The sequence below is a fragment of the Anastrepha ludens genome, chromosome 3 (assembly GCF_028408465.1).
Source record: "Anastrepha ludens isolate Willacy chromosome 3, idAnaLude1.1, whole genome shotgun sequence".
NCBI classification, from domain to species: Eukaryota; Metazoa; Arthropoda; class Insecta; order Diptera; family Tephritidae; genus Anastrepha; species Anastrepha ludens.
The window spans coordinates 40,244,397-40,316,485 of NC_071499.1; the positions used below are offsets into that span (position 1 = coordinate 40,244,397).

Genomic DNA, 72,089 nt, shown 5'->3' on the forward strand with positions numbered 1-72,089 from the left:
ATAGTCCGATACTCACAAACTATTGTCTTGTCTTCAGCTCGGTACTGTTTTGAGTGTTTGGCTCAAGCGTCTGTGTCTGTCGTCGGTTTGTCTAAAACAGTTCATCTCCACTGTCCACCTGCTAGCAAAGGTACCAAAAACTTTGTAATCAACGAATGGGCTTTATAATTATAAGGTTGTTTCGAATATTTTTTCCGCCCCTTCCTTTTCTCCTAAGAACTGTCGAGTTATGACTTGGCTGGATTAAGCACATAAAAAATAATCTAGCTGGTTTTGCTACCTAATTAATTTAGTATCTTAATAGTATTGAATACTTAGTCTATCTTTCTGCGTCTACTGCTGCAGCCGCTGTTGTTGCTGCAGTAGCAACTGCTGCTATCGTTTCTGGGCTTCCCTTTCCCAGTCAATGCGGTTGAGCCTCATCACGACCGTAGCCGCGAACGTTTTTGCGGCATCCCATTTAGTGATGGTCGAGCTTATATCCTGGACGAGTCTTGCGTGGAATGGCGGGTGCTCAAATACCTTCGCCAGCATTGCTCGTTCTTGACTGAAACGTCTGTAGTGAAAGGCCACATGTTCTGCGCTCTCGACTGTATTCGAGCAACTCGGGCAAAAAGGGCTGTCGGCCAGCTGGAAACGGTGTAGATATTCAAGGAAGCAGCCCTGTCCGGTGAGTATCTGAGTTAGGTAGTAGTCAATATCGACATGCTTCCTATTCATCCACCCTTCAAGGTTCGGTATGAGTTTGTAAGTCCACTGGCCTTTGGTTGACTCATCCCATCTTCTTTGCCATTCGACCATCGATCGCGTTCTTTCTACTGCCTTTACTGCTATCGTCGGTTTCACTCCTTTTACTCCATAGACACGATACAGCTCCATCGCATGAATATCCACTGGTATTTTTCTAGGAATAACGCATATTGCGTCGTCTGATACGATCAGTGTTCAACTATCTTGAAACATGTTTAGGTAGCTGTGGTTGCACTCATACTAGCATTGCTTGAGTCAATAGAGAATTGCTTGGATTTCACAGAAAGCTAATAAGCGCAAATGGCTCAAAAATTTTGTGTGGTCGAACTTCAGTTCCTGGGTGATGCTACGACTACTAACACGCCGGCCAACTTCGATTATTTCTGTGGTTTTATCAACATTTTCTTTAACTTCAAAGATGCATGAATGGAATCGATAGAGCCAAACTTGGACGTAATTAGTTCTTACATTATCGACACCATTCACCATTTCAGCGACCTGGCTTGCATTTCCGCCTTTATCAAACAAAAACTTTAAACTGCACCGAATTTTCTCTTTGTTGACTTTCATTGTTAACACCCTGTAACTCACAACTGAATAGAACAAATAAAAAACAGCAATAGCATTTTTTAGTACGAAATGTCACCTTCACAACAAATATAAATTTTAAATTATTTGATGCATACTTTACGAGATATCAATCACTACAGCCCGACAACAATGGATTTCTTTCTCCCCAAACTATATTAGCTAGCGATGGTCCCACAGAGGAGAGGCAAATCGAGCACGAATGGGTTTTTATGCAGTGAGTCCAAAGGCAAGTTGCACAATTTACACACTCTTCAGCTTTCTAAGTAGAATGGTATTCAGGAATCAGCGCAACTAGTCTGATGGAAGCGGTATCGATTAGTATTTCTCCTTCTTAATTGGCGCGATAATCGGTTCAGAGATTTTGGCCGAGCGTAACAAAGCACGCCAGTCGTTTCTTTCTCGTGCTAAAGGGCGCCAGTTGAACTCACCAAGTTAAGTTAAGTCTTTCACCAGCTGATCTTTCCAACACAAAGAAGATATTCATCTTCCTCTGCTACCACCAGCTGATACCGCATCGAATACTTTCAGAACCGGAGCGTTTGTTTCCGTTCGGACGATAGCCTAGCCGCTGGATCAGAATTCGCTGCGCCATGTCTATGCCGTAGTAAAGCTCATACAGCTCAACGTTCCATCGCCTGCGACACTCGCCATTGCCAACTTGCAAAGGACCAAAAATCTTCAGCAGAATCTTTCTCTCAAACACTCCAAGCGTCGCTTCATCGGATGTTGTCATCGTCCAAGTTTCTGCGCCATACGTTAGGACGGGCATGATGAGAGCCTTGTAGAGTGTTAGTTTTGTTCGTCGAGAGAGGACCTTACTACGCCACAACTTACTTTGTACAAAGGACCACTTGATCGCAAGAGAAATTCTCCATTGGATTTCAACGCTGGCACTGTTAAGAGTAATCCACAATCAAAATTCCTTTCGCATCACAAACAAAAAACCGATGCTAACACCTTCTTGGCTGACTTCGATTCACGAAAAACCAGGTTCACACCACTCTTTCGCCTCTTGTTTTGATTTAGGATCATTGTGATAGACACAAGTCTCATCTCATAGTGATGAAGCGACGCACAAAATCCAGTGTATACTTTCGAAAACGCTCTAAATGTTGCTGAGGAAATCGCGTGCGAATGTGTTTTTGTTCCATTGTTAGCGAATGCGGAATGCCGAGCCCATTGTGCACACAGCTTTCGGAAACCCAATACTTCAGTCAGAATATTTCTTACTTAGGGCTTCTATAGGGTTTTCCAATAAGAGGTGATATTTTGATATTCAAAGAAAAATACAAATTTTTAATATAAATAATTGGATGTTTATTTCATTATAAGGTATGCCGTTAATAGTGGCCATTGACCACCACGGTCACGCTTACAGGTCAATATCCTTTTAATGAAATTTTCCATAACCGAAATGCAAAGTGGCGGCTGACCTCGATAGCCTCACGAATTCCATTTTTGAGGTCTTGAATCGAACGAAATTGCCAAAAAAATTTATTGTGAAAAAAATTATTACGCGACGAAGTGGCTGAACATATCAATGATTGCTGAGGTTACCAAATTATCTTCTACCTTCTTCAACTCCTCTACTATTTCTAATAGTATGAGGCTGCTTTTTCCCGCTGCCACGCAACTTATTTATCATCTCGCTCCATATTTCTATAAGGACTCGCTGCCATTTTATAGTACATTTTCTATTTGCTGGAAAATTAAGATAATAATTTAAGTATGCTCTTGCAAAGTCTGCTCATGCAAACAAAGCCGGAATAGTCAAACTTAGTGTCTCGAAAGTTTTCTAGGCTTCATATCAGCGGAAAAATGGCCTCCACATTCTCCAGACTAAAACCCATTCGATTATAGCAATTGCGGTTATATGCCCAGCAAACTTGGCACCTTAAACTACCTAGGTGAGGTTAGTCAAGTTGTTTGTTTAAAACAAGACCCTCGGTGATCAAAAGGCTCATTGTGATACCTGCATTTGTTCAGCCTTCCCCTAACTAAGTCGCTTAAACCACTTAGATCTTTTTCAGAAGGTAACTAGTCCCTCCAGCGAGACATTTTGCAAATTTCCCAGGTCTTTAAAGAAATAATCGTGAAGATATTTGGCAGGACATTCACAGAGAAGATGGTGTACCGACTCAATTTCTTATTCATCTTCACAGCTCGGGCAGAAGTCAATGTGAAGGGCACCCAGTATAATGGCTAGAGTGCCACTAGGGCAGTGACTCGCTATAACTCCTGTGAAGACGTTGGTAGCTGATTTGTTCAATCTAAGCAGACATTTAGTCCTTTTAAGATTCAGTTTTGGACAGAGCGCTTTGAAGACCCTGGAGCTAGTTAGTAGAGACCACCTTCTATTGGTTTCCGCGATTACGCTCAGGTCGATCGCAGTGTATAACTCTTTTAGAGGAATGCTTATGTCCTCTACCACTCTCTGAAAGTTAAGCTCAGAGCCTATCGTTGCACATTCATCCACTCTTTCATTTCCCTCCACTCCAGAATAGCTAGGAACCCAACAAAGTGTGGTATTATATTTTTAGATGAGCGACAGCGACCTTCTGCATTCTTCAACATAGTAGCAGTTAGACCTTTGAGAATTTTCCAGATTCTTTGATAAATCTGAGAATATCCTCCAGTTTGAGAGAACGAATTTCACTCGTTTTCATGACATCGGAACCCAAAATTCGTAGCCTTGCTCTAGTAAAAGCAGAATACTCACAGAGAAAATGATCAGCGTTATCCGACTCCTCTAAGCAAGACATGTAAACCGAGTTCTCAATGATTCCAATGGTGGTCATATGTTGACCCCATGGATTGTGTCCTGTAATAATAGCGACGATCAACCGAACGTCTTTTCTCCCGAGTTTTATAAGGAAGTTCGACAGTTTTCTGCTCGCGCTTGTCACAAAACACTTTGCAGCGTTCTGGACTGGACCATCGCTCTTTATGTAAATTGCCAACATTATCGCTAATCCAATTCATGATTGCTGTAGAGCTGATTCCAATTATTGGCTCTGTGGTCTGTAGGATAACCGCTGGTTCGCAGTTGGCCGATTCATCGGCGATTTCATTTCCTTGAACACCGCGGTGTCCTGAATCCATACAAGTATAAGCTTATTCCGCCTTGCTACAGAATTAAGTTTTTCCTTATATTCTTGAACAATCTTTGAGGTTTGCTTAGCGTTCTCCAGAGCCTTTAGTGCAGCCTGACTGTCACTAAAAACTCCAATCTGTTTTCCGCTGCATCTGCTGTCAATTATACATTCTGCTACTTTCAGAATGGCAAAAATTTCCGTTTGGAAAACAATTGCCATTCCTCCCATAGCGTAATGATACTTATTACTATTAAGGACTATCCGGCTCCAGAACCTCTTTGATTTTTGGACCCATCAGTAAAGAAAATATCTATCAAACTTCTTTGAATGCACTCTGGATTACTCCACTACTCACATAATTCTGACATCAAATTTCCTACCAAATAAAACTATGGACATGAAATCGACTTGAGGTGCCAAAAACAGTGGATACTGCTCGAAAAGCATCTTCAAGATTTCTCTGTGTACCGAAGTTCCGTCATCGTGCTAGAAATCATATTTATGGAGTCTACACATTGTTTTTATTGATTCCTGCTGTATCTTAAGATCCAGAGGGAGCATATCATTTAGGGCATCATCAGAGGTTGTATTCATGTCACCCGTAATGCATAAACATACACTTCTTTGAAGTTTGTATAGTTCTTGACGTGTGAACTTTACCATGGTCCGTCGCCACGAAACCACAGAGGCATAAGTGATGATTGGTTTGTCAAGAGCTGCATATATCCACTGGACCACAGCAGGTTTCATACCCCAAGATTCACCAAAGGCTCTCCGGCACTGTTGAAAAAACTTCAATGTACGATCCACCTTGAGCGAAACATGTGTCTTCCAAGTCAGTTTCTTGTACAAGAGTTACTCCCAAACAGTTAACTTCGTCTGCAGGACTGAGTGTCACAACTTTCAGTGCTGCAAAACTCCAAAGTCCATCGAATTTCTGTTTTCTCGTGAACAAGACTAAGGTATTTTTGTACGGATTGACGGAAAGGCCTTCTCTAGTGCACCAGTCATCGATTTTATCCAAAATTCTCTACACTTTCAAGCAAATCCTTCTTACAGGGTTTGATTGAAAAGTAATGAGCCTTCCCGCGCGGAGCGTCTGCCAAGCGATCAGCCAAATCGGCTGGTGGGGGAAAATGATCGTTGGACCTTCCCCTTCCACTAGAAACCGGTCCCAGTTCGCTGGCAACAGCGGTGCAGTCAACATCACTCCGCGCGTGAAAGCTGTTTTAAAAGTGTTTTTTTTTATTTTGCAGTGGCGAAAATGCAGCGATCGTTGGAGCAACGTTACTCGGTCAAATTTTGCGTAAAGCTAAACAGTTTGTACCTCCTCCTGGAGGACTACAAACACGGCATTTTACAAAGAAGTGCTCCTTCGGCAGAAAAACCCCGTAACCGGGCTCGGCCCGACCTCGTCAACAATTGGACCCTTCATCACGACAATGCGCCGGTGCACATCGCCTTCCTCTGCACCTCTGCATTGGCCAAGATGGGGGTTCCGGTGCTTCCCTCCCCTCCCCTCCGGACTTCTTCTTGTTCCCGCGCCTGAAAAGAAAGCTGAAGAGGATGCCTTTCGACTCCATCGAGGCGATCCAACAAAAAGGTGACAGCCGAATTGACCGCGATTCCGGCGGATGAGTTTAAAAAATGTTGCAGTGGAAGGACCGCTACCAGCGGTGTATTGACGCTCAAGGGTCCTATTTTGAAGAACATTAGTTGTATAAGCCAAAAGGTTTAATAAAACTGCTTAAAAAAGAAATAAGGCTCATTACTTTTCAATCAAACCCTGTAAGGACTCATCCGATGTCAGCGCACAGACATCTTCCGTATTTGCTTAGACATAAAATCTGAACTCCTGCATCTCTGTTAGCAGAGAATCTACGACCAAGCACCACAACAGCAGGTGCTCTGACATCCTTGCCTGGCCCTGACGATAATTAGCTCGCCACCAGCGATTAGCAGCCTCTCAGAGAGCATGAAATATGAAATATCATTTTTTTCAATTGGCGCGTACACCCTGTTTTTGGGTATTTGGACGTGCTACTCCTCCTATTTGTGGTATGCGTCTTGATGTTGTTTCACAAATGGAGGGACCTACAGTTTCAAGCCCACTCCGAACGGCAGATATTTTTTTATGAGGAGATTTTTCATAGCAGAAATACACTCGGAGCTTTGCCATGCCTGCCGAGGGGCGACCGCTATTAGAAAAATATTTTTCTTAATTTTGATGTTTCACCGAGATTCGAACTTGCATTCTCTCTGTGAATTCCGATTGGTAGCCATGCACCAACCCATTCGGCTACGGCGGCCGCCTTTTACAATAATTTGGTTAATTCCATGTAGTTCGGCATAGCAACAGTTTGAGTCAAAAGTGGAATTATTATAAAAGCTTAATAGAGACTTTTTTAAAGAAAAAATTCTTAATATCATTTATTACAATAGTAGAATACACAGTGTTCAACTTAAATTACTTAATACTAATAAAAAATATATATTTAATTTTTTTTACAATTACATAAAAATAACTTTACAAACCTGCATATATTAAAAAATAATACATCACACACAACCGAAGCACATCGCATGTACTCCCTCAACTTTCTGGATGTTGCATAACAACATTCGATGCCATAAGAAAAACAGATGGATTACATTTTTGTTTGTTGCCTTTGACGTAGCCCACCTTCATCACCCTCAAATGCCTTATTGTCGTTGCCACTCGTTTCCAAATGCGCTTGCGCATAAGCGGCTGCACGCGCCTCCGTATCCCGTTGCACACATTCCGCCGCATGTTCGGCTTGCTCTAGATTTTCATGTATCACATTCGTTACAATGCCATTCAGTTGTCCCTTCGCCTCGTTCGCCAACGCTATCACCTCAATCGCATTGATATTTCCATTCGCGTCCTTAGCAGAATTGCAATCCGCCTTGGTGACGCCGCCAATACCGGCTTCACTGTCAGTGGCTTGCGCAATTTGTTTGCGCCGCTGTTTGCACTGGAAGCTGTACATCCAACTGAGGGTAGAGTACAAAATTTGGTATTAAAAATGAATTTTTATTCTGGACAGTTTTAAACTACATATAAATGAAAGACTCACAAGAATATGAGCACCGCAGGCGCAGTGAGCGCTCCTCCCAACAGGTAGAAGGCGCCAGGCAAAACTTTTAGTGTAGCCGCATACAGGGTTGTGTACATGGGCGCAAACACCATGGGCATTAGCGCTTCAGCGACGCCGAAAAGCGAGTTCACTTTGCCCAGCTCGTCCTTGCACACCAGCTTGGTGGCGATCGAGCGCATCGCTATGAAAGCTGTACCGTTGAATATCTCCACAATAGCACCGACATACATGTGCCAAGGCACGGTCGCAAAGGCATATACAAAGCCTGAGAGGATTTTTGACATGCTCGAGATGACACCGACAAGCGCATCGTCGATCTTCAACTTGTGCGACAGAATACCAACACAGAAGAGTACGCCTAAGTTATTAGATGGAAGGCATGAGTAGTGGTTAGGCGTGAAGTTTTCGATTTGACTGCAAATTACTCACCAACTAAGCCCGTGACCATTGCATAAGTTGAGAATACGCTGAATTCCACCTCACTCCAGTTGAAGCGATAGCGCGTAAAGAGATATGTGACAGCCATTTCACCTGTGGAAGAATACAATGTTTGCTACTTTCTGCTCTTGTATAGCACAAATTTACGCCTGTACTTACCATGCATTGGTCCAATCACAACCATTACGACGACCATCAGCATTATGACACGCTGACGTCGTTGATTTTCGCCTTTCTTAAATGCCACACGGAAAGTCTCCACCACATGATCCTTGTCGAAGAAGTCCGCCAATAAACTCTTGCGCTCCGATTTCGGTACCGTCTTTTCCGGCTTAGCACGTGGCTCACTCAAAAAGAATAGGCCATAGACGAAAGAGAACAAATAAAGGCTCGCCGATATTGAGAAGACGCCATAGAAACCAATTTTCCTAGAGTACAAAGAAAAATTGCTTAAAAGACCCCAATTGATTGCCACTTAAATATTACTCACTTCAAAAGCACGCCACTAAACGCCATGCCGATGGGCACGCCCACCGAAAAGCATACATTTAATATGCCAATACGTAATGTACGCTCCTCTTCGGTGGTGATGTCTGCTATATAACTGAAGACGCCCATAAGCATTGTAAACCAGCCACCACTCAGCGAAGGGAATATAGCTTCCGTTAAGGCAGCCACCTCCATGGGTGTGCGTTCAAAATATACACAGAGTATTAGTCCCACAGTGCCCAGAAATTCGCCAATGATCGGTATGAGAATGCAAGGTTTCCGCCGATGATGACGATCGCTCCACGAGCCCCAAAAGAGAATCAGCAAACAGGGGAACATCGACTGTATCACAGTTTTCCAAGCAGCCATGCGTGCGACCATCTGTTGTACGGTCTCCTCTTCGCTATATGGAAGAAAAAGCAAATGTGAGCAAAAGTCAAAGCGCTCCTATGGGATTATAAAACTTACAGCGTGTAATTTGCGGTATCTCTTCGGGTGAGCGCATCGCACACCACCTCGCCATAGTCCATATTCACACGGCATGCCTTTTCCAAATTCAGATTCTGTGTAGCCAGGCCCGACAGCACGCTGGGCATAATGTACGCGGCCAGTATTGGCTCAACGGTGATATTGTTGATGACCTTCTGCATTTTTTCGCGCCAACTTAGCGATGGCTTCTTTTGCACATTTTCACTTGCTTCGATGCTTTTCGCCGCAACAGGCGCTATAGTTGCCACAGCCATAGTTGTTGCCGGGCTTGTTGCGGTTGTGTCGGTAGCACTGTGACCCATTTTAAGGGTAGAATGCTGAAATGAGAAAAAGGAAAAGGAAAGCGACTTAGTGAATTCAAAGCATTATACGGAAATTTTAATTATAATGAGGAAATTTTGGAGAAGAACTTTAGGAATTTGATTTTCGAATTAGTTGAGTCAAAGGGGGGAGCGCAAAAAAGTATAAAAAGAAAAATACCCACGTTTTCTATTGACTCTTTCTATTTTGGAAGTGATTACTATCAATAAAAACAACCCGATTTGGATATTTGGCCGAGCTCCTTCTATTTGTGGCGTGCGCCTTGATGTTGTTCCACAAATAGAGGACCTACACTTTCAAGCCGACTGCGAACTGCAAATGATTTTTTATGAGGAGTTTCTTCATGGTAGAAATAGACTTGGGCGATCGCTATTAGAAAAACTTGCTTTATAATTTTGGTGTTGCATGCAGAGAAACTCGAACCTACGCACTACCGATCACGTAATCTGGCACCAACGATTTTTAGCTGTTTGGCAAAGGGTAAGTATTCATTCGATAGAACTCTTTCTGCTCTACAAAACTATGTTAATTCTATTTTTGAGTTATTTAATTTCGGCCGCCGTAGCCGAATGGGTTGGTGCGTGACTACCATTCGGAACTCAGAGAGAACGTAGGCTCGAAAGGTGAAACCCTAGAATTAAGAAAAAGTTTTTTCTAATAGTGGTCGCCCCTCGGCAGGCAATGGCAAACCTCCGAGTGTATTTCTGCCATGAAAAAGCTCCTCATAAAAATATCTGCCGTTCGGAGTCAGCTCGAAAGTGTAGGGAGGAGGAGCTCAGCCAAACACTCAAAAAGGGTGTAGGTATCAAATATTTATATATATGTATTTAATATTTTATCAGTTTTGAGGCTTAAAAATGGAGTACCCAGCGGGCAAAAATCGTTTTTTTCGACATCTGCTGCTTTTCATCGAGATCAGAAAGCTACCGAAGCAGCCGCGACAATTGCCATGTGTATAGAGAAGGTGTCATAGGCGAGTCTACGGCACGAAAATGGTTTGCAAAGTTCAAAAATGGCGACTTTGATGTCGATGACTCGTCCCTCAGCGGAAGGCCTTTTGAATTCGATGAAGAACGTCTTACTCACTTTTGAAGAAGAACGGTCACCAAACCAGTAGTGAATTGGCGAAAAAAATGAACTGCAATCGTAAAACGATTCTCAATCAGCTTCGTTCAATGGAATTTACTGAAAAATTGGAAACCTGGGTGCCTCACGAGCTCTGCGAAAAAAAAAAACAAAGAAAGCCACCTTTAAAATGCTTCTCAACATCTCGCCCACCATCGAGCAACATGCGGTCATAAACAGCGCTTTTTGTACCGAATCGTCACGGGAGTTGAGAAATGGTGCCTTTACATCAATATGAAGTAAAGAAAGAACTGAGTGGCTCCAGGTGATAGGCCAAAGCCTCGAGTCAAGCCGGATCTTCATCCAAAGAAGATCTAGATATGTGTTTGGTGGGTCTGGAAGGGCATGGTGCGCTCGGAAATATTCTAAAAGAATGCCACGGCCGACAAAGAGCTCTACATTGCCAAGCTACACCGCGTGAATGAGGCTATTCGATTTAAAATATCTGATCGACATGGTCAAACCATACTCCTTCACGACAACGCCAAGCCCCTTATTGTACAAGTCGTCGAAGCCGCACTCCGAGAGCTCCTATAGGAGGTGCTTTAGCAGTCGTCGTTTTCTCCGAACCTTGCACTGACCGATTAGCATATTTTCTGTTCCCCGTCAAACCATAGGAAGGACGTTACCTTCGATAACAAAGCGTTAAGTACCGCTGGCTGAAAAACTTCTTTCACATCAGACCAGGCGATTTTTTGCGGAACGACATCAACAAATTGGTCGAGAGGTGGGAAGAGGTTGCAAACACTAACGGCGAATATATAATTGATTAACTTATAGATATAATTATTGGTTTTTGTTTAAATAAAAATCTTCGTTAAAAGCGCTACGAACTTATTCCCAAACCCAATATTTTGCTTCGTTCTTGAGTATTTTTCTCAAAGGAGTTTCGCAATGTATTAACTTTCGTACATGAAATACAAAAAAAATATATCTTTCTTAGTCAAAAAGACTGATACAGATTGAAAATATTTTAATTTATAAAATGAAACTTAAAATGCAAAATATGTATTCTGTTTCACAATTCGACAGACTCACATTCTATTCCTTTTAAGGGGTTATATACCTTGTGGTCCGGTGAAATTAGCGAAAGTTGGGTTTTTTTTAAAGATATGTAGCAATAATTTTATTGTATAAAAGTTTTTATTATAGGATATTACAATGTTTAAAGAAAAAAAAAGGCTTTGTTTGTGTAAAAATATTTAAAAATGGCGGAGTTATGGCGTTTTCCCCCAAGACCCTTTTTTTGGAAGAGGCTTGCGGTGGACGCGATTCAAGTCCACCAAGTCAACTGAAATCAAAAAATCGAAAAGATTTCATTAGTATAGGGTTATATCTTCTTAGTGAACGATCAATATATTAAATATTTTGATTTTTGTGAAAATAGGAACATGTTTTTAAAAAACTCCACTTCTACAGTCCTAAAATTGGCATTAAAAAATTCATATCTGCAAAATAAAAATTTATACATAAAAAGTTGACCGTTCACTAAGAGGCGACATCAATTACGAACAATTTAAAAAAAAAATTATAAAAATCGGTTGAATACTTTTTTTGCAATCGCGTCCACCGCAAAAGCATTTTTGGAAAAACACGTTTTTGAGATAATCGCGTTTAAAGTTTCAAGCGCCGCATGAGGCCGTACGCTCAGGACGTGACGACGCACAATTTAAAACGCTGTAACTTTCGATCTATTGCTCAGATCTCTATGAAATTTTTGGAAAATGTTCTCAAGGGATTGTACTTTACGATAAAGAAATAAAATTTATTTTGATTTTTTTGAAAAACACAAGGTATATAACCCCTTAATGCAGATTTCACTTTAGAAAACAGACAGAGAAGTCGCGCGGCGCAAGAGTTGGCGAATTAGGTGAATTATTTTCCAAACATTCGTATTTTAGTTACAAATTTGGCGCACATTAACGTTTTTATGGCAATGCAACAAAAAAAGCACTCCTATAATATTTCTGACTGCTGTCAAGTCATGAAGTCACTACAGCTTCTCACTGCTGTCAATTCAAGAAGCTATAGTGACTTGACATTACAGCAGTGAGAAGTACTGCATTCGAAAGCGAAAACTTCACACCACACAGCTGGCGATCGTAGTGGCTTGGCGTATGCATACTTCTTCCATAGTCGCTTCATTCCATTATTTAATAGCCACACCTCGTACATTAAGTAGCCAATGTTTCAAATCGCCGTATGTTGCCGAAGGGAGCCTTTGACTTTACGCTTTATTTTTATGAAAATTTGTTTTCTGCTTCAATATAATTTGAATTTTTGAACTTTAAGTGCAAGGTAGGGGGAAAAGGTGCAGCCACACATAGATATTTATTTACACGCACACACACATATATAATTATATGACACTTGGCTAGTGCTAAAGGCCTTTTTTAAATAGTCGGTCATTGCGCCATAAAAGCAATTACAATTACATAAAATATGTCGATGTATGCATAGTTTTTGCTGCTGTTGCTCCCTATACCGATGCCCATTTGCTCATCACCTTTGAATTATACGAATTTACACTAATTACAACATCGTCGGCAACATGCTTTGCACTTAATTTTGCACTTAAACAGCAACACGAACTTGAAACTGAACTCTGACAGCCCCACGGAATATAGGTAGGTATGTATGTATGTATGTATTTGTGGTGTGCATGCATAACATGAATATTTATAACCATTTTAAGTACGTCAAACATTATTAGTAGGTAAAAGGCTTTGTGGTATTTCGTCCAAAAAGGCTCGCTAGCAAGCTTTGCTGCTCAAACTAGATTATGATGTCGCTGAAGCGGCATTGTTGGCATATTCCGGCTTGCCACTAGCTTAGTGGTGCATGAACATAGGTATGTGTGTGTGTGCGCTAGTGTAGTTACGTTTGTAAATTTAAATATAGAATATGTTTCTATGTACATACATACGAGTACTTATACATTTATAGCAAAAATTTCAAAAATTATATGATAGGCGTATGGATGTATGTGTGTATGTATGTAAGTATGTAAGTATCGCCAATCAGCCGGTCGCCTTTGTTATATTCTCATTGTTGTTCGCATCTTTTTCACTTCAATTCTGCCTGTATCTACTTGCTCTTGCTGTTGTTGTTGTTATTTATAGTAGATTTATTGTTGTAGCGCGGCATTGTTACCGGCAACATCTGATTGTACCGCGCTGTGCTTTACCCTATTTAGCTTACATACATATGTACATACATACATACACATATACATACATACATCCATACATACATACATACATACATACATACATACATGCATACATACATACATACATCCGTACATACATACAAACATACAAACGCATCATAAAAATGATTAACAAAACAAATAAACGCGAATAATTGATAAATAGGATTAAGGTGTACCTATACACCCGCGCTTTCTTAGGCATAGCACATCGTACTCGTATACCTATAAACTAAAACACTTAACAGCAAACATACGCGCACATACTCTAGTGTGTATGTATGTCTGTATGTACATATTTATTAGCTTGTGTATCATCTGTCATCTGACGTTGACATAAATCAAGTGAATTGCTTCTTGTCTATTTTGCGTTACTGTTGACTTCGGCGCCTACGTCGACGTCGACGTTGCCTTCGTCGCTGTCAGCGTCGCCAGCAGCCTTAGTAACTTAAATATCTGCAATGCATTGTGCGTTGCGATTCTCTAAACACTTGTCATTGCACTTCTTTGTAAACTTATCTACTTGTTTAGTGTTCACACATACATACATACAGCATATACTTGTGTGTAGCGATTTTGTGCTTTTAAGTGTAAATAATTCGAGTGCATTTTTTTGTTGTTCACGTTAGTGTGAAAAACTTGCAACAGCTGATCTTTACTTTTCTAGATCACTGGAGCTGCAGCTGCTAGTAAAAGAAAATGAAGTTAAGGGGTTAGGGGTAGTCAGAATTTTCAAAAATTTTAATTTTTTTCGCATTTTCTTGAAGTGTACTATCGGGTGGGTGTACAACTAATTAGTTTCGTATTTGTTACTAACCTCATATCTATTTATGTAGTCAATATTTTGAGAGTGACAGCTATTCTATGTTAAAGCACGCCAAAAAATCAAGTAAATTTGATATGTCACAGTGAATATTAGTACCTAAATACACAATTTTTTTCTGTTACAGTCAAAATGTCAAATTACGTTCCAACAAAACATCATTTGCGGGGAGGTTTGCTTTTGTTCTTCAATTTAAAGAAAAGTGCAACAGAAGCACATCGTTTATCTCAGAAGCTTATCCTGAATATGCTTCAGAGGTTAGGGTCTGTCAGCAGTAGTTTGCACGATTTAAAAGTGGTGATTTTGACACAGAAGACAAAGAGCGATCAGGTCCATCAAAAAAGTTTGAAGACGAAGAATTGTAGGCATTACTCGATCAAGATCCATATCAAACTCATGAAAAACTTGGAATAACAATGGAAGTCACTCAACAAGCCATTTCTAAGCGTTTAAAAGCAGCCGGAATCATTCACAAACAAGGAAATTGAGTGCCACACGAATTGAAGCCGAGATACGTTGAGAGACGATTTTGCATGTCTGAAATGCTACTTAATCGCCTCAAAAAGAAATCGTTTTGCATCGTATTGTCACTGGAGATGAAAAGTGGATTTATTACGACAACCCAAAGCGTAAAAGATCATATGTGAAGCCAGGCCAACCAGCCAAATCGATACCAAAGCCGAATATTCATGGTTTGAAGGAATGCTCTGTATTTGGTGCGATCAAAAGGGTGTGCTGTAATATGAGCTGTTAAAATCGCACCAGACGATCACGAGAGAACTATACAGGCAACAATTGATACGTTTGAAACAAGCAATAGCCAAAAAACGGCCAGAATGGGCGACCAGACACGAGACATTGATATTCCATCATGACAATGCTCGGCCACATGTTGCAGTATCGGTCAAAAATTATTTGGAAAATGCCGGATGGGAAATTCTACTTCACCCATATTATAGCCCACACATAGCTCCTTCTGATTACCACTTGTTTCGGTCGATGCAGAATCACCTTTCTGGAATACGGTTCACCAATGGTGAAAAAATTGGCTTGATGACTTTCTCGGCGCAAAAGATGAGAAGTTTTTTTGGGTTGGAATCCATAAATTTCCTGGAAGATGGAAAAAAGTTGGCGATTCCGATGGGCAATATTTTGAATAAAAAATGTTTTCACTTTTATACATGAATAAATGGTTTTTTTAACAAAAAAATACGAAATTAATTAGTTGTACAGCCAATATCTTAAAAAAATTGTGTGAAAATTTCAAGAGAATCCAACAAATACTTTTCGAGTTATTCAACAATTAACAAAGGGCGCTCAGGCGCTCCGCAGCGTACGCAAAACTTTAAATGCGTTTTTCTCACAACTATGTTTTCTGAACTGGTGATCACTGTAACTTAAAAACCGCTTGGTAGATTTCAATAAAATGTATACTACTCTTGAAAAACATAAAAAACTCGTGCCTGATCGAAGATTTTTTTTCTAAAATTTCGATTTTTTTAAACAATTAATTGTCGTTCTTTTCACGAAAATCCGACAAAAATTTCCTGAGGTCACCATATTGTTAATTTGAAAAAAAGCTTCGATCAGGCGCAAAAAACTAATTCCTCCTGTCCGATTGATTTTAGATGAATCTCCAAGGACTTGTGATGATCACCGCAAGGCACTTCTGGAGAAAGGGGCTCCAGAAAAACAGCGATAACTTTTAGAATTATTAGTTGTTTTTATTTTTTTGAAATTTTGCTAAAGTCAAGACGAAACACGATGTATTAATGCTATGTTTTTATTTTTGTGCAATAAAGCAATTGACTAGCAAAACAAAAATTATTGAAAATCATCATTTTTTCGGGCCTCTGACTATCTCTAACCCCTTAATATTTTTTAATAAATTAAATAATTAATTCAATATTAGATTTTTCAATACTTTTTTTTTCTTGCTTTGGTTGTTATGTTGGTACAGTCTTCTTTTAACACGCATCAATGTTTGAGCAAATGTGAGCAAAAGAATTACTGAATTTCAAGCATTTTTCGGAGAGGACACCCAACAAGAGATAATCTTTTTAACCTGTCTTCAGCTTTAAGGGGGCAGCTCCTACAGCACTTTCAAATTTTCCATTTTTGTTTTTTAACCAACAACAAAAAATTCCATAATAGCCACATTCGCGGATGGCACGATTTTAATGGCATCAGATAAAATAGAAAAAAAGCTAGTGACATTCTTCAGCAAACAATAAATGACACTGTAAATGGGGAATAGAAGTCAACAAAGATAAAACGGTATAAGTAATATAGACAATCAGAAAGCCTTATAGCTCCTGGAGACGTTCAAGCATGCATGTCCATATATAAAACAAAACCTAAATTGGAAACCACATATAGAAAACAAACGAAATGAAATCGAAAACAAGTTCAGACAACTATACTGGTTGTTGGTTAGAAATTCCAAACTAAGCCTTAAGAGGGGAGCCTGCTTTAGAGCCTTCAAAAAATCGATTTTTTTTTTGTTTTTTGCATAAATGTCTTCCCAAACTATCCAAGAATGTGTGCTCAAAATTTCAGAAGCAAATTCAAAATATTTTCGGAGTTACAGAAGAAATTGTGAGCAAGCATCGAGCAGGTATACGCGCGGCCGGATTGCTCGAAGTGCGATTTCTCGGTTTTTTATTTTTACGATTTTTCCTAATTGGCGGGAAAATAGGGAAAAAGTTAAACGACCTATCGAAACGAGATAATATTGATTGTACTCGGAATTAAATTCTCTTCTAGAGGAACCTAAAAAAACTTAATGCTTAAACTTATGATTAACCCACTTTTTAAACAATCTGAAGTGAATTTGTTTTTCCAAAAAAATGATTTTTTTTTAATTAGCGAAAAATTGTTGAATATCTCACTTTTTGCTTAATTTTCTTCGCTTAACTAGAAGCCATACTATACTAAAATAATTTTTTTTTTGGGGTTTTTGGTATCTGATGAAAATTGCGACCTGCATCTTTCCCGCCGTAGCTGAATGGGTTGGTGCGTGACTACCATTCACAATTCACAGAGAAAACGTCGGTTCGAATCTCATCAAACACCAAAATTAAGAAAAACATTTTTGTAATAACGGTCGCCCCTCGGCAGGCAATGGCAAACCTCCGAGTGTATTTGTGCCATGAAAAAGCTCCTCATAAAAATATCTGCCGTTCGGAGTCGGCTTAAAACTGTAGGCCCACCCATTTGTAGAACAACATCAAGACGCACACCACAAATAGGAGGAGGAGCTCGGTCAAAACCCAAAAAGGGTGTACGAGCCAAATATATATATATATAATCATCAAAATAAACAAAAAGGCAAAATACCACAATCGGAGAAAGTGGAAAAACGAAGACTAGAACGATTAGCTACAACAGAACTCACAATATAACAAAATAAAAAAAGAATTACCAAAAAATAATAATAATTATAAATCTCAGAAAATAATAAAGGGTGGTTAAGTTTCAAGGGCGGGTGTTGATTTTGAATAAAATACAATTTTTTTAGGAAATTATTGTCATTTCTTTTTATTATGATAATATTGGTATGGCTGAATTACATATGGAACAAAATATTAGCCAAATGGCCGCCGCGGCCTCAGCAGCACACCTCCATCCGATGGTCCGAACTTTCGATGATGCTGAAGCATAATTGAGGTTCTATGCCGTTAATGTGCCGAGTTATCTCATCCCTTAGCTCTTGAATTGTTGTCGTTATTTATATATATATTTTTCATTTTTTTCAAATGGTGTCGTTGACGTTTAGGTGTGGTTCACATTCAACATCGGCCCTTGACATTTAACCACCCTTTATAATGCAGCATAATATGAAGCAAAATTGAATGTTTATCTAGCATTGGTTAGGGAATAGAGAATTCCAATACTATGGGGTTTTTCAATAACAGGTGTTATTTTGAATAGCCCGCTATTTCGGTAGATGTCACTTTCGAAGCTGTCATTTTTTGATATTTGACAAGTAGAAACTACGCCATTAATACAAATGGAACGATACACGCTTAAACAACGCATTGAAATTATTAGAATTCACTATAAATATGGTGAAAATTTGGCAGAGACGGTTCGTAAAACTCGAACATTTTTGGGTCATCGTGAATCACCTTGACCTTGGTGAAAAAATTCGAGCTGTTGAGACAAGTTAGTGATGTGAAAAATAAAACCCGTGTACGTCGCTCAAGAATAGCCGAAAATATTGTAGTTGCAGCCGAAAGTGTTGAAGAAAGCCCAGGTTTGTCCATTCTACGTCGTTCTTTGGAATTAGGCACACAAGCGTCATTACACCATATTTTGGATAAAGATTTGGGTCTTAAGACTTATAAAGTCCAGTTAACACAAGAACTCATGACGGCCGATCATCAACAACGTCGAGCCTTTGCTGATTGGGTCGTTGAAATGCATGAAACTGATCCGGAATTCCATCGAAAAATCTCTCCATCCTCAACGTGTGACTGTTTGGTGCGGTTTATGGTCCAGCGGAGTCAATGGACCTTACTTTTTCGAAGCTGAAGCAACAGTTACGGTGAATGGATTGCGCTACCGAGAGATGATTAACGATTTTTTATGGCTGGAATTGGATGGTATTGATCTGGACAACGTTTATTTTCAACAATTCGGCGCTAAGTGCCACACAAGCAACGAAACCATTGATCTTTTATCAAAATAACACTTCTTATTGGAAAACCCTTTACTTTAAAAATAATTACTTATTGTTTCAATTTAACAGATTGTAATTTAAAAACGGGAATAATAAAAAAAATAATAATAGAAAAAATAAATAATAAAAAATAAATAATAAATCTTGGTCTTATAAAATTTTCGTGGGGTGTATTTATAGCACTTTGTACGTGGTTTGTTGTTTGTATTAATTCGCAACAAACAATTGTCGTGTGTCGCTGTTTAAGCGGATTGTTTTGTAAAACATAGGGTCAATATAAATAATAGAGAGATAAGGAAAATACATAGCATCCGATAAATAAACAAAACATTTGTGCGTGCAAGCGAATCTAAGAAAGCGAAAAAATAATAAACAGTAAACAGAAGCTTTAAGTGAAATAAAGCAAATACATTTTTTTATTGTTTTTTTTCTTGTCTTTTTTTTTTGTGTTTGTTTTTACATTGCCTTTTTTGCTGTTATTTTTATTTTATTCGAGCACGAGCTAACATTTTTTCGCATACATAAATATTATTGTACATAAGGTATAGTATTTGCTTATCAATGTACGTACGACTTTTTCCATTGCCCTGTAGGAAAATCTTACCGCATTGAACTGATGCGCTTGTAATGAATTTAAAAAAATACTAGTTGAATTTTCTTATTTGCTTCGTATAAGCAACTGATGAATTTTACACGGGAACCTGCTAGAAAGTATTAATCGTCGACCGCTGCGTTGCTTTTTTGGCAATATGAAACTATTTATCAATTGGTCTTGTTAGTACACTTTTCATCCCTTTTTTTATTTATTTCGTTTATTCAGTCTACAAATAATTCTTACAGACTATATTAGACAATTTTTAATTATTAGTTAAAGATTATAAACAATTGTTGCCTAAAATTATATAAACTTAGTCTAAGGTCGAGGCTAGAATAATTGTTGCAGAATCGAATGCATCTCACCATTGGTTCATTGAGGGCATAGTTAGTTCTATACCGTTGAACCTACCTTAAATCATGATGCTGTGTTTGATATGTAATTAAACTCTGTAACTCACAGCAATTTATATTGAAATTTAAAAGATTATACACGAAGAGAATCGAAAAGTAGATTCGTCTGTCCTCAAGGCTTTGCAGTACAATCAATTTGCGTTTGCCTATATAACTAGGGAGCCCTTTAGGCCAGCGCAGCTTACACAACGCATTTAAGGGGACAAAGCCATGCTGGTACTCGCTGATAAGATCACTAATACGACTTAACATTTTAACTTTGAGAATAGAATCAAATAATTTCGAAATGGTGTTTTGTTTAACTATTGGGCGATAGTTGCATACGTCATTTCGGCTTCCTGACTTATAAATTGGCGTGATTGAGCATATTTTCCAAGCATCTAAGAAAATCGATTTGTTTAGACATTTATTGAAGAGAATTGAAATCGGTTTCGCTATAGAGATGGAGACGAGTTTATTTTATTTCCACAAAAAACCAATCTGTAATTTAGCTCACGCTACTAATATTCTTGCCAAAAAGGTTGGAGCTTTGACGTGACATTGAAAAGCTCGGAAAATCTTAAATTTTGATCTTTATATTATACTAGCAAACCCGGCCCCCTTCGCTGGGCACACTAAAATAGAATAGATATGGTTTAGAACAGAAAATATATGGTTTTCATATTAATTATTTCTTTATTCTTTATTCAAGCGCTTTGGCATAAACAATATTTTTTGTTTTTCTATTTGTTTTTGAGTAAATATAAAATATAAATTGAAAATCAGGAAAAAAGAAGATTGTTTTTGAATTTCAAATCAACGCATATGAATAAACAATAGTCTTTTTTCCTGATCATCCGTGAATTTTTCGTTTCAATTTATATGTTTTATTAAGCATTGGAGCTTTTTTAACCATTATCCATTTATATTTTTCAAAAAAAAAAACGGAAAAATTTTTTTTTTCCACGAACACATAATTTCATTCGGATTTCACATTAAATTCTCAAATTTCGTAAGAAATTATTCACTGTTCCAAAATCCACTCCAAAAACATTCACAAACAATTTTTACATGTTGCACTTACGTTGTTTCCTTTTGGCATCCAAATCAGAAAGAAATATTGACACATTGTAACTCACACTGTCAATTTGACAGTTCAGTTCCGCCCCAAGCGTTAAAAAAGTAAGCGACATTATGGCTGGTTCAAAAGAACGCTGTACCCTTTGCCAGTGCTCCGAATTACAACCAAACTATACGAAACCCATTTTCAATACTTACTTAACAATGTGTGTAAGTTTGGTTTAATTCGGTTCAAAGACACGGCGGGTCCACGTTTTGGCATATATTTCGAGACCCTAGTCATCAATAGGTATGAAAATTACCCCGTATTAAAGCACTTATCAACAGCTTTCATTTGATACCCATATTGTACAAACACATTCTAGGGCCCACGTTTTGGTCTCTATCTCGAGACCCTAGTCACGGAGCGGATGGAAATACTCTGAACTAAAGCATTCACCAACAGCTTCCATTTGATACCCATATTGTACATACACATCCGAAGGTTACCCGGGTCCACGTTTGGACCTATATCTCGAGACCCTATCTACCAATAGGTATCCAAACTATACGGAAACCATCTTCAATACCTCCTTAACAATGTGTGTAAGTTTGGTTTAATTCGGTGCAAAGACACGGCGGGTCCACGTTTTGGCATATATTTCCAGACCCTAGTCATCAATAGGTATGAAAATTACCCCGTATTAAAGCACTTAGCAACAGCTTTCATTTGATATCCATATTGTACAAACACATTCTAGGGTCCACGTTTTGGTCTCTATCTCGAGACCCTAGTCACGGAGCGGATGGAAATACTCTGAACTAAAGCATTCACCAACAGCCTCCATTTGATACCCATATTGTACATACACATCCGAAGGTTACCCGGGTCCACGTTTTGACCTATATCTCGAGCCCTATTTCCAAAATAAAATATAATCCATGTTACTCGTGGATGATGTAGCTATCGAATGGGGAAAGAATTTTTAAAATCGGTCCAGTAGTTTTTGAGCCTATTCATTACAACCAAACAAACAAAGTTTTCCTCTTTATAATATTAGTGTAGATTACCAAATTGATTTATTTTTATAAATTCATACATCATTTTATTTATAAGTACTGTTAGGTGCGCAACTAAGTTCTCGCTGTTTTTTTGATCAAAATACAACTTTATTCTGACAAAAATGGTAACTTTGATTTCGAGTCATAAATTCAAAACACAAAAGAAAGCTTAAAATTGCATAAACACAAAATTAAGGATTTTTAATCGAAAAAAGAAAAAAAAAATACTAGAGTACAATTTCTATAAAATTATTGGAATACATCTAAGTATTAAAATATATATAAAATAGGTTGGGACGTACGCCATACGAAAGAAAAATTTGAAAAGTATTGCCGACATTTAAAATTTTTTTTAGAGGATTTCCACACAATAAAGAAAAAAATGTTATTTTCTCCTAAAATACACCGAAATGTTATATTTTTTATCATTTGGCTATTTTACATGCAATTTTCAAAAGCTATATGACATTTTTCCAATCTTGAGTAGTTCTATATTTCGTGCTTATTTTTAATTTTTTTTTTCAGTTCCTGTAAATGAGAAAAGCCTTTCGCCTTTGATATCGTCACATGCTGAAGTCAAATGTTGCTATCCGAAGTGGACTGAAATCTCATTAGTTGCAAGCCAGATTCATGTATAACCAGTACAACTTTTCCCTGCAGGGTATGCCAATATACATGCAAATGCGCTCCCACACAAGCACATATTTTCCGGCTGAAGATGCATTCTAAAACATGCGTGACAAAAACGCGTGCAAATATTTTCCTGCTACTTCTTAAATTGTTTCAACAATCTGTTAAAAGTATTGGATTGCACAGTACAAAGCTTTGAAGAGCAGCGAAAAGCACGCAAATTTCCAGATAATTTATTACACAATCAGAAAAGGCATGCCATTACAACTTATATACATATATTACATGTACATACATACATACATACCTGCAATCAGATATAAATAGGGCATCTTTTTTAATCGCATGCGAATTGTCGATATCGATAACTATGTTATGATTGCTGAGAATGGCAAACTGTGTTGGCATTTCTCCTCAGTTGCGTTTGGCAGGTCATCATGAATGGTTTAACGCCAGAACAAAGCTATCAAATTGTGGGTGAATAAGTCTGCTCGCGAAGTTCAAAGCGCACTGGCGGCATCATCGGTTCTTATTTTCTTGGAGCGCTATCGAGCCATGCTGACTGAATTTTTATTTCCAAATTTTAATCAGCTAAACATCAACGATATTTGATTTCAACGATTTATTGCAATATTCAAGCCATCATTGACGACATTCCGCCAGATTTATTGGAAAAGTTGTCAAATGTTGGACTGATCCAAGTAACTAAGTAACTCGTAGCCGCGGCGGACGTAGGTCAGATATCATAGTCAAAAATAAACGCCATAAAATTATCTACAAGAATATTTAAAAAAAAATGCATTCCAACAATATTTCTGTTGTGTATTATCATTTTAGGCTCTCAAGCTCTTAAAAAGCACCCGATATATGCAGCTATTTTCGCTTGTTTTAGATTTTTTTTCTTAACTTTTCATTATTTCAGCAAAATTATGAAAAATGTTCGACTTTATAGTAGCAAAAACGTTTCCTGCCCACACACAACAACAAAATGAATGATAGCAGAAATTTACGAGTCGCTATAATTACCTTTCGTGATCAAAACAATTTTGTAATATTTTCATTTTTATTTATTTCGTCTAGCTAGAATTTACTCTCCATTAACTAGTAATTAGCTGTGACTGAAAATAAATTAGATATTTCGGTAGATAGTGGGTAGTATTTGAAAATTATGTTCTAAGAAAATACATTAAAATTAACAGTAAAGGGGTTTCCATTAAGACGGTCTTGTTTGAGGTGTGAAAAAAAGGTTGTGTACATTTTACCTATATTTTTATTTTAATAAATAATTTACTTTAATATTTGTTATGATTGGAAGAAAATTGCTGATAAATTTTCAGCTCATTACATTGTTGCTATGAAGGGAATCTCGATGGCATTTTAGCATTTGTCTCTTTGGTGAAATTCCCAGTGGCATTCGGGCTGGTTGCGTAATTCATTTCCGAGTGAATTTCGATGCGATTGCCAGAAAAAATGCAATATAATTGGTCTTAATCGTACACCCATTTTACTAGTTTGTTTAATACGGCTTGCGATTCGATAAGAGAGCGAAAAAATTGTCAAACTTAAAAAAACTCATATACTTGCAACATTAGATAGCGCACCAATAGTGATATGGAACATAGAAATATACAGTAAATCAAAAAAGTTTTCGCACAGCGAGTTTTTTTACAATATTCGCAATATTTCTTCGTACAACTAAAAACTATATTTTCACACGAAACTAACAAAAAAAAAAAAAGCGATAAAAACAAGTGTGAATCTTGTAAAAAAAAATCACTGTGCTAAAAGTTTTTTGACTAACTGCATACATTTAGTGTCGTAATGGGTGTTGAATTCGAATATTGGCGCGCACACCCTTTTTGGGTGTTTGGCCGAGCTCCTCCTCCTATTTGTGGTGTGCGTCTTGATGTTGTTCCACAAATAGAGGACCTACACTTTCAAACCGACTCCGAACGGCAAATGATTTCTTTATAAGAGTCTTTTTCATGGCAGAAATACACTCGGAGGCTTGCCATTGCCTGCCGAGGGGAGACCGCTATTAGAAAAAACTTTTTCTTCATTTTGCTCTTTCACCGCGATTCGAACCTACGTTCTCTCTGAATTTCTAATGATAGTCACGCACCCACCCATTTGGCTACGGCGGTTGCGTTCGAATAGCTATTACAATAAACGTCTATACTTTGCTTGGTGTAGAAGGTAAAACATTACATTAAGTGCAATAAATACTTGCATTGTATGTGCAATAAATCATGATACCTGCACACTCTTAAACTAAATTGATTCGCGAAAGTGTTTTGAAAGCATTTGACAAATGTGAAAAGGGAAAAAAGTACTCTCTAAACCTGTACTTCCCCACTCACACATAATCAGTTTAGCGGTGATGTGTAATTTTAACACTTTTTCCGTGTGCTTCATTGCATGACTTATCGTACGAGCAACATCGTCGGTCGGTAGCTTCATTTCAAATGTCAAGGCTAGCGAAAATAATTATGCAATTAATCTCATACTCCCACTAGCAATTTTTTGTGAATACTAAAAACAGACACACACGCAATCAAACTGACTTATTTAAAGATCAATTAAAGCAAATCCGCAATGTTACCGCAATGTACCGCAAACGAAATACTTATACAAGTGCACAACATCTATACATGCATAGGTATTAACTCGTATATATGTACATGTGCGTGTGCTTAGGTGTGAAGTGTGCACAGATGAGCTTTTATTTATAAGGCAATTAAATGTTAGTAGCTTCTTTTATAGACACACAAAAACATATCCGAACTTATAATTTATCTTTATAAAGAAGACACATCCTTCCATTCTACTAAAGCTGGGCAATTACAGCGACATTTCGCCGCATTTTTGGGTTGCAGATGATTTCTATGAACAATTTTTCATAAACAATTACAGCAATGGTTTTAATTTCGTTCTACTCAATTAGAACACAAATTTCGCAACTTTCCCCTATCAAGCTCTTCAGATTCGCCTAGCTATTCCCTCTATGCTTAAGGGTATAAATACGGTTACCATAAAAAAGAATCGAAAATGCGGGGCAATTTATCAAATTATGTCCATATATATGCACGAGAGTTGTTTGAAAAGTTTGTACAATAAAATGAGGTTGTCTGTAAAGTCGGTTTACTGACGATAGTTTAACGTGACAACGTCATAAGAAAATACTGATGGTAAGGAATGGTTGCAATTTTTAAAACAAAATTTTAATTCTATTTGTTTGATAGATTTTTGTATGGATATAGAGAAGGAGGTAAATGGAATCGCAATGGAATAGGTCAAGTTACATTTACACAAACGTGAAAAATGACGAAACATTTATCAGATTCATGAAAGATATGTTCAATTTCGATTGTGCATCAGACGTTAATAAGTCAACAACACTAAGAGGTAACGTCATCGATTTGCCTTTTTCAAGACACTCGAAACACTCCCTTTCATTTCCTACTTTTTCTATCATCGTCCTATTCTCAACAGAGAAATGGTTCATTACCATGCACACAGGAAGAAGGCATATGCAAATACAAGTATGTGAATTTATATACAAATGCGCATATACATACATATATATGCTCACTCAAGTAGGAGAGAGCCAGATGTCGAACGTGGCCGAATGCGAGGGCCGATTGTGCTCTTTGTCGTTCGTTCCGCGCTTTCGCTTGCAGTTCAAGCAAGGTAACGACGATTGAGCAAGATAACGACGATTGAGCAAGATAACGACACATTTTTTCGTGCGTGCAGCCGGCTAAATCGAATTATAAGACGTTATCACGTCAAAAGTAAAAACTACATCATTGTATGGGGCAAACCTTTTAATTTTTCGGCATAGTCTCCTTTTAGGCTTCTAAGCTGCGTTCAACAGTGTGCTAGTTTGTTGAAGCCTACTGAATAATAGGACTTGTCCAAGTCTGAAAATATCCATTCGTTTCTGCAATCACCTCCTCGTTTGAATATGTAGAATTAGCCGTTTCTTCAAATTGGGGAACAAATAGTAGTTCGAGGAATCCGCGGGAGCCAAGTCTAGACAACACGGGGCTGTGAAACGAGTTTGAATCATATTTACATAAATTTTGCGACCACAACTGCGGAGGTGTGAGCTGTTGCGTTGCCCTGATGAAAATGGAAAATCACCTGACCTCCTCGATTTGATTTAAACGAATGGCAAACACAAAGAAATAGACCGATTTGGCTGGTATCTGGTGTGTGTTCTTCCAAGAGGTGCTACTAACTACCATAAATATAACCTCGATACGCGCTAGTAGTGCCATCTCTCTGGCTTTGCACGAACCTTTCAAACGACCCACGTGTAAACGATCCTAATACGAGTATAAACTAATCAAACCAGAAAGCTTAACTATATTTCTTCTACCAATTTTAAGCTAAGGATATGAATCACATTTTTCTCATTGGCCTTAAACATTTTTTTTTTTCACTAATAACATAAAAATAATTATTATAAGAGATAAAGTATTAGTCAAAATGAAAGGTTTTTAAACGACGCGCCGATACTTTAGAACAAATCATGTAAAAATGTAGATTCTTTTAGATTTCACTATATCAAAATTGTATATGCAAAATGAAATCAGTTAAATGTCCACTATGAAGACAGCTACAGATAAAATCCGCCAAACAGTCAATGCATGAATGCCGTTGAAAACGTTGTTGAAAACGTCGAGTTGTCGATGTTGATGATTCTTCGGCACAACTTTGCGCTCCATTGGCAATAACCTCAGAAAATCAAGATGTATAAAACTTTGATACGTCCGGTTCTTACTTATAGTCCTGAAATCTGGACACTGAAAGCGAATGATATAAACCAGCTATTGCGGTTTGAAAGATCCATAATAAGGAAAATCTACGGTCCTATTCGGCTTGAAAATCGCACGTATCGCATCCGTTACAACAACGAAATTGAAAAGCTTATTGGTGGTGAAAATGTAATTCTTTTAAAGCGCAGCGGATTAGATGGATTGGCCAGATCATAAGAATGCCCAATGAAAGAATCCAAAAGGAGAGGCCGACCAAGAAAGGGATGCCTTGATGACGTAGAAGCAGACTTGAAAGCGATGAACGTTCGCAAATGGAGAAATGAGGCAAGAGAGAGACTGAATTGGAGGAGGATTGTTGATGAAGCTATGGTCCACCACAGACTGTGAAGCTAAGAGAGAGAGAGAGAGAGGCAATAACGTCAACAGAATCTCCAGTTTTTGGTCTGCCAGTCCTTTTTCTATTCTCGAACGAACCAGTTTCTTAACATTTTTTCATCAACCTTTGAATTGTCGACTCATGCGGATGATATTTTTTTATATCCTTGCTCAATCCGCTCAGGAGAAGGAGAAGGAGAAGGAGAAGGGGAAGAATAAGAAGAAGGAGAAAGAGGAGAAGAATAACCACTAGACAGCTTTCTTTTGGTTGTATTTAGAACAATTCTTTTCTCATCCATTTTGAATGCTCACAAAGCTTACAGCTTACACATTTCAGAGCAGACGTGTGTTGCCGCACATTAAATCCAAATTGGAGAAAATATTTCAAACTGCTTGTCACTTTCCAGTGGACGTGAACTTCGAGTATATTCCGCCTCTTTTCGTTTTTGTAGCTGCGTCAGCGGCGTTTAGTCTAATTTATAAATTTTTTTTTTTCACTTCAAAACGTGCAACGTGGAATATGATGTACACACAGATGCACATAGCGGCACATGTCCGTATATTTGTATTTGCAATAATTAACTCGCATTTTATCACTCGAGCGATTACGGTGTCTTCGTCATCAAACTAATTGCCGCAAAGTGCAGTTCGTAAATTAAAAACATTCAACAAAGATTAACTAGCAAGCATATTTACATCCATGATATGTACGAATGGAGCTGCAATAATAGAATTCACAGTTAAATAATAGGAATCGCTCGAATGCTTTAAATAAATGCCAGTTTGTAGCTGTCGTTTGAGAGAAGGAACTTAAATTTAAAAATGATTGCATATATATATGTGTGTGTATGTGTGTATGCACACATACTCATGTACAATAACGGCAGGAAAATTTAAGGCAAATGCTAAATTCGCAAACGCTTCACCAACAACTAGCAACAAATGACGTGAATGGATGGAATATTTAAACAATACGAGTACCGTTGCAATCAATTACACTTTTTTCGTTTGGTGTTGTATTTTTATCTCATTTTCCAATTTTTTTTTTTTTTTTTTTTTTTTTGTCTATAAAAAGACAATTTCACTTTTTAGAATTCGTACATAATTGTACTCATTAGTTTGACTACACGCTTCTCGCCTGCTGGGTATAGATGCATAGACTTTTAAACCAAACCGGAAGATGACACTTTTGATGAGTAATCAATGAACAGTTCTAATCAATATTCCATTCCCATTCAAGCTTTTCAATAGAGCATCGCGTTGCTTACGTATTCTACTCGTGTAGATTAGGTTAGGTTTTTGTGGCAGTCAGCTTGGAGTAGCCAACGCACTTAGAATATGTAGGTCTGTTGTGCACCACGGAACCTTACTGCTTATTTTTTTTTTTCATGGAACCAGTTAGACTCTTTTACGAAGCGTATAATTTTTATCCCAGCACCAGACAGTTCCCTGAGAGAGTCGAAATGGTATTTTCCTAACAACCTTACTCTACTCTTAGCTACGCCTGGACAATTACAGAGGAAGTGCTCAACTGTTACTTGTATCAGCCGAGAACATTGCCGCGGTCCGTGCAAGTGTACAGCAGAACCCGAGGAAGTCTATTCCTCGCCGTGCACAAGAACTTGGCCTTTCGCTGACTTAAACTTGACGAATTTTGCGTCGAGACTTGGGCCTACACCCGTACAAGATCCAACTGACCCAGGAGCTCTAGGTTGATGACCATAGACAACGCCGTTTGTTCGCTGACTGGGCTTCGAATCGTTTGGAAGAGAACTCCAGTTTTGGGCGAAAAATCATCTTTAGTGACGAGGCGCATTTTTGGATGAATGGCTGTGTTAACAAACAAAATTGACGTATATGGGACGACACCATTCCACACGAGGTTCACCAGGTGATAATGCATCCCTATAAAGTTACCGTTTGGTGTGGGTTTTGGGCCGGCGGCGTCATTGTTCCGTACTTTTTTGAAAACGACGTTGGTGAGGCGGTCACCGTCAACAGCGAGCGCTACACAACGATGATAACCAATTTCTTATGGCCCATATTGAACCATATGGACCTAGGCGACATGTGGTTCCAGCAGGACGGCGCTACGTGCCACACAGCAAACGCCCCTATTGACATTCTGCATGAACGATTTGAGGGTAAGGTTATCTCTCGCACGGGTGATGTGAATTGACCACCAAGGTCATGCGATTTGACCCCGCTAGACTTTTTCCTGTGGGGTTTCTTGAAGTCTCAGGTATATGCAAATAAACCACAATTGACCGATGCTCTAAAGGTAAACATAACAGAGGCCATCGCTCAAATTCAGCCGGATCTATGCGGAAGAGTCATTGAAAATTGGGCCACTCGGATCCGTTCCACCGTAAGAAGCCGAGGCGGGCATTTGAATGATGTCATATTCCACCTTTCAAATAAATAAATAATTTGGTCAATAACTCACACACAGCTTGTTTTATTCCATTTCAACATCTACCCTTTATAACAATTCAGTTGACCCCTCCCTGTCAAGCTCATCAGCACTTTCATTTCCCTCTATGTTCCTATAGACTGGAACCCAGATCAGAGAAATGTTACCTGCACACCCAAGATATTCGATCTCCTCTTTACAGGACCTTGATCGTAACTTGACTATCGAAAAAAAATGTGAATATCTCCCTCGCTCTCGCGCTCCCTATGCAATCTACATACGTGCAGGATCTCAAAGACTTCTGCCTGAAAAACATTAGCAGTATTCGGCAATTTTAAGGAAATAGATAAATGGCTAATTTATATAAAACCCATACTACCACTACCGATTTCATCTCAGTGCCGTCAGTGAAGACAGAGGTACCAGGCTCGATACAGATTTCTCCCTCATTCCATTACTGCCCACTAGGTAATATTGCTCTGGCACCACCTTTAAACTCCAGTGTGCGGATAGAAATATCTGCAGGAAATTCAAAGCAAATAAATGCCTAAAAATGCTCTCACATCTCTTGAGAGATTGCCTCCAGAGGCCAACCTACTTAACCTCAATACACTTAGAGCAACGATGGAAGTATGGTGAAAGTTGATGGGAAGTGAGTGTAAAACGACATTAAAGGCGGCACTGGGACAAGTTCTACATGCTTCGCAGATGCGAATACAAGCAGTCCTTGGTAACCTCCCCAGTTTACTGATATTAAGAGAAGAATTAATGAAAGAGAAAAATTCTATAAAAAGTTGCCTCCCTCGTTCAAAGGAAATTTTTCAAAACAACGAAGCACGCCCTAGTAATACCTGTAGATTATTAATTTCGTCAATAAAACGAAAAATATTTTACATGGCACACCATTAACTCAGTATATAAACTACAGGGTGCGGCACTCGAAGTGTAACCATTTAAGAAAGCCATAAATTTAGTTTGGAAAATTACTTTTATTCAATTCAAAGTAAAAAATGGGTGAAAATAATACCAAATTAAGAATAAATTTACTTTTGCTCGATATGACCACCTTTTGCCTTGACTACAGCCTTGAGACGGTCCAGAAACGAATCGCAAGCTGCCCGAATGTGACTTGCAGGTATTTTGGCCCACCCGCGCACAGTACCTTTTTTCAGTGACTCGAGACTGGTGAATCTTTTAGTTCGGACTTTGCTCCCCAAAATGACCCAAAGAGAATAATCTATCGGATTCGCTTCTGGTGAATGTGAGAGTCATTGTGTAGACGTTATGAAGTTCGGAACGTGGTTTTTTAGCTATTCTTGGCTCACTCGAGCTTTGTAAGACGGTGCCGAGTCCTGTTGAAACGTCCATGGCTTGACACCGAAATGTTTGTCTGCCCACGGCTACAAAGCAGTCTCCAGAATACGTTCCCGACAATATTTCGCATTTACTTTGACGCCAGGCTCGATGAAAACGATTGAAGAGCGTCCATCTCCGGTTACAGGAGCCCAAACCATTACCTGTGGCGGTGTCTGTCTCCTGGTGGCCAATCAATGACTTAAATTCTAGTATGAACGGTCGGTCAAATAAACCCCATCGTTTTGGGAGTTTACGCATTGCTTAATTTCAAAAATATTCTCGTCAGAAAACACGATGTTCGGAAATTGACCGGTTTCGGTCAAGCGAAGCAACTCCTTCGCTCTCTCAAGTTTGACTCGTTGCTGCTTTGGTGTGAGATCATGCGCCTTTTGGATTTTGAAAGGCTTCACCTTGAGATCATTTTTCAGTATACGGCGGATGTTACGGTCAGATATTTTCAGTTCTTTCGCCATTTGATTGGCACTTCATCGGGGATCTCGCTCAAGTTGCCTCTTCACTTTCGGAACCATTTCACGTGACGTTGCAGTATTTTGATGACCACCCCCATGACGTTTCGCGATGCTACCAGTATCATTGTGGCGAGTAATGGTGCGATAGACAAAAACTTTATTTACTTTAAGGTTCTTGAGCTCACGAACAATCGCTGATTGTGATTTTCCAGCCAAATATAATGCAATCTATTACGTCTGAAATCCATTACTGATTTTCTTTTTTCGCGTTTACTCTCGGCAAAATGTAAACACCGCGCGCTCGTAAACAATACTGGAGACTGTCATTTAGCCAACTAACAGACAGGCGATGCCCGTGCATCAGCAAGTTGGTTACTCTTCGAGTGCCGGACCCTATACATTTATATGTAAATTCTTGTCGTAGTTTGCGGAAGGTCGCTGAATAACTTCCACTGAAATCGAAGGGAAGTCCGTTGAGGAGATGTGGTGTTCTCCACAAAGGTAGCTCTACAAGTCGTATTACATAGTTTGAATTATTGCTGCTTGTAGTTTTATTTATGATTCAAATTGGCCTTCAGCTGTTAAATTTATAATTAGCGATAAATAACTCTAAAAATAGTCTCTACTAGTATTTCGCTGTTTTTACTAGAAGAGTAAACACCAAAGTATAATTAATTCGAAATTAGCTAAATTAGTAGCATTTCAAGGTTCCATAAAATATGATATTAACTTCTAATAAATATGGCTTCCAATGCAACCATAAACTTAATATCGTTCGTGTGGCTTCAACAAGTTTTTATGATATCGTTTTTTTTTTGTTTTTTTTGTAATGCCTTGAACTTTTTAGCACCGAAAACTGAAATGCAGTCAAACCGCTGTAGATATGCATACGCGCCGGCATCTGTTTGAAAGTTTCGTTGCACTTAGGTACTCGTACATATCTACAAATGGGTATAAATGCATACATCTATGAAATACACGGATCGGCAAAAAAACAAAAAATTGCCATCTGTGTTTAACTTAAGAAATGAAATATTTTTAGGCTTGAACAGGCAGATATTCAGGTATGTACTCACACACTAGCATATATGCAATACGTGTCTGTGCTCTTGTGTGCCCATTAAATGCCCACTTTTTGGGTGTATCATGCTGCAAGCACGCGTACTTGCAACACGCGAACTTTTATGGAAAATCATAAGCAATTAGTGAGTTATGAGCAGTTAAAGGTTGGCCTTTAGGCATAAAACGTGAAAATTGCAGTTATATGGATTTTATGTTGACTTTTTTCTCCAAATTTTTACAACAGACACACAAATATATGTACAAACGTACATTTGTTGCTTTTCGTATACTTTGCGAGTGGTTTGTGAATGCCTGTATGGTAAGAGCGTTGACTTTTGCTGCTGACTTTTTACATCGCACTGGGATTTGGGTGTATCTTTATGTAAATATGGCTTTATATGCACATACAAATATATTTTCATTCATACATACATATTTACATATGAAGCAAACAAAATATTAAAAAAAAACAACAATGATATTTATTTATACTCATTTTTATGAAGCAAACAAAATATTTTTAAAACAAATAAAATACCAAATTCAAGTTCTCCCTCATATTTCAATACTAGAATAACACGAACTTTATATCAACGCTCGAATTTTTTGAACAAGTGTGTATATGTACGAGGTGTGTTCAAAAAATAAGGTAAGTTTTCAAATCTCGTGGGCTACGTACATTCGACTTTCGATTATTATTATTTTTTGATGTTGGTACACTATCGTATTTTTAGTTTGTTTGTGAGAGGCATAAATAAGAAAAGTGGTTTGCATGCTCGGCGCTTTTCTGCTATCAAAAAAGTGGATAAAAAGAGTTGCATCAAATTTTGTGTAAAAAATGGAATTAAGTGCTCAAAAACACTTGAAATGTTGACAGTGGCATACGGTGAAAGTACTCTGGTTAGGTTAGGTTATGGTGGTAGTCGGTCCGTACAGACCATACAGATCCATTGTGTAACCACTGTGCGACACGGGAACCTTGTTTATTTATTTTCATGAAACCATTTTGAGGCTTTTATGAAGCGCAGGATTGGTCTAATCCCCGCGCCAGATAGTTCTGTAAGAGAAGTGAAAAAGTGTTTACCTAGACAACCTGCTCTGATTTTAACTTAGGCTGGACAATTGCAAAGAAAGTGCTCAACTATTTCTTCCTCTCCCTCATCTCTACAACTTCTACAATATTCATGGGAGAATACTCCTAGCCTCAAAAAATACCTGCCAAATAGCCAGTGGCCGGTGACGCAAGCCCCGACCTTCGAGATATCTTCTCTTAAGAGGCTAAGCAATTCCTTTGTCCTCTTCTGATTTATTTGTGGCCATAGTAGCCTGGCTGTTACGCATGTATCTTCATCTTCCCATGACCTATTGGCCTCTTGGGTAATGTTGTTTTTTATTATTAATTTACTCGTGCCCAAAGGTATTCCAATGGTACTTTTATCACGGAACAGTTTAAGGGCAGTACCTTTTCTGGCTAGCTCATCAGCTCTACAGTTTCCCTGAATATCTCTGTGTCCCGGAACCCAAATAAGGCTGACCTTGGATACGACGCTACTATCATTTAAGGCTGCTCGGCATTCCTGTGCAGCCTTTGATCTTAGTATAGCCGCATTCATTGATTTAATGGCCGCTTGGCTATCCGAGAATATATTTATAGTCGTTTTTGTTACGGCATGTAGCCACTTCTTTTATAGCTAGAACGTCTGATAGACCCTAAGCCTGATAGACGCTGCAGTAGTATGGTAGTCGAACGGATAGTTCCAGTCCTAATTCCTTCGAGAAAACTCAATAGCCAACCTTATAGTCTAGCTTGGAACCATCTGTATAAAAATTTAATTCCCCCCTTCTCCATGGCCTTGGTGTCTGCCACTCCCTTCTTGATGGTATACTCGTCTTCAAGGGCCTTTCGAAGTTGAGTCTAGGAATAAAGTAGTCTATTTCTAGTTTGTGACTATTTAGAGAGTGCAAAATAGAAGCGTGGCCAAACCACCGGTCTTTCCATAGCTCCATACTTTTGAGTCTGCACCTCAAGTTAAATCAAACGGCAAGGTTTTGCTCACTGTTTTCTTCGATTACCATGGCGTAGTGCATTAGGAGTGCTTACCACAAGGTCGTACGGTAAATAAGGAGTATTACCTTGAAGTTATGCGCCGTTTGCGTGAAGCAATACGAAAAAAACGCCCGAAATTGTGGATGCAAAATGCATGGCTTTTGCATCATGGCAATGCACCTGCTCACTCATCTTTGCTTGTGAGAGATTATTTGGCCAGAAACAACACCGTTATCATGCCTCAGCCACCGTATTCACCACTTTTGGCTGTCTACGACTTTTTACTGTTCCCAAGATTGAAGAGACCCTTGAAAAGACGGCGTTTTACGACGATTGAGGAAATAAAAACCGAATCGCTGAGAGAGTTCAAGAACATACCAAAGAGTGCATATCAGAACTGATTCGAGGATTGGAAAAAACGCTGCTGGTACAAGTGTACTATTATTACATATATCTGAGGAGGACTACTTTGAAGGTTGTTTTTGTGGTGATTCTTCCAGAATCCAGATAGCGCTTCCGCACCATCTACTTTGAAGGAGATAAAATAGAAATTGCTGAATAAATAAATATTTTTTGAGAAAAATGAAGATTCACCTTATTTTTGTGAGCACACCTTGTATGTGTATTTTTATTTTAACGGATTTTTTTTCACTCTTACTAACGGTATCAATTGTTTTGGGTATGCAAATTGTTTTTGTAAAATTTTCTAATTTATTTATTGTACATATTTCCGTCCATACCATCCTTAGTGCTGTTGCCATAAATTTTTGATCAGGCTCACGTTGTGCCTAGGAAATAAATATGTATAGGTGCAATCAGAAATTAGTGCAATTCGGAGTCTATACCTACAATTTAAGTAGTGTCAGAGTTTGTAGCTATAAGACATGGACTGAAACGGGCCTAACAGAGAAACCACGCTTTTTTTTGTTCAAAGTTAGATTCATTCATTCAACGATGTTTTCTGGTGCGTTGCGCAGCATCGGTGTATCCCACATTTGCAGTCAGCAAACCGTCGTTTCATTGCTGTTTCTAATGGAACGGACTGCTCATAACACTTTTCCACCCATTGCTTCGCTTGAACTGTATTTTTTCCCATCAAAACTCAGTGTAAAATTAAAACCCGAAATTCTTTTTAATACATTTTTTTTTTTTTTTTGAAAATAACACAAGTACCGGCACTGTTAGCACAAAAACTTACGAACTAATGACTAGAATATCATGAAATTTTAACAACTGTCTTTTTGAGGTTAGTACTAACTGAAAAAGAAGTGAGTGCAATGCACAAATGCCGTCTATGTGTTAGGCCCTGGACTTTTCAGCCCACGTGTTATTTAGCTGCTAAAGTGAATCAACACAAAAATATGATTTTTAATCTTCAAACCATTGCGATAGTCGCAATAAAGCGCTGTAGCACTTCAACCATTACGGACGAATGGGTCGCATGCACCCAATTCGGTGTCTAGTACAGACCAAGACTCATTAGATCTCAACATATCCGAAAGAAGAGTGAATCAAATCTTAACCGAAAATAAATTGAGTAGGTTATGTTTCACAACTTTAAAAAATTGTGTAAGATGAAAAAACTCGAAATATTTTTCCGAAAACCCGTTCAAAAGAACACATAAGAATTTTGCAAAAAATCCACAAGCACAAAGCATATAAAAATTAGAAATTAGGAAAAAAATCAATTTTGCAATTATTCTTGCACGTTCATTACGCACTGGACCGAATATACTATCATCAGTAGATATGTATGCCAGATACGTCCAGCCCATCTGTCGTTTTTGAAGTGAAACTTCTTGGGCGTTGATGGATGAGCGAGAGTGGAGAGTAAAATTTCAAGCCCATGCAACGTTTTGGGCATTTTCGTTCCGCGAGAGAGAAAAAAGATAATAACGTATAGGAAAATGATGAGAGAGAGCTATACCTTATATATATCTTAGACATACTTTAGGCTATTTTTCCTGAGTTTATCTCTCGGTCGCTAATTTCTAGTGAGAAGTAACACTGCCTACTTTTTGGCGCTTGTTTGTTGGTGCAAACTTGTAGGAAACATATTTTTGGTGTCTACTGTTTGGGGCGTTTTTTGATCCCAATTTTTTGGCGTTTGTTTTTGATGCTTACTTTTTGACGCTTATTTCCGTTTCCTGGCTAGTGCTTGTGCGTACTATAAAATGCTATCCATTCCGGCGTCGGATTTATTGGTATTGCGTTGCGATAATTTGTGCAGTTGCCGTAGTCTCTCGGAGTAGTGCGCGTTGTTGCCACGGCTTGTGTCCGGCGTTAACCTACACCGGTTGGCTCTTCTCCGTTTTTTGTAAATTTTGTTTATTTGTATTCTTTGCAAATGTTGTGAATATATTTAGATTTATATTACTTCTTTCTCACTCTCTCTCTCTCTCTGTCATTCTCTCTCAGGTCTCTGCCTCTTTCTTTGTCTGCCTTGAAAGTTTCCCTTCTGTTATGTGTTCTACGCTACACGCACTTTTTTCAAATTATTAACTGCTTCTGTTGGTCTTTTCGTTGTAACAAAGTCTGTTTTTTTGCTTTCTCGAGTTATTGGGTATGGGAATAAGTTTCCGTCCTTTCTTAGACAAAGGAAAAAAAATCAAGGATAAAAAAACTTTCGTGACATTTTTTCTAAAAAATCTTCAAAATGGTAGGGTATCAAAACTTCTGTTGTACGCTGTATGTAGATGGATAGTCTAGTTCTTCCGTTTTTTCTTGCCACTCACTGCGACTTTCAAATATGAAAATATTAAGTAAGCAAATGTCATTAATTCAGAGAAGATTTGCGCTTGTCTGCAAGCGTTCTTATCACTTAAAGCATTTGCTGAGCTGGATAAAGATTTATTTCGGTTTCATTAGTGGTTCCGCATAGTACATTGAGATGCTTGAGCACAGATCTATGGTTCAATACAGACTCTTTATACCCCTTAATTTCTTACATTTTCATTTATTTTTCGCCCAATTAAAATTACAGAGATGTCAAACAAATAATTATTTTTATAATATACATAACGCTACTCTTTCCTAGATCATCTTATGATGCCTTCGTTTCTGCAAAAAATGTTACCCTGGCACGGTGTCTACTTAGACAAGAGTACAAAATGCAACAACTTTATCTGACACACGCATTTCTTAACATTTACGTTTTCAATAGTGAACTGCTGTTCAGCGGAACCAACTCCCCTGAAAACCCTTCTCAAGGGAAGAAATTTGCCTCTTTTGCCTTCATTGAAGTTGACAATTTTAGCATTGAACGCAGTTTTTTCTCAACGGCTTACAATAATTTTATTTATAGAATCGAACATGAAAGAAACAGATAGGCATTAAAGGCAGCATTTTTTAGGAGAAACGAAATCGCTATTAGACGAGCGCTGCTTCTGACACCAGGTATAACTTTTAGAAACATAAAATAATTGAATAAATTTAAAGTGCACGTGACCCAAGAACTAATACCGTTATATATTGTTGGGTGTATAACTTGCAAAGTGTGGCTTGCAAGAGATGACGTAAGTCGTACTAGACCGCTCAAAACGATACTGTAAATACCTTCATACCAATACTTGATCATATATGGCTTTATTTATCGGTACGTGCAAAATCGACAAAGTATACATAAATATTTTAGTTTTTTTTTTTTTGTGTTTTGCATGTTCAAATATGTCAGCAAACGTGCCAAGAACAGCATTTGTATTTGCCACTAAATTAATTTCTGTAGTGAGCGGTAACTGGGAACGAAAACTAAAACTATTATGACAACTCTAAGCGCTGGAAGTCATACGTGAAGTCCGGTCAACCCGAATATTCATGGTATCAATATGATGGTGTGTTGTTGCCAGAATCTTCTTCTTGATTTTAAAAAAAGCGCGCCAGTCGTTTCTTTCTCGTGCTAACCGACGCCCGTTGAACACACCAATTGAACCAAGTCCTTCTCCAGCTGCTCTTTCCAAAGCAGGGTAGGTCTTTCGCTTTCTCTACTACCACCAGCTGGTACCGCATCGAATACTTTCAGAGTCGGAGCATTTGTATTCATTCGAACGACATGACCCAGCCAACGAAGCCGCTGGACCTTTATTCGCTGCGCTATGTTTATGTCGCCGTAAAGCTCATACAGCTCATTATTACATCGCTTACGGTACTCGTTCTCGCTAACGTGCAAAGGTCCAAAAATCTTCAGCAGAATCTTGCTCTCAAACACTCCAAGGGGCACCTCTTCGGGTGTTGTCTTCGTTCAAGCTTCTACGCAAGGATCAGAAGCAAGTTATAACCCATGAAGCTATCGCGGCCGAATGGTTTGACGTTCGGTACCCGGCTTTAACCACCAAATGATAGAAAAGTTGTTTCTATTTAATATCAGTCGTGGAAGGCAGGCAACGGCAAACCTCCAAGGGTGTTTCTGTCATGAAAAAGGTCCCCTTAAAAAAGCATCTGCCACTTGGACATGGTATGAAACTCCATTTGTCACACAGCATCAAGACGCACTACACGATCTGGAGGAGAAAATCGGCCAAACAAACAACAAAAGATGTGCGGTTCAATTATATGCGTGCATATAAAAGGTGGCGCAATATTAAACTCCATCGGAAGATTGTAACTTTTGCTAATTACGCCGTACGTCAATCATATTTCACATTTGTGTAGTAGACAACCAAGGCGAATTGAGTATCAACGGTGGCGCCATTAAAAAACAGTTACTTTATTTTTCGCAATTTTGACAAGTCTGACGTCAGCTCAGTTCGCAACATAAAACAGAAGTATGAAGTATGAAACAGAAGTAGGAAAAATTACATGTTTTGCGAAAACTCAGTGAATGACTTGCTAATATTCTGATTTGTGAGATTTAAACTTACCAAACTAATGAAAACAAAGTGCTGTGCATTAAATTGTGAAAGCACAAATTAATATAAAGCCTCCAACAGGATTTTTTTTTTGCGTTTTTATGCAGAAGACGCCTTGGCTAGAAAGTGGGTGTGTGTGTGCGTATAATTTCTTGTGTTTGGTTGCTTCCATTGCTTTTGCCTACTCTTCTTCTACACCAGTTGTCTACTCTTCTTCTACACCTTCTACCGGGGTCGCGCAACTTTGAAACCCTATGACCATAATAATTTTTTCGGAATGTTCCAACGGCCAAAACAATTTTAATTTTTCTGCACAGCTAAGCAAACAGGCATCTAGTGGCGAGTAGTGCTACTAAGTACTATACCACGTCATATCTATTTCAGCGATCCACAACAGGTGGCATATTTTCAATTTCCTGTTTATTGTTTTTTTTTCTGAAGACAACAGAAATAAATTTATGAATGGAGGATGTCAAGAAATTTGGCAACAAAGTTCTGAAACAATTTTAGGCAAAATATTTCTATTTTTCTTGATTTTTTGCCATCCAAAATGCGACAATGGCACAGGGGTTACAGGGGATAGGCATAAGGGAATAGTCAGTCCGTTAGACGGTCTGATAGACAAGTTGACAGACAAAACGCCAATGAAGTTCTAATACCAGTCATATCAGTTGTCAACTTCATCAGATCCACAGGGCTGAATCATCGACAATTCCGGGAGTATATTGAAGAGATTGGAGCAAATGACTTGCCATATCATACTGTCGTACGCTGGCTTAGTTGCGGAAAAGTCCTTAAACACTTTTTGAACTTCGAGCAGAGATCGAAATTTTAATAAAAAGCATCGCCCTTGTATCGAATTAGGAAATAGTGAATGGCTTTAGCATTCTATGCCGATTTGACAAATTATATGAATGAACTGAGTTTGAGATTGCAAGGAAAAAATCAGCTTCTCCCTAATTTATACACCAATATAAAACCGTCCAGGTAGAAAATAATACTATTTCAATCGAAATTACGTAAAAAAATGTTTCACACAATTTAAAACATGTGAAATATTCAGCCACACTACAGAGACAGAACTTCCCGTCGCTTTTGCAGTCGAAACTTTAAGTACTTTGAACAATAATTTCGATAGTCGTTTCTCAGACTTTCATGCCAATGCGAATGAAATTAAGCCTTTTCAAAATCCTTTTCTTATTCTGACATTGAAACCCTGGCTGCGGAAATCCAAATGGAAATGATTGATTTACAGGGCAGTGATATGTTTAAGAAGAAATACCAAAATTCATTTTTGTTGGAATTTTATAAGAGTCTTCCACTGGCACAGTTTGATAATTTGCATACGTTTGCTCGTGGATTGTTTTCCGTTTTTGGTACTTGTGTACTTGTGCGAGAAAACGTTTTCTGAGATGAAATACACAAAGAATGTTTACAGATCTAAATTAACCGATCAGCATCGTAAATCTCTTTTAATAATTGCTACAAGTAAAATTAATCCACAACTACAAAAAATGGTTGATGGAAAATCACAACTACATAAATCTCATTAGTATTTGTTTCTTTTATTACTGGGACAAATTTCAATTAATTATTTTTTAGTTATTAATACTACTGTGGGCAAAAAGTAAGGTGAATTTATTTGTCAAACTTCGCGGGATTAAAATTTCGCTCTAGTTATTTTTTCATGAGTTGGCAGCACTGTTAATAACATCTGGGCCAACTTTCATGTGAATGTCATTATCAGTAATATATTTACGCTTGTGTTTACCAAACAACCAAGAGTGCATTTTTCGATTTTTATAATGTCTGATTTGATTGAGCAGAGAAGTGCCATCAAATTTTGTTTGCGGAATGAAATTTCGGCTGCGGAAACGTTTAGCATGTTGCAGAAGGCATTTGGTGATTCGACCATGTCGCAGAAAAATGTTTATAAGTGGTACAAAGACTTCAAAGAGGGTCGAGAACGTGTTGATGACTTGGAGCGCTCCGGACGACCATCGACGTCAACAGATGACCAACACGTCAATAAAGTGAAGGAGTTAGTGCTCAAAAATCGTCGGTTGACTGTTAAAGACCTTACTGATATGATCGGAATATCAGAAGGATCTGTGAAAACCATTTTGAAAGACAATTTGGGCCTACGAAAAGTCCAATCTCGTTTGGTACCGAAAACTCTCAATTTCTTGGAAAAAAGTCATCGCGTTGATGTGTGTGAAACAACGCTTTCAGACTATCAGGACAAGCTCAAATGCATCATTACGGGAGATGAGACTTGGATTTATGCTTACGACCCTGAAACAACAGACTAATCAAGCGAATATCGTGCTAAAGGCGAGACCAGACCGAAAAGAGCACGTCAAAGTCGTTCAAAAATAAAGGTCATGATGACATTTTTTTCGATTTTCGTGGTGTGGTGCACTATGAATTCCTTCCACCTGGCCAAACTGTTAATAAGGAATATTATTTGAGCGTTATGCGTCGTTTACGGGAAGCAATTCGTCTAAAAAGACCAGAATTAAGGGCCAACAACTCTTGGTTTTTGCATCACGATAATGCACCGTCTCACACTGCACTCGTTCTTCGTGACCATTCCACGCATATCGTTCCGCAACCACCGTATTCGCCTGATTTGGCTCCGTGTGACTTCTGGCTATTCTCAAAACTTAAGAGAACACTCCGGGGAACGCGGTTCGAGTCGATTGAGGAGATAAAAGCTGAATCGAAGAAGGTGCTGATGGCTATACCGGAAATGGACTATTTGGCATGTTTCGGGGACTGGAAAAATCGTTGGCATAAGTGTATTTCATCGAGAGGGGATTATTTTGAAGGGGATGAAATTGATTTACAAGAATAAATAAAGATTTTTCATTTTACAACCAAATTTACCATACTTTTTGCCCACAGTAGTTTGCTTAGGTACTTCATATTTCTGTCGTAAAGTTTTACCGTGCAAATAAATAAAATCGTGTAACTACAGGGCTGTTCATATTCGACGGACCCATCTGGCAAGCCTGTACCTTGTGACAGAGACGTTAGATTGCTTAATGACATACCGCGTTGGAAGCGTCAGTTCAAGCAGATTTTTACCATGGAACGGTACACGCCACGCAAGCGCTCGCATATTGTTGAAATTTACATTAAACAAAAGAAGTCAATTGTGAAAACTCAACGTGCGTATAAAAAATGAAATAATGTGAAAAGTGCGCCTTCTAAGAGCACCATTAATCGTTTGTACGAAAGGTTTTCGACTGGTGATGCTTGATTTGCATATATTCTCGTATAAGATTCAATTGACGCAAAGATTGTTGCCTGCGGACAATCCCCGTCGATTGGAATGAGCCCAAAAAACACATGGGTCTGTCGAATATGTGCAACCCTGTATCATTGTGTTTTCATTCGCCTCCACTAAAATTATAACAGCAATAGTAACAACAGTAAAACATTAGCTTTCGTCGGCCATATTGATGGCACTAGTCTTAAGCTGTTGCGGGCCGGATGGATGCCACTAGCGGGCTGTAGTTTGAAGACCCCTGTTCTACACAAACAAGTAGTTCCCCTTCCTCTTGCTTGTTTATTCATACGCTCTTACGACACGGCGAATTCGAAAGGCGCAATCTGTTTCCCTATCATGCTTGTTAGACAGCTGTGGTATACAAACAGACAAGCAGCTTGGCGCGTAAATGTCAGAATACAGCTTTGCATCACTCAAAATTTCATGACACAACTTTATTTGTTAAAAAATTATTCAAAATTCTAAGAATTCAAGAGAACTAATCACTTTTGACTTTCACCCGCTCCTGTCGATGAAACGCACTTTCGGGAGTTCGTTGCACTCGAGTGGCGGATGACAAAAATTGGCTGCAATCGGTTTTGAGCGCAACAAATTAACCATTTTTTTTTTACCGAAGTGGCCATAAACTACCAGACAGCTGGAAAAATTTTATGGACTCCAATGGGCAATCTTTTGAATATTACTTCTATACTCATTTGTGTGTATTTGAAAGAAAACCATATTTTTGCTATTTTTTTTTTTTTTTGCTTAATTACATTTACCTTACTTTCACACCACGCTTCACATTACATATCAAGTTAAATAATACCTATGAAATGAGACTTTCAGCTATTAGTCCATAGATGTCGCTGGGAGTATTTTTAAACCTTCCCAAATGTCTTGCTTTTTTCATCAGTCATCTGTCAACAATATTCAGTTCATTGTTTGATACTTTTCATACAACAATGCATTTTTGTCGCTCTTAAAAATATCAAATTTTGTGCCTTCAAACTACGATTTGCGGACATCGTTGATTTTCTGTTATCAATTGAAGAAAAACGCTTCTTAAGCTCATCAAATGCTTATAGAAGTTTATGGTGGACATGCTCTAAATAGAGCACAGTGCTTCAGGTGGTTTGAAAAATCCCGAAGTGGTGATTTTAGCGTGGAGAACGAGGACCGTGGCCGGACACCGAAAAAGTTTGAGGACGTCGAATCGCACGCATTGTTGGCTGAAGATGATGGTCAAACGCAAGAAATGATGGCAGACCAGTTATGAGTGACCCAAAAAACCATTTCCAAACGTTTGAAAGACATGGGCATGATTTTAAGGGTCGAAAGATGGGTGCCACATGAACTGACAATGTGACAAACGCCACATCGAATAAGAGCGACCCGGGAATTGATGGAGACGTACGATTGGGAACCGCTGGTGCATGCGGCTTACTCACCAGACTTGGCGCCTTCAGCGCTTCAATTCTCACGAAGAAGCAAAAAAATGGCTCGATGATTGGTTTGCGGACAAAGTTTTTGCGCGGCATCCACAAATTGCCTAACAGATGGGAAAAATGTGTCGCTAGCTATTATTATTTCGCTATTATTGGCTATTATTTTGAAGATTATATTGTATTTGTAACCATTTTTTGTTAATAAACATTTGAAACTGAAAAAAGTCTCATTTCATAGGTATATACCTGGTATTAAAGTAATCGATAAAAATTATCTCCAACAGGTACTTATGACATTTTCTAGGGCCTTCTCCGTGTAACTTCCGTTCCAATGCGCGACCCTAACATATAATTTTATACAATCTCCCAACAAAAACTATTGGTGAATTAGCTCAAATTATTTTTAAGTAGCCAACAACAACAACAACACGAGTAATAATAATAAAAATAATCAATGCTGCTGCAGCAACTAAACAGCTTACAATGACTGCCATAGCGTCAGCAAGACCAACAACAACATTAGGCGCAACAAAAGCGTGATTTTAAAAGAACAAAAACAGCAAAACAGCAAATCAGCAGCAACAACAAAAACTCTACAGTAAATAAAAGCCGATTAACGATTTTATTGTAGTACAATAGAATTTAAAATAAGCACACAACAAAAAAGAAGAATGCAATGCAATGAAGTGGTAAGCTTAGAAATAGAGGCAGCAAAGGTTGGCTGGCGGGGACAGTTGAGATTTAGGGGTAGTTAAGAGCTTCTACATAGAAGAGAAGCAGCTCATAATTGATGTTGGCATTTCGAAGGAGAAAAAATACTAAATAAAAAATATGAAAATTTAATAACTAAAAAAAAACCTAATAATTGAACAGCTTACCTTTGGAAGCTGGTTGTTGAAAATTCACACACAATTTGCGCCTCGGCCGGCGAAAAACTTCAAACAAAATGTTTGCACTTTACGTACACACGGATTTGTTTATGTAATTAGCGGAAAAAATCCCAAGCGCAAAGTTTATACATTTACATAGAGCTTTTAATGCAATTAAAAAATAAAACTTATTTTTATATGAAATGTCAAGTAGTCGTAGATTAGCAAAAATATCGAGTCAATATTTTTTTTATTTTTTTGTTTGTTTTAGCATTAAATGCTATTTATTGGAAATGTTTATATTTGCTTCGTTTTTATTTGATTATTTGTATACTTTTTTTCTTAAATTTCAATTTGAAACTGTTTCTAGTCTTACCATTCATTTTTTTATTGAAACAGTTTACATTTGCAGTTTTTTATTTGATTGTTATTTATAATTTGTTTGCATTAAATATGGATTTTAGAGTGTTATTAGATTTCGACGAAAATGTTATATTATTTATTGAAAATGTTTATATTTGCATATTTTTAAGTTTAAATTTAAAAAAATAAAGTTTTTTATTAAATATAGTTTTATTAAAGAGTTTATGTTTGCACTTTTTTATTTAAATATTGATTTCAAAATAATAAATTTTATTTATTAAAATTTGTAAAAAAACTTTTAGTTTTTTTTATAAAATAGCATTTTATTAAAATGTTTATATTTCCATTTTTCGATTTAAATTTTTATTTTAAAATAATAAATTTATTTATTAAAATTTGTAAAAAAACTTTTAGAATTTTTAATTTAATAGAATTTTACTAAAAAGTTTATATTTGCATTTTTCGGTTGAAATTTTCATTTAAAAAAAAAAATTTATTTATTAAAATTTATAAAGAACTCTTAGAATTTTTTATTAAATATATATTTATTAAAAAGTTTATATTTGCATTTTTCGATTTAAATTTTGATTTTAAAATTATAAATTTATTTATTAAAATTTATTGTACAAAATCTTTTAGAATTTTTATTAAATATGATTTTATTACGATTGAATTTTATTACGAACGATTTATATTTGCATTTTCTGATTTAAATTTTGATTTCAAAATAATAAATTTATTAGATTTTGCTCAATCTTTTGGAGAGTTGTTATTAAACGGCATTTTACATAAAAAGTCTATTAAGCTCGCTTAATATTTTATGAGAATTTTTTTTTATTTAAACATTGGTTGGCAAATAAATGTTTTGTTGAATTCTTACGCTTCTAAATAGTTTGTTAAATAGTCTTTTATACGACGAAATGTTGAAGTTAATTTCGTTTAATTTACATTTGCGTTCCAAATAGTTAATTAATTATTCGATTTCTAATTTATTTGCATATGTGTATGTATGTTCTCGTTTATCAAGTCAGATATTGCTTTAAAATCGCTTATTTGCTCTCACGTTTAATTTCATAATTTATTCAAAGAAGTGTATTCGCATTTTTTTATTTTTTTTCTGCTTACAGTTATTATCTCCGAAATAGTTCTCAAATTTGCATTTCAGGTCTAAATTTGTTTTTCGTTTTCGGCAAATAGTTATTCATTTTAGTTTCTACAGTTATTTGTTTGGATTTTGATATCTCTTATCTCACGGTCAAATGCTTCAACTTCAACACTCTTAGATTCTAGTCATAACACTCATACGCTCCCTAGTCCCGCCAGCAGCCAGGAGAATACTCATACGCAGGCGCGTACCTGTTTGTAGCACTAATACTGGGCTAAGCGCAATTCTCGCACTTCCAATTTCACTTGTCGATTATTATTATGAGCAACATAAATTTTATCTACTTTCATCGATAAGCGCTTCAAAAATTAAGTTTTTTTCAATCCATTTTTATCTTTTATCGCTTTTTAAGCTGCATCTATTGCTTCAACTCAACGCTAGAGACAATTTCTTGTTGTCTCACCTTTAACTTGCAGTTTATTTAGTTTTTATTGCAGATATTACTATTCCTCCAGTTTACCTGGTACTTTCATGCATTCGTAAGTCACTTTTTCACTATCTGGCATACCAAATATGTGTTTGTATGTATGCCTTTTGGCTTATTTGGCGACTGTCCAAAATTTTTTCTAGCACATTCTCTCTTTTTCTTTTCTTTTCTTCTCTCTCTATCTTCCTCCTCTTGAGTCTACAACTCCAATAAATTTTTTTGTGAGCTCTTTCTTTATATTTTTGCAAGCTTTGAACTGTGTTTTTACAAAAATTTCGTTAATTTTCTTGCTATTCACATTCGGCAGCGTGTTTGGAAAGTAGCGATCCAGCGGCGGCAACTTGAGCGCAGCGACTAAAATTTGAATTTTGCGTTTCGAGTTGATGAAGTCGCGCGCGCACACAATCCAAGTCGAGTCAGGCCCAGCCAAGCCAAGTTCAACGGCAGCAGCAACGACGACGGCAACGACAGCAGCAGCGTCTGCAGCAGCAGTTACAGCTATAGCGGCGGCAACGCAAGCGCAGCATATTCAACGGTCATATGTATATGTGTGTGTTCACATAACCATCCATCGACTGAACAAGCAAAGCGACATATTCGTGTGTGTGTGTATACAAACATGTATGTGTAAACATGTCACCGTTGTCATCGTCTTTGTCGTCGCTGGCTAGGCAAACGAAAAACTGCACACAAAAAGTGAAAAATTGTAGAGAGTACAAGTAGAAAGATATAAGCAGCAAAAAAAGCAGAAGCGGCTGCTCACGGTTACCAAGATGTACACAGTGACGGATATCCCAACACCTGAAAATCAACGTTGTGAGAATTTTGCACAAAAAGTTTCATCTGCAAGTACAAGTGTATACATATATGTATGTGTGATACAAATGAATTAAAGCACAATTCAAAATAAATATTTGATATAGCCGAAATTTGTCGTCTTTATATATTTTGCAGGTACAACAGCTATGCCTTTATATTCACAGCGGCTTTGCTACTATTAACTCTAAACGATCATTCAAAAATCATCAAATTAATGTACTTATAGCCTGGGACTCAGTAATTTGTTCCCTTGTTTCTACGACATATCACAAAAGAGGTAGCTCAATAAAGGCACTCCTTCACTTTTAATTGGAAATTATTCTAATACTATGACAGTTTAGCGCTACGATCAGAAAGTCAAAAAATGAGCTCCAAAGAGCAGAAGACCTTAGTTTAAAAATATGCGCAAAAACTCCTCCCCCAAATTCTACTCACTTTGCAAGGCAGATAAAGGGTCGTGAACCTTCAGTAGAGAACATAATCAGTAGCTGGGCACTTATTGGTACACAAAAACTAACTGTTTCACAAAGGAAATTTTTTTTTTTCATTTAATACCCCCATTTGCAATCTATTCATAGAACAATAAGCAAATTATATAACATTTTGTCTAAATAACTTGTTTTATTGATCTCCAGTGAGACCAACAATAATATACTTATATGCAAGCTAATTTACATACTTACATAATAAAGTTAAGAAAAGCATTTTAGGAGAATATGAGCGTATGACTAATTTCGATATGGAAGGTCCAAAACATGACGTCTTTTAAGTCTACGGATTTCATTGGTTTCATCGAAAAGAATAATTGCCAGAAAATTTTCCTGGTAGCTGATCCTGCGTAAGTAGGCTGTGCTAAATCTTTTAATATCATCTTTTACAAAGGGTATAAGAGTATGTGTAGATCTGAATAGATGTCTTTGTTAGTGATGAACCAGGGAGTATTTGTAATAAGTCTCATAGCTTTCGACTGTTATCTCTGTAAGATTTCTATATTTAAATTCGAGGCCGTGCCCCAAAGTTGAATGCCATAAGTCCATACTGCCTACTGCCTTTCATATAGTTTTGTACAATAATAATTTAGTTTCGAGGTATAGTGGTGACTTATGTCCAAGTAACCAAAAAGGTTTTTTGGTTTTGGTTTTCAACTGATTAATTTTTGCTTTGATCTTGTTTTTCCATCTTAACCATTTGTCCAGATGCAAACCTAAATAGTTAACGCTGTCACATTTTGTTATCGTACTGCCATTAATTCGCAAGGAAGGGCAGTCATTTCGCCTTAATGTGAATAAAACATGTGCAGATTTATTTGTATTTACTTTAATTTTCCATCGGTCAAGCCAGATTTCTATCGCGTTCAGTTCTTTCTGTACTAAATTAGGAGCTTTGATCGGACACTGATCGGAAGCCAAAAAAGCAGTGTCGTCAGCATATTTAGCAATTAATAAGTTTATGGTTTCAGGCATATCTGATGTAAAAATTGTATATAGGACAGGGCCCAGAACACTTCATTGAGGTACTCCAGCTTTGATGTATGCTATAGCAGAAGTATCGTCATTTACCTTTACGTAAAATGATCTATCGGTAATCTGACTTACAGGTAAGAGTTAGGTAAATCGGTGAGGGAAAAATTTTTTTCAATTTGTATAATACACTATCATGCCAAACTTTATCAAATGCTTGTTGTAAAAGGTGGTTAAAGTTTAAGGGCAGATGTTGAATGTAAACCACACCTAAACGTCTAGCCTTTTACTGCATTTCATTAAACATTTTTCAATTTCAGATTAACTCAATTTGGAAAGATACACAATCGACCAAAGCGTTAAAGTTATTCAGGCTGATTATGAAAACGGGCGTTCAAATCAAAATGCATATCGCGCTCTTCATTTTCAGTGATGAGGCACATTTTCACCTCAGTGGATTCGTCAATAAGCAGAATTGCGCATTTGGGCGAATGATAATCTAAGAGTGATTGCCGAAAAACCAATGCACCCACAAAGAGTGACTGTTTGGTGCGGTTTATGGGCCGGCGGCATCATTGGGCCGTAACTGAGGCCGGTCAGGCAGTTACTGTGAATAGTGTTTGCTATCGTGAGATACGAACTTTTTATGGCCCGAATTGAGAGATATGGATGTGGACGATATGTGGTTTCAACAGGATGGTGCCACTTGTCACACAGCTAACGAAACAATGGCTCTTTTGCGCGAAAAATTTGATAGCCGAATAATCTCACGTCGCGGCGATGTCATTGGCCGCCAAGATCATGTAATTTGACACCGTTGGACTTCTTTCTTTGGAGCTATTTGAAAGAAAAGGTTTAGGTCGAAAAGCCAGCAACAACTCAAGAGCTAAAAAATGAGATAATTCGGCACATTAACGGCATAGAACCTCAATTATGCCTCAGCGTCATCGAAAATTTGGACCATCGGATGGAGGCCTATATTTTGTTTCATACGTAATTGAGCCATACCAATATTATCGCAATAAAGAGAAATGATAATAGTTCCCTAAAAAATTGTATTTTATTCAAAATCAACACCGGCCCTTAAAACTTAACCACCATTTACATCCAAATAAGCAGCTGAACAGTATTCTTTTCGTTCAAAAGAATCAGTAATAAAATTTACAACGCGGTGGCATTGTTCAGGTGTGCCGCGATGTCGGCGAAATCCAAATTTATGTTCAGGTATTATATTATTTTTTTTAATATTGGCAAAATTCAACGCAGAAATATCCTCTCAAATATTTTTAAGAATAGAACCAATAAACAGATAGGCCTATAGGAGGTCTTTTCATTTTCTGGTTTATTTGGTTTCAAAATCATCACTATTTCTGCATATTTCCATTGCGAGGGAAATTGGCTTAACTTTAATATAGAATTCTATATCAGTGTTAAAAACATAATACCTTTTTTTGGTAAGCACTTAGCTACTTTATCAACAATCTTATCGTACCCTGGTCACTTATTTTTCACAAAGGAAATAAAAAAGTGATTCAACCAAATTGTGAAAAATGCATGCATAAATTTACATAATTAGTTATATATATGTAAATATACATTTTTAGGAGTGTGACCGAACTCCTCCTCTTATTTGCGATGTGCGTCCTGATGAAGGGTTTTACAGTTTTATGCCGCCACCAAACAGCAGATGATTTTTAACGAGAAACATAAATTTAGCAGAAATGCACTCGAATATTTGTCACTGCCTGCTTGAGGGGTGTTTCGTGCAGAGAATTTCGAACCTAGGCACTTGCGAATAGTAGTCACGCACCAACCCATTGTGCTACAGCGATCGTCAGAATTAATTAATGCGGCCTATTTACCTCACAGACGCGCCTAGAAACAGTCACAAAAATTAAGGAGAAAAACCTATACCCGCATGGGTATACTTGTGATTATGTTTCTTCGAAAAGTTAAATGGATGTACGAATTTTAGTAGGCCGGAAAGTTGACTTTGATCAAAGCAGGAAACCTAAAAAACAGAACCACAATTGTATATAGGAAGCAGAGAAAGATGAAGAATGAAGGGTTAATTCCTCTTCAAACTTAACTGACTCCGTGATTTAACTGAAAAGTTTGTCGAGGCATACAGAATGTAGCTGAGGCACTCCTAATATATCTGCCCCAAAAGTGTGCCTTCTTAGTCTAGTAAAAGCCGGTCAAAAACAGAGCGAAAGTGCTCTAAATTCTCATCTTCTTCCCGACAGTAGACACCTATGTTATCCACATTATGGTCCCATGGATTGTGCTGTGTGATCAATCTACATATTCAACTTGATAAGAAATTCCGCTACTGTCGTGTTCGGCTTTTCAAGAAGCACGATAATGTTACACAGATTTAAATGCTGCACCAATGGTCCCTGTGTCTGATGTACTCGTATTGTCGTGTTGATACACCCAACGGTTCCTGCATAACTTACTAGTCCTACTAAAAATTTTCAGCATTTAAGAAATTTTTTTGTTGGAAAATTTTTGGAAAATGGAAACGAATATTTTCTCAACATTTTCGAAAAAAAAAAGTTTTACTAAAATTTTTCAGGAAAATCATTTGTTCTAGAAAATTTTAAATAAAGCATTAAATTTTTCAAAAACTAGAAAAAAAAGGTTTACTAAAAATTTTCAAGAAAACCATTTTTTTCTTTCGAAATATCAACGAAAGAGCGTTTTTTTTTTTTAAATACAAAAAAGAAAAAATTTCCTAAGAACTTCTAGCAAAACAAAACTTTGTTGGAAAATTTTGGAAAAATAGAAGTTGTACTAAAAATGTTCAGCAAAAAAAAAGATTTTTTACAAAATTTAGAATAAAGTTTAATTTTTCAAAAACTACAAAAAAAAATGTTTTACTAAAAAAAAATCATTTTGTTTAGAAAATTTTGAAGAAAAATAAAATTTTTCAAAAACTACAGTTTTACCAAAAATTTTCAACAAAAAAATTTGTTTCTTCCGAAAATTTTCCAAAAATATCAACGAAAAAGCATTTTTCAAAAACTTCAAACCAAAGTACTACTGAAACTATCCAGCAAAACAAATTTGTTTTAGAAAATATTTTTTTTGGAACATTTTCGAAACAAAAAACAAAAACAGAGAAAAAAGTGTGTTTTTGGAAAATTTTCGGAACAAAAAGTTTTACAATAAATTTTTAGGAAAAACAACTTTCTTTAGAAATTTTTGAAGAAAAATTTGAATTTTTCAAAAACTACGAAAGAAAAGATTTACTAAAAATTTTCAGCTAAAAAATTTGTTTCTTTCGAAAATTTTTCAAAAATATCAACGCCATTTTCATTTTTCAAAAACTACAAACAAAAGTACTACTGAAACTATCCAGCAAAACAATTTTTTTTGGAAAATTTTGGAAAAACATTTCATTGAAATATTTTAGAAAAAATTTTTTTTGGAAAATTTTGGAAAAACATTTCATTGAAATATTTTAGAAAAAAATTTTTTTGGACAATTTTGAAAAAACATTTTATTGAAAAATTTTAGAAAAAAAATTTTTTTGGAAAATTTTAGAAAAAAATGTTTGGAACATTTTCGAAACAAAAAGTCGAAAACAGAGAGAAAGTGTGTTTTTGAAACATTTTCGAAACAACAAGTTTTACAATAAATTAAAAAAAAAAAATTTGTTTAGAAAATTTTGAAGAAAAATTTGAATTTTTCAAAAACTACAAAAAAAACATTTACTAAAAATTTACAGCAAAAAAATTTGTATCTTTCGCAAATGTTTCAAAAAAATCTACGCTCTTTCATTTTTCAAAAACTACAAACAAAAATACTACTAAAATTATCTAGCAAAACAATTTTTTTTGGAAAATTTTGGAAAAACATTTCATTGAAATATTTTAGAAAAAATTTTTTTTGGAAAATTTTGGAAAAACATTTCATTGAAATATTTTAGAAAAAAATTTTTTTGGAAAATTTTAAAAAAATGTTCCGAACATTTTCGAAACAAAAAGTCAAAAACAGAGAAAAATTGTGTTTTTGCAAAATTTTCGAAACAAAAAGTTTTACAAAAAAATTTTAAGAAAAACAATTTGCTTAGAAAATTTTGAAGAAAAAATTTAATTTTTGAAAAACTACAAAAAAAATGGCTTACTAAAACTTTTCAGAAAAAAAAATTTTGTAGAATGAGAACAAAAAAATATTTTTTGGAAAGCTTTGTGTTTTTGAAACATAATCTTTCGTAGATCTTTTCTTTTTTCAATAAAAAAAATTTTTTTGCTAGACATTTTTAGCAAAACTTTATTTTTTAAAAGTACATTTTCTACTAAAAATTTACAAAACGGCTAAGGTTTCAATGTTAAAAAGAGCCGAAGATATTTCACTTTAAAAAACTCCATACAAAATTGAATAACTTGCAAAATTATAAAATTTTTTTCTACATTTTTTTAGTTTAGCCTTATTAAACGCAAGGCTTAAACCAATTTTCAGCAAAATTTCTGAAATTCTTAGACCAGTAGACATGGCTCGCTCTCATACCAATACGGATGATTCCATAAAATTTTATAATAATAAATACTTAACCAACTAGCGATTTACCGTTATAATAGCTGAATGAAATTCTGAAGATTTTAAGAGAGCGGCGGTTCTGCCCCAAAGAAGCACACTAGGTCAAGGTTGCGTCTCATATACACATCAACAGGCATCCCAGCGTGTAAAAAAATACTGCAAAGCACTTTTGAATAGAATACTGCTTTACTAAGAGCTAAGCAATGCCCTTAACAGGCAACAAAAATGCCGGAGGAACACTTACTGATCGGTGCAGAATGGCTTGCCAACTGGCATATAAAAGTCAACGAACTAAAACGCAAACATGTCACAGCCATAATAAGGCCGCAAACGTGTCCGGCAACCAAATTACACAATATGAGTATACGAGGGTTGTTGCTTATATTTTTAGATAGGCAAGAAAAAATATATTTGTATAATCGAAAACGGTTTCATATTGTTTTTTTAATATTTTCGGTGGACTTGAGAACATTTGAATCACTTTTTCCAGTAGCTTAAGAAGTTTATAGAAGGTAAATTGTGAAAATGAATAAAGCAAAGTGAAGCCAAAAGTGAAATAATATTCTACAGGTTTATTGACAGATCAACAACTCGTATCAAATTGTCACAAATTTTTAATGCAAGAAAAATTTAATTCAATTCGTCACCAGTTATGACCCTTTGGAGCAAAGTTGGGTCGTCGCGCGCAGAGTCCAACATCTTATTAGCAGTGTTCATGTGATGCTGCTTTGGGTCGAAATTGAGCAGCTTTAATACGAATTTTGCGGCGACCCGTCTCATGCCCAAATCATTGAAAAAAATCGAATGACATGAGCCAATCGATATATCTAGGTTCTCAACAACTTCTCTAACGGCGAGTCGACGATTGGTCAATACCATTTTCTTCACTTCATCAATTTTTTCGTCAGTTGTTGAAGTGCTCGAGGGTCCGGCACGCTTTTCGTCGTTCACATCTTCTCGGCCTTCTGAGAACATTTTGTCTCCGTATGACAAAATCAACGTTCGGAATGCATACGCGCACTTAATTTCGTTTTTTACACCAAATTTGATACAGGTTCTTTTATACATCTTTTTGAATAGGTAAAAATCGAAGACGAGCCGAAACACGTGCAAGCAAAGCAGCTGTCAACAATTAACTGAACATTCAAAATAGCCGAACCCGTCGGCTTGAGTGAGAGTCATGAGTACCAACATATCGCCACAAAAAAGTCGAAATTCGAACATACATAACCTGCGAAAATTCAAAATTCGCGATACTTTTTGAACACACCTCGTACAACCCGAAGTGAAGAGCATATTGCGGCTGTAAGTAAGAGTTTTGTCGAGGACCCGGATAACTCTATTCGACGATTCGATCTCAACAACTTGGCTTATCTTATAGCACTACTTGGGCGATTTTACGCAAAGAACTTGGTTTGAAAGCCTTTAAAATAGAGTTTGTTCAAGATCCGAAGCCGAACGATCTTCCAAAGTGTCATAATTTCAGTCATTGGGCTCTGGAAAAACTCGCCGAAAATCCGCATTGCGGAACCTAAATTTTTGTCCAGCGTGGGCCTCATCGCTTTTGACCTTATGGCCACATCGTAAAATTGACATATTTCGGCTGAAGAACAATCCGAAGTCATTCAATAATAATCATTTCATCTAGTGAAAGCAACCGTTTGGTGCGCCCTATGGGCTGGAGTACCCCATGATATCCACAACATTTGCTGGTGAACAAAAAGACGGCGCTACTTGCGATACAGCCTGCGAAACAATTGATTTACTGCGTCGTCCTTTCAGTGAGCAATTTATCGCTCGTTCGGATCAATGGATCGGCCACCAAGATCGTGTGATATTACATATTTGGACTTGTGGATAAATCAGCTTCGATTGAGGCATTGGAGGCCAACATTACTAAAGTTATTCACGAGATACCAACCGAAGTTCTCCAGCGAGTCATTCAAAATTTGTGTTTACGGATGCCCGAATTACGGCGCAGTTGCGGTCAACTTTTGGAGGTAATTATCTTAAAAAAAATAAATGTCATGAATGGCTCTGCATCACATTTGAATTAGAAAAGGCTAGAAAAATGTTAGTAAGGAAGAACTAAAACTCCGTGGTTAGAGAAAAAAAATGCTAAATGAAGTTACGAAAATGGTAATCTGGTCCCACTAATCACCAATTGCACTAAGGAGGGGTCACGAAAATCAGGTAACATTGTCAAAATCGTAGAATGGGAGCAATGTAACGGTACCACGATAGGTGCCATCCCATTGTTCTTCCAATGTGGTACTTATCTGCCAAGAAAATGATTTTTCTGTGCACAAAATCAAATTTTTGTTTCATAAATTTTTCAAATTAAAGGGCACTTTTTATAAAAATTTATCACAAAAAAAAACTAACAATTTACGATATCACAAAACACACATTTCGTGTATCTATAAAATTATACAGATTTTTGTTTACTCACCTATTGTACTGATGATTATCATCTTTCTGCTGCATGCCGGCTATTTTTACGGATTTTTTTATCCGCCACTGCTGGTACCTATAAACAATAAATGTATGTATGTATGCGTGTACATATACTATATATGCATGTATCCATTTTTATTGTTTGAATGCATGTCTGTGTGTACATACTATCTACCATCAGCATCGACTAGCCACTGACTAAGTGACTAAATAACCGCCTCACTCAATGACTGATTGCCTATCGGACTATCTGCCCGCTGCGTTGTAGGTGTGTGACTGCGTACGAACGGAGGGAATAAACAGAAAAATAAGTACATAAAACGCAGAAAAAGTATTTACAAAAGTCAAAGAAAACATCGTACATTTAAACTGCGAAGCTACGCTTTGCTTCCCGCTGTTTTTCTTTTCTTTTATTTGTCGCCATATTAAATCTTATAATTCTTATAGTAGTGTAGTTATGATTTTATTGTCTTGTTCGTTAGTTGTATTTATTTATCAGCTTTGTGGTATTTGCCGTCCGGCTATTATGTTGCTCTTAGGTTGTCCATTGCTGTGCTTTGTTTTACGTTCACTATTACTGATTAGCTGCATCACTACTCCAACTCGTCGTTTTTCGTTACTTGAATATGCAAAGTGACTTTTAGTAAAGTTTTTCACAACATCCAAGGTGTCTTGCTTTTTAGTAAAATAAATTCCACGATTGTAGTTAGACAGTTTTTTATATGCTTGCTTCAATGTTAGGTAGAATTAGATGGAGTTGAATGTTTACGTTTATCATAATCTAAACATAAAATAAACATAAAAAGCAGGCACTTACATAGGTATACACAATGTAACCAACATCGGTACTATTCGAGGGCGTTTAGAAACTTTGTTTAAATAGCAAACGGCAGGTAGGTAAGTGAACTGGTTGAAGTGCCGGGGTGGCACTAAAGTGCCGCTTTGATATCATGACAAGACCTCCAAAGGGCAGATATCTACAACCAACCAGAGATGTTGATGTAATAGAGAAGGTTGGGGGAGATTTAGGTTGGCGCACTACCTAAGGCTGTCCAGCACCCAGTCACCTTAATCGTTTGGCTGTCAAGCCCGAGCATTTACAGAGAAAGCGCTAAATAGTCACTTTCTCTGAAAAGTCCCCACAGCTTTGGCCCTTCGACACTCACGCCTCGGTAGACAGTGGAAAACCTCCAAGGGTATTTAAGCCATCAAAAAGCTCCTCTTAAGACCGATCTGCCATTTCGTGGCGCTATAGCTAGGTAATATCAGTAAACTAGGAAGGGTGCAAAGGACTGCATGCATTGGCATCGGGTCGGAACATGTAAAACTTGCCCCAGTGCTGCCCTGAGTGCCCTTTTGCACTTACTTCCCATCGACTTTTCCATCATTTCCATCGCAGCTCAAAGTGCAATAAAGTTAAAGGAGGTTGTCCTCTGCCGACAATCTCCCAAAGACATGGTAGTATTTTCGGGCAGTGAACACCGTATTTCTTCGAACTTCAAACAGATCTCTCTATCCACAAACTAGAGTTTGAGGGTCGTGCTAGGGCAATCTTTCCAAATAGGCATGATTGGATCGAGGGGGAAATCCGCACCGAAGCTTGCACCTCTGTCTTCACTGACGGTGCCGAGATGGAATCGGGAGTCGGATCAGGGGTTTTCTCTAAATCAGCCAATTTATCTATCTCCTTTAAACTGCCGAACACTGCTGGTGTTTTTCAAGCAGAAGTCTTTGCAATGCTGCAGGTATGCAAAATGCTTAAGGAACGCGGGAGCGAGAGAGATATTAATTATGCCTTATTTTACCTCCACATCAAAAAGTAGAAAAAAATCGGTTTTTTCAAAATTGGTAATCGCTACAGAAAATCCGGATTGATTTTTGAAATTATGGTGATGTAATCCTTTAAAATGAGTTTATGCGATGAGGCATCCCTTGAAATGCTGGAGAGAAAGCTTCTGCGGAAGATTTTTGGGCCTTTGCACGTTGGCAACGGCGGGTATCACAGGCGTTGGAGCAATGAATTGTATGAGCTTTACGACGACATAGACATAGCGCAGGGAATAAAGATTCAGCGCCTACGTTGGCGGGGTCATGTCGTCCGAATGGATACAAACGCTCCGGCTCTGAAAGTATTCGATGCGGTACCAGAGGAAGAGGAAGACCTCCGATAGCAGAGGAAGAGGACGACCTTCTTTTCTTTCGAAAGATGAGGTGGAGAAAGACTTGGCTTTACTTCGTATTTTTCAAACTGCGCCGATTAGCACGAGAAAGAAACGACTGGCGCGCTTTGTTAAATTCGGCCAAAATCATGTAAACGTTTATCGTGCCAATCAAGAAGAAGAAGAAGCAATTACATTTAATAAATTTACATGCAAATGATTAATTGATTTGCTTTTTTAAAACAATGGAATTCGCTTACATTAAAAAAGGGAAAGTGCTCAGTTTTTTCCCCAGGCTAGCACAAAGTTGATTAGTTGGTTAACCCTCCATTAGGCGCATGGACTACGTTCGTAGTCCAACTTATTGTTCTGTTGTAACATTTTATAATATTTTGTTTTTTTGTTTTTGTTGATAAATGCTTATTTATATTATTTTAAACACCTAAAATATATTTACATTTACTTTTAATTGGCTTTCGTTATAAACAAAATGAAAACAGTTAATTCATGTTCTTTTGAGCTGTTTGATGGCAAGTTTTTAAAATGTTTGCAGAACTAAAGTATTTAATAAAAAAAATCAATCAAATTCATTCTTATAATAATAAACTAAGCTTATATGTAATACAAACTGGCCAGTAAAAAAATATTAGGGTATACAAAAGGGTAAACATAGTTCAAATATAGAGCATATTTTATTCTGCCAAACTGGCAGTGCACACATCTCTCATATGTTCTTTGCATGCATATTTACTACATTTTTGGCAAATTCTTCTGGTGGAGGTTGTGGAGGCGGTATGGGGTATTCTAAACCAAGTAAGTGCCGGGTTCGGCGCCAAGCTTCTTTTGACACTTTTGGAATGGTTGATCGTTCTTCATTTCAATAAAATCAGATCTTAAAGCTTTTTTTCATCTTCATTGTCATCTGATTTCCTCTCTGCGTAGGATTCTGGCTCTATAATAGCTTCTTCTTCAACCGAAGAAAGTTCTTGTTCAGAGCCTGTTTGATAATCGCTACTTTCTCCGACGTTGTCCTCTAGTTCATCTTCATCTGCTTCAACTATTCAACCTTTCTCTTGGCTAGAAAGCTCATCTAACCATTTCGTCCAACAGCAGGATCTGTGCTATGTTCCAAACGAATTTTTTTTGCATCAAGCATTTCAATCTCTATATAAAACAAACATAGTACTTTCTGTACTGAAATATTTGTTGCAGGGAATAGTCTCTAATTATGAAAATACTAAGATTTATAAAAAATTCTATTTTTGGAATAATATAACTTACCTAGCTGTTCCAGCAGACAAACTTTTAAATTGTGCACTCTGTAAAAAATGTTACGTAATTAGGCGCGTGGATTACAATTGTAGTCCACTCGTATTTAACTTCAGACTAATAGTGGGTCTACACCTTTTAATTGTGCACTAAATTAGCAGTTCTGCATATTATAGATAGCTATTGAAACGGGAATTGACATCTGCAAGCTAAGTTTAAATTGGCTTCTGATTACATATGTAATCCACGCGCCTAATGGAGGGTTAAGTCCTTCGGGCATTATTCAAATTTAGAATGTAGGCGCTTATTTGAAATTCAGCTGCCTTGCAGTGAAGACTTTAAGCTATTTCTACAACAACCAAAAACAAAAGCATCAACATCCGATCAATTTTTTTCACCAACCGCATGCATCAACAAAAATTACCTAATTTCAGAGAATTTCAGAACCCATCAACGCTGACAACTCAACACGTCCTTATCTCTTAACGACGTCACACAATTTAATTTATTATGCTCAATTCATGTTAGGAAAACAATCAACCTTATCGGAAGCAAAATTAACACTAACAAATTATTGCCTACTCTCCACAAAGCCATTAGGCAAATTACTGTAAATAGGCAGTCGAAAGAGCGCTACTTCCGAAATTGATTGCCCTTATAAAATTAGTAATTAATGATTATGAACGGAACATGTGCGTGTAATGACTGATGTATAACTTCAAACAACAACAACAATAGCCGGATTTTAATATTTTAAACAATACTGGCATAATAAGCTTTAAATTTTTCAGATTCAGAGTGATTTTGTATTAGATGTGTGTATATGTGTGTGTGTGGTTACTTTTGTGGCACTTTTTTGTTTTTTAACAGGAATGATTGTTTTTACATTTCTACAAAACGGAATGAAATTCGTGATGGCACTGTTTAAAACAACCATAATAACGGCCGTAATGAAATATACTGGAGTTGAAACGAAACGCAAAATAACGTAGTTAAATGCTCCAGTTCATATCAGTTATTTAATAGATTAAAATCAACAACAAATAATTATTTCTTTTGTTCATGCGAAATTTTCATGTGAAATTGGCAGCGCAGTGAAATTAAACAAATTTGTAGAACAACAATTAATTACCACTTTTCGGCTTTTAAAATTAATGTGTTTAAATAATAATTGCATGTGTATTTATTTTCACAATCAGTCTGATATTGAATTAAAGGAAATTACAATTTTTTTTGAATAAATTAAATTTTTTGTTTTTCGCAAACTGGAAATCCATGTTTATTTACTTCAGACCATCGCACAGCCAACCAAAAATTTGATACATTTCTGATATTTGTTTCGGTAAGGTAAATATTTGTTTTCACAAGTGCAGAAGAGTCAATGTTCCGTCGAAACCGTATTTCAAGTTGAGTTCACAAAATACCCAAAATTTATCAATAAATCGCAGATGGTTAAGCGAAAATTGTTTCCCAGAGTACTCTACTTTTCAAAGGTTTTTGACGCACAGTGCTCCGACGCCATATAAACAATAGACAAAAATAGAGGGAGTGGTTGGAAATTGAATTTTCCGAAGCTTACTTGGCGCGATAACCGCTTATGCGATTTTACAAGAGTTTAAGGGGGGGGTAGGGTTTTTAGGGTCAAAAAAAATCGATTTTGGTTTATTTGAGAAAATGAATGTACATAATCTCAAGAATGTTGTGTCCAAATTTTAAGTCAATCGGTGCAAAACTCACAAAGTTAGAGCATTATAACCGTTGGCCGCTCCGACTCGGCTACCTGCTATAGAAAACTTTAAATCGATTTTCTGGAAAACGACGTTTTTCAAGTCGGTGGACACTTTTTCTCTGAATCTACTCGACCGATCTTCCTGAAATTTTGTACACACTTTCTCTACATAATTACCGAGGTAACCCTGGGAGGTCTTTTTTTTATTTTTTATTTATTTTACAATAAACAATATTATGCGATTTATCGTCTAAAAATCGCACTTCTACTTCAAATGTTTAAAAAAATTTAATAAAAATTTAATAAAAATTTTTTCTTAATAAAAACTCGACAGGGTTACCTCGGACAATTGATTACCTAATGAAAACTCTTTGATTTTTTGATTTCAGATGATCCAATGCTGAGAAAAACTGTCCACGGCAAGTTGCCTTTTTTTCGAGACGTCTACGTAGATCTGCTGTCAACGGCTCAATTTTGTATATTTTCTTGTGAAAATTTTTGCAAATATTTTTGAAATATGAGTTAACAGTATACTAATTGGATAAATAAATTTACATGAACCATCTTTCTAAAAAAAATTCATAAATAAGTGCATATTTTTAGTGGAATTAACCCACTTTTATTTTGACAGCTTTTTCCCGCAGAAAATCTTGACTGTCATTCAGTGTGATACCTCCGCGGAATGAGATGGGTCGTCATACACTTGAACGATGTTAGAAAATATTGGAAATTAATTCCAAAAAAGGGGGCCGTGTTGTTCAAACTGTGAAAAAAAGTTTTTGCGCGATGCTACTTTTCACCTCAGCGACTATTTCTACAAGCAGAATTGTCGGAAAACTCTCAGGTAGTCGCCGAGCAGCCAATGAATTCGCAGAGAGCAACATTTTGTTGTGGATTTTGTAGTGATGGCCAATTCTTTTCAAAAATACTACAGAACTATGACAACAGGCATTTTGTGAGCTAAAATTAAATAGAGAAACTTGCACGATCTTTTGTTGCCACAGGGTGAAGCATCTTGCCGCAAAGCATATCCATTAATCGTTAATTCCGCGCCATAGGTTCTTCTTCTTCTTAATTGGCGCTATAAACGCTTACGCGATTTTGGCCGAGTTGAACAAAGTGCGCCAGTCATTTCTTTCTCGTGCTAACCGTCGCCAGTTGGACACATCAAGTGAAGCCAAGCCCTTCTCCACCTGATCTTTCCAACGCAGAGGAGGCCTTCCTCTTCCCTGCTACCACCAGCTGGTACCGCATCAAATACTTTCCGAGCCGGAGCGTTTGTATCCATTCGGACGACATGACCCAGCCAGCGTAGCCGCTGGATCTTTATTCGCTGTGCTATGTCTATGTCGTCGTAAAGCTCATACAACTCATCGTTCCATCGCCTGCAATATTCGCCGTTGCCAACGAGCAAAGATCCAAAAATCTTACGCAGAATCTTTTTCTCAAACACTCCAAGCGTCGCTTCATCGGATGTTGTCATCGTCCTCGCTTCTGCGCCATAGGTTAGGACGGGCACGATGAGAGCCTTGTAGAATTTTAGTTTTGTTCGTCGAGAGAGGACTTTACTGTTCAGTTGCCTACTTAGTACCAAAGTAGCTCTTGTTGCCATAGGTTAGGTTAGGTTAAACAGCTACCCTAGCTTAGGGCCCACTTGGATAAATTTTCAAAATTCCTCCGTAGTGATGTCATACAGGGGAAAGAGAAAGGAGAAGGGAAGGAAGAAGGAGCCTTGGGATTAGTGGAAGATGATCATGCATTTACGACAACGCCGTCGGTGGCTGATTTACGTTCGTAATTAGCCGCAACAAGCTACTGATTTGTGATATTTAGACCCGCTATATCCGCAGGCGTAGCAAAAAAATTAGAGCCCAGATGTCTAAATCTTTGCCATACGAGAGCAGGGCAGCTGAGAAGAAGGTGTTGAGATGATTCCACCTCGTCCTCAAGACAACTTCTACAGAACGGACTTGAGGCAATCCCAAGTCTCACCGCATGAACGCCTAACGGACAATGTCCGGTAAGGATACCCACCAAATTCGAGAGCTCGGGCTAAGTTAGCCTTAGAAGTTCCCTCGAGCGTCCCGATCTACCCGTGGCCAGAAGGATCTCGCGGTGCACGTTTGCGCACTAGCCCAGCGCACGTTGAGTTGACTCAAGGCCCATCTTTCCAGGAGTAGGCCACAGGTTCTTAAGGGAACCCCAAACCTCTCATTTCACGACGAAACCGTCTCCAAAGTTCCCTGTCTAGCCAGCTCTTCAGCCCAGCAGTTTCCCTTTAAGCCCCTGTGACCGAGAACCCAAATGAGTCTGATTTCGAAGTATTCGGATGCAATCGAAAGAGAAGCCAGTCATTCCCCGACCAATCTCGCACGCACAAACAACGAGCCCAAGGCTCTAATTACCGCTTGGCTATCGGAATAAATATTTACTTCCTTAACGGTAATTATCGACGTAAGCAAACAGTCTGCTGCTTCCTTAATTGCGGCTACCCCCGCGTGGAAAGCACTACAGTAGTCCGGAAGCCTGAATTTGAGCTCGATGGGGAGCTCCTTAAAGAATACTCCCCCAGAAACCCTACCGTCCAACTTCGAGCCATCCATGAACATGTTTGCCATGCCTTGCCGCCAAATGTTACACCCCGCATATTCGGCACTCATTTTATTGGCCCATTGGTCCTCGTTGAACATTTTTATTATTATTAATTCTTTTTATTTTTATTTTTGGGTGCCGTTAAAGACCAACGATCTGTACATAATCCAGAAATGGTGCACGCCGAACTGTTCGAACCTCTCTTGAGACCCAGAGTTACGAAAAAGGGCAGGCCCACACGAATAAACTCGTGTGCCATAAATAATGGATATGGTTGTACTTTCGAAAAAAAAAAATATATAGCGTTTTTCAATAGGTGCGCTTCAACTTTTTTCCGATAGGGAGGGCGAACGACGCAATATTTTTTATTTTTCGCTTGTCATTTGTAAACTTCATTAGTATACATTTCATCATGGAACGCTACACATTTGAGCAACGATTGCAAATCGTGCAAATTTTTTATGAAAATAATCGTGCAAATTTTTTATGAAAATTTATAAATTTTCCAAAAAATCATCTTCAGTGATGAAGCTCACTTTTGGCTCAATGGCTTTGTCAACAACGTTACTGTGAATGGAAATCGATACCGCGACATGATAAACGATTATTTTTGGCCGCAATTGAATGGTATGGACTTAGACGACATGTGGTTTCAACAGGACGGGGCCACAAGCCACACAGCACACGCTACAATTGATTTGTTGAAGAGTAAGTTCAATGAGCGCATTATTTCCAGAAATGGACCGGTCGAATAGCCGCCGCGCTCGTGTGATTTGACGCCTCTAGACTATTTTCTTTGGGGTTATGTGAAGTCATTGGTCTACAGTAACAAGCCGGCGACGACTTGTGAGCTCAGAGCCAATATTGAACGCGAAATTGCTGGAATTTCGGCCGATTTATGCAAAAGAGTGGTCGAAAATTGGGTTCAACGATTGGACTTCGTAAAACGTGCACGCGGTGGTAATGCGAAAGAAATCGAATTTCATACTTAAATGTATATGCTTAAACTCGATAATAAAAAAAAAATTAGTTAAAAAAGTCAAACCGTCAAAAACGCTTTATAAAAAGAAATTAAGTTTGGTTCAGATTATTTGATTCTTCTTAATATACTGATATGTAGGAATGTAATTTTATTGGATATATTTCTGTATACGCCAATGTATGTATGTAAGGATGTTCCAAACTTTTTTGGAAAATATCTGCCCGTAGCATCCGCCGCATACTGAAAAACGATCTCAAAGTCAAGCCTTACAAGATCCAAAAGGTGCATGATCTCACACCAAAGCAGCAACAAGTCAGACTTGAGAGAGCGAAGGAGTGCTTCGCTTGACCGAAAGAAGTCAATTTCCGAATATTGTGTTTTCTTACGAGAATAGTTTTGAAATTAAGCAATTCGTAAACTCCCAATTCGATAGGGTTGATAAGATAGGGATGATTTGACCGACCGTGTTGGTGGTTTGATGTCCAATGATTTAAATTTGGTTCTAAATTTAGTCACAATAGCTCGAATAGCCGCTTCAGTGGGTCCATTAAACTGGCCATGAAATGGAAGAAGCGCGCGATAAACTTTCTTAACAGAACACCCATTTTTATAATAAAATTCAATGATTTGCAAGCGTTGTTTGTTTGTAAGACGTCTGATGGCTAAATTATAGACCAAACTGAAGATGTTTGACAGTGAAACAAAACACGAAACGTGCGTCAGCTGTTTAAACCAACTGTTTAAAAAGATAATAGCTAAAAAATCACCCGTTATATACATAAATATTTTTTGGAGTACTGAATATAGGGCGAAATGAGACAATCCACAATGGTAAAAGCAACACAATTAAACAAAATATATTTTTTTTTCAGATACCTGTATTCATACATGCACGCCTAGTTATTCTTTAATAAAAAGCTGTATAGAGTATTTTATTTTTGGCAATGATGCCACTGAAACAAAAGCTACACACAGACAGAGAAGTTTTACGCGCGATTCGGTACTTCCCAAAAAAAAATTTTTTTTTTTTTTCTTATTTATGGGAAATGTTCGTTAAGGGGGATACTCGTCAACTTATGTGTGTTTTGAAATACATTACATGTACTAAATGTGCACAAATGTGAAAACGTTTTTGTCTACCTCCGATATTTATATACATATATCGGGTGTGTTTTTGACAGCTGAGAATGGCAAACTGTGTTAACATTTCTATTCAGTAGAGTTTGGCAAGTCATCACGAATCATTTAATGACGAACAACGTTTCCAAATTGTGAAAATTTCCTTTAAAAAAAATAAATCTGTTCACGAAGTTCATAGAGCACTGGCGGCATCATCGATCCTGAGAAAAGAGCTGCCCATTGTTTCTAAAAATGAATCAGCTAAACATTGACGACACTTGGTTCCAACAAGACGGTGAAACTTGCCATACAGCGCATTGTCGATTTGTTGCAATATTCAAGCCACCTTTGACGTCATATGGTCGGATTTAGTGGAAAAAATAGTTAAACTTGAACTGATCAAAAGGACTAAGTAACTCGTAGCCGCGTCAGACATATGCCGGGAAAACAGATTCAAAAAATAACTGCTATGAAACCAGATTATAAGAAAAAAAAATCATGCCAACAATATTTCTGTTTTGTCTTATCAGTCTAATTTACTTAAAAAACCAGCTGACATAATTGGCGCTTACACCCTCTATTGGGTGTTTTCTTCAGCATCCCCCCCCTTTTTGTGGTGTGCTTCTTGACGTTTTTCACAAATGGAGGGACCTAGAGCTTTATGCCGCCTTCGAATGGCAGATGGTTTTTGTGAGGAGGTTTTGATGGTTTTTTAGGCTAGAAATACCCTCCGACCTTTGTCTACCGAGGGGCGAGCGCGATTTCAAAAAATTTTTTGGATCACTTTTTGTTTGGTACCCAACCCGTTCATCTGCGGCGAACTCTAATAGCTCATCTAAACAAATGATTTGTAATCGTCTAATTTTCGTGCCCCCTTAAAACTTTTGCAAACGCGGGGCGGATAAACTCACTAGATTGTATAAGTATTAAGCTACGATTTTTGAACCATTTTAAGTGTTATTTTGAAGCTCGAGATTGTGTTTGAAATTGAGTTTGAGTTTTCAATTGAGCTTGAGCTTGAAATTATAGAATGAGATGGAGAATGAGATACAAAAAAATTGAAGCTATGGATCGCGTAATTGGGTACAGCACTATTTTGTAAAACCCTCTTCCGCGAATTTGAGATTCTTTTCGTACTTAAAAATAGAGATCGTAATTTTTAAAATAATACATGTAAAAATTTCGATTCTTTAAAGTTTCACTATTTTCATTCAAAATACGGCTCTTACCGGCTCGACTTGTTAAGAACGTCGAGATATCGCTGTAGAAGATTGTTCAGCAAGTCTTTACGCTAAACCAGCAATATTCTCAACAGAACATCCAGTTTTTGATTTTCTGGTTCTTTTTCCATCCCCTACAGAGCCAGTTTTTTGGAATTTTTTCACCAACCTTGCAATTGTTGACTAATTCGAAAGATTATTTACTCCAAAATATTTGGAATTTTCCGATATGTTCTGCTTAAAGATCGACCATTGTAATAATAAATTTCAATAATTTTAATGCTTTGTTCTATCGTTTAAAGCTGGTCAAAAAGTTCCCGGAATATATTCAGATAATTCAAAAAACAAGTTCAGTCCTCAAAAGTGATATTAACGCCTTCAGGCCTTCGCCTCATTTGAAATGGTATTTTTGGATGTTTCTTTAAAAGCATGTAAAACGGAAACAATAAAAGACTTTTTATTTTTGTTTTTAGTATTTTATTTTTTGATCCATTGCTAAAAAATAAAAATTTTTTTTTGGTCTTACGAGGTTTGTTCAAAAAGTTGTCAGGCTTCAAAAAATGGGCTTCCAAAAAAGGTATGTCGCTGGCGACATGAATTCCGGGACTCACAGGTTTCTGAAATCAAGAAGACAGAAAGATTCTTATCACTACATATTATAAAACAAAGTCGCTTTTTCTGTCCCTATGCCCCCTTATACGCTTAAATCTTTAAAACTACGCAACGGATTTTGATGCGGTTTTTTTTTAAAGATAGATTGATTGAAGAGGAAGGTTTATATCTATATAATGTGAAGAAATATATAAAGGGGGCGTGGCAATCGGTCAAAATGTGGCAAAAAAACATAATTTTTTTGTTTTTACGGCCATAAATCATAAACGAATCAACCAATTAAAATGAAAGTTTCTTGAAGTTTAACTTTGAAATATTTACTTTCGTTCTGCATCAAAAAAAAATTGATTTATTTGTTATTTACCCAAAATTGTTTAAACAAAAGCAGCTCTTTTTCCAAAAAAAGCTGTTTGTGTGTGTGTTCGCTGTCAACCGAATGAAGCAACAGGCGTTAAGCGATAATCTCCCCACACCTCATTAATGTTGAATTACATCGTATGGTGACGTATGTATGTATGTGTTTACGAATCGCTCGCATTATTTCATTTCGGACATATGTACATACATATGTATCTATGTATGTACTGAATTCCATGTAATTATATGTACATACAATTTTACAGCGAAATAAAACGCTATTTTCACGTTCTATATTAGTAAATCGCACATAATTAAAATACAGTTTTTGAATAGTTTTTATTGATTCGGAGCGCGTTTAGTTTGCTATCAATTCCATACAATAACATTTTTTGTCATTTACTTTTTACGACAACTAATAGCTTATTTTCGAAGCGATTTCAACAAATAGGTACAACATTAATCCTTATCCAATTAAATACCTTAAATACATTGTTGTTTTCATATAGATCTATACAGCATATAATTAAAACAATATTTTCCAAGATATTACAACAGTAATTAGTAATTGAGATCTACCGGAAAAATTGCGTTAGCTGTTGCGTCATCCGGCATTGCCGCTACTCTTTTGGAAAGAGTCTTTTGGAAAGAGGCCGAACCACACACTCTACAATGAAGCACCCGCTGAAAATCGCCACCGATGATGATAACAGCGTCTGTAGTGTTTCTAGACAGAGCAATACAGGAAAATTGATGCGTGACTGCTCATTAATAGTCTGGGACGAAGCTACCATGTCAAACAAGACGTCTGTGGCAGCACTGGATAGGACAATGCGCGATTTGCGCAACAAAAATGCACCTATGGGTGGATGTACAATTCTGTTCTCAGGAGATTTCCGTCAAATCCTACCAGTTGTGACTCGAGGAACACGTGCTGACGAAAAAAATGCTTCGCTAAAAAGATCCCACCTTTAGTCGTATGTCAATAAATTAGAGCTTAAAACTAATATGAGGATTTCGTCATCTTCACGTGAGAACAGGCTATTTCCAGAGGACTCCCTCCTCACAAAATGGAGCTGAAAATAGGTTGTCCTGTTATTTTATTAAGAAACCTAAGTCCACCTAAACTTTGCAATGGCACGCGTTTGATGGTAAAATCACTGAAAACTTTCATAATAGAATGCACAATACTCACAGGATGTGGTACCGGAGAAGATGTATTGATCCCCGAATCCCTCTGATACCATCGGATCTACCATTCCAATTTAAACGCTTACAATTTCCGGTAAAGACATCTTTTGCAATGACCATTAATAAATCTCAGGGTCAAACCTTCAACGTTGCAGGCTTAGATTTGAGTGTAGACTGTTTTTCACATGGCCAACTGTATGTCGCTCTTTCAAGAGTAACCTCTAGAGAAAACATGTTTGTATTGTCTAATGACAAGAAGGCTATGAACGTTGTATATAAAGACATTCTGTAATATAGTATTGTAATTGTTGTAAAAATAAAATAAATACATATGTAAAAATGCAAAAAGTTAATATGCAAAAATGTAGGGTATGAATTTAGATATCCCAAAGATAGCAGGAAATCTTCATGCTATAAAGAAAGGAGAATTGTTTTACTCCAAATTTAACGCGTGCGGGCCACGGGCAATAATGAATAAGCCAAAACTACTGGATCGATTTTAATCATTTTTTCAGTGAGTGACATAGGGTATATATTTTATACCCGTGCGAAACTGGGCGGGTTGCTAGTTCAGTATAAATGTCGTTATCTTGTGAACTACGATCTTAAAAAAAATTAAATTTTTCAACATTCAAATATGAAAAACTCTCTTTTGACCTTTGTTTTTGACTTTAAGAGTCGGAAAAAAATACTAAAATTGTTTTTTCCGATTAATTGCAGTTCAAACGATAACGACATCAATTCCACGTCATTTAAATTTTACTTCATCGAAATCGGTTAAGTAAAGCTGGTTATATCTGTGTCACCAACTCAAAACAAGTGGTTTCGAGAAAAACATAACCAGCAAACCTAGCAAAAAAAATTGTTGAAAATCATAATTTTTTCGGGCCTCTGACTACCCCCAACCCCTTAAGGTGGTATGTCTACTTGACAAATGCCAAAGTTGTCATAGAAAAGATACTGTGTAGGAATAATTCGCTTCTTACATGTGGGCGCCACTTTTCGAACATCCTTTACATTTGCAATTTTATAGAAATGTTCTACTACGTCGTCACTTTTCTCACTACAGGCGTTATGTCCTACCCACATTTTAGAGCATCCCAGTTGTATGTGTTTATTTGTGTCGCGAAGACTTTTTCCATAAACTTCATTACGCTGATTGTTAGTTTGGCAACATTAGACGGAACCAAAAATCGCTAATATCATAATAAAACGAGTTGGGGAAATAATAAACTAGTCCATAAATATGCACTTGACATACACACACACACATGCATATTCATATGAAGAAAACTACATAGTAATCACATAAGAAACTAGCAAAATATTCAATGTTGATTTGTACGCTGCGGCGCTCGAAAATCAACAATTCATCACGTGAACGCATAAAATGTGCTATGAATATTTAATAGAAATTGAATATCTTGTACAACTGGGATTTCGAGTATTTACCTATTTAGGTGTAAGAGTGGCTGCAAAAACGTGAAAAAGAAAAAATATAAAAATATTTTAATACTTTAATACAAAATGTAAACAAATAGTAGAAATACTCGGTTATATTAATAAGGTTTCTGTGCAACCACAAAAAATACACATACATACATACATACATACATACATATGTGCATACACTTGTTCAAACAAACACAAGCCAAAGTAACCAAATGGCATGACTTGACGCGCTTCGGAAGGTTATGAGAAGTTGTGCGACCATCAAATCGATTCGGTTGCCGGTTGAGTGATGATGGTGCACAAAATCCAAAGCAAAGCGCAAGAAAATGCAAATTTTTTCACTAAATGCTGCGAAT

General features: G+C 37.2%; 1 protein-coding gene across 1 annotated transcript; it reads right to left on the reverse strand.

Moving 5' to 3' along the window:
- Positions 1-6,832: 6,832 nt before the first annotated feature.
- Positions 6,833-46,247, reverse strand: LOC128857793 (tetracycline resistance protein, class C). Its single transcript, XM_054093553.1, has 7 exons — positions 45,825-46,247; positions 8,951-9,288; positions 8,484-8,885; positions 8,153-8,421; positions 7,985-8,086; positions 7,535-7,913; positions 6,833-7,451 (listed from the first exon to the last, which is right to left on the reverse strand). The coding sequence occupies exons 2-7, from the start codon at positions 9,271-9,273 to the stop codon at positions 7,085-7,087; spliced, it is 1,842 nt and encodes a 613-aa protein (XP_053949528.1). The 5' UTR covers positions 9,274-9,288; positions 45,825-46,247; the 3' UTR covers positions 6,833-7,084.
- Between the last annotated feature and the right edge of the window lie 25,842 nt (positions 46,248-72,089).

Coding starts and splice junctions, on each gene's coding strand:
- LOC128857793 (XM_054093553.1), bottom strand. CDS start 9,273: ATGGGTCACAGTGCTACCGACACAACCGCAACAAGCCCGGCAACAACT. Junction 8,087..8,152: donor TGTGATTGGACCAATGCATG/GTAAGTACAGGC, acceptor ATTCTTCCACAG/GTGAAATGGCTGTCACATAT. Junction 7,452..7,534: donor CCTGCGGTGCTCATATTCTT/GTGAGTCTTTCA, acceptor CTCTACCCTCAG/TTGGATGTACAGCTTCCAGT.